Raw genomic sequence first — 72,089 nt, 5'->3', positions numbered from 1 at the left:
GGCTTTCCAACTAACCCAAGAGATTTTCCTAGAATCCTCACACCCCCCCCCAAAAAAATTAATGAAAAGAGATTCAATAGAGGAAATGATACCTGAGGGAGCTTTGAAGAAAGAAAGCGCATAGACAGGTAAAGAGGTCAAGACAGACTTTAACAGAACCAGACGACCACCAAACGACAAGAAGCGACTTTTCCACCCGGACAATCGATTCTTTATGCGAGACAACACTGGTTCCCAGAACACCAAACGCCGCGGATCACCCCCAATCTGAAGACCCAAGTAAAGGAAAGGAATCTTTCCCACTTTACAGCACAGGACAGACGCAGCTTCGTCTAACCAGGAATCAGGAATATTAACACCAACCAACATGCTCTTATGAAAATTCACTTTCAAACCCGACATAGTCTCAAAAAGCACTAAAACAGCCCGAAGAGCCCGAACATTTGCCCAACTTTTAACTCCCATCAAGAGGGTATCGTCAGCAAACTGAAGATGCGACACCACTATCGACTCCTGACCACCAACACTATATCCCGTAAACAAATTTCGAGCTACCATCGCTTCCATAAGAACATTAAGACCCTCAGCCGCTAAAAGAAAAAGGAAAGGAGAAAGCGGATCACCCTGCCGAAGACCTCGCCGAAGAGGGAATTCATCTGTCGGACTACCATTAACTAACACAGAAGCTGTAGCCGTGCAAACACACTCACGAATCCACTTTCTCCACAAAGTTGGAAACGACATTCTCCCCATGACGTCATCTAGATACCCCCAATCCACCGAGTCATAAGCTTTCTCAAAATCAACCTTGAACAACATCAGATCCTTTGAAGACTTACGCGCCTCATCCACTATCTCGTTTGCAATTAGAATACCATCAAGGATTTGTCTGTTCTTCACAAACGCAGTCTGGGACTCAGAGATTACACTGCCAATTACCTGCCGCAACCTATTAGCTAAGACCTTCGCCAGAATTTTATAAAGGCTTCCCACAAGTGAAATAGGCCGAAAGTCATTTAACCTTTGAGGGCTATCCGTTTTGGGAATCAAAGCGATGAAAGTGGCATTGATACCTTTAGTCAACCTGCCATTCCGATGAAAGTCAGAAAGATAACGCATAACGTCGCCTCGCAACTCGGCCCAAAAATCTTTGATGAAACCGGAATTTATTCCGTCAGAACCCGGGCTTTTATAACTATCACAATCCCACACAGCTTGTTTCACCTCATCCTCCGTAAAGGGTTTAATTAAACCTCCAATCTCCACCTGGTTCAAAAGCTTAAATTGAAGGTTGTCAACCCCCGGCCTCTCCACATTAGGAGCCTTAAAGTGAGACTCAAAATGCGAAAACACCGCCTGCCTAATAGGAGTCACCCCCTCCAACGTAACACCACCAACCTGAATAATAGACAAAGCATTCCTGCGACGACGACTTGCCAGAATCGCATGAAAGTACTTGGAATTGGCGTCCCCTTCCTTGAGCCACAACGACCGAGATTGTTGCCAACTAATGCTGGCATGCAGCTTGGACAGCGAATGAATATCATACGAAACCCCATGAAGCTCGGCTAACTCCGCCTCAGAGAGAGCATCTTCCTCCCCCTTCTAATCGAGGGTGGACAGCCTAACCTTCAAAGTATCAATGTGGCTAGGAAGATTTTGAGCATGAGCCGTGTGCCAATCTCTCAAAGCCACCTTAATCAACTTGAATTTTTCCTTAAGCACATAACCACCCCAGCCTTCAACTTGGAACGAATTCAACTTTTCTCTGACAAACGCTCTATAACCAGGTATATCCTTCCAACACTTTAGCATCCTCGACGGTGAGGTCCCCAATCTTCCTCGTTCGCAGACAAGACCAGCGGGCAATGGTCAGACAACCCACACAACTTGGCTACTTGCTTGCAATTAGGCCAAGACAAGCACCACTCCTCAGATAAAAGAAACCAGTCAAGACGGCTCATCGAAACACCGTCCCCCTTGAACCAAGTAAACTTACGTCCAATTAAGGGAAGATCAATCAAAGAGTTATCTTCAATAAATCTATTAAAAGGGATATGATCCGAGGATCGATGTCCATCCCTAACCGACCTTCGTTCATCAATGTGTTTGACCGCGTTAAAATCCCCACACACACACACCTTCTGCCCTACCAACGAAGCGAGCCGCACCGAGAAATAATCCCACAAACGTTGCTTAGCCCCATCATCACAAGGCGCATAGACATTCGCCACATGAAACTCTTCCCCAGTCCTAGAAAACCGACCATGACACCACAAAACGTGTTCTCGACTTGATTATCTCACTTGATCTTGGTACCGAGACATACATGCAATTGTCCTTCCCGAGACATACTTGATCTTAATAATTAGTGATTGTTGTTTTCAGATTTAAAAAACCGTTAAAAAATAATTTTTACAGCCACCGAAGAGATTACTGGGTTGAGTCGCGGACTAGGTCGCTCTCTTTAAGACGTTTCGTGGCACTGCCCAAAATTCTGCAAGCAGACTATCAACCACGCCGTCCCCAGGATAAAACAGCCCAGTTACAACTGTATACCGATATGCTACTGCACGGTAGTAATCGGTCAAAGAATACACCTTCTTGAATGGTACTACAATACCACTCGAATTGATGCTACAACATCAATCTATGATTCATCGGTGATTCAGTGGTACTACAATACCACTCAAATTGATGCTACGACATCAATCTATGAATCAACGGTACTACGATACCACATGTGGTACTACAATACCACATGTATTGATGATACTACAATATCAATCAATATAATGACACTAAGGTCATTCCAATATGGTACTAAGACCAATCTCAAATCAAAGGGACAATAGTACTAAGACCATTCTTTATTTGAAGGAACTAGCGATACTTTGATCACTCATAAATAGTAGATACTAATACCAGTATCACATGACAAACTGAAAGTAATCTTCCAAAGATAATAATTATTTTCATAAAACCAAATTTATCAATTTCTCGGAATGATCCTCAATTAGGTAACATGTTCACAAAATTTCTTTTATATGATACAGTCGTAAATACATATCATATACATATATAACCATATAAGCAATTCAATAAACATATGATTTCTTTATAGTTCTAGTTGTGAAGCAATATTTTAAGGATATACTTGTGATGCCAAAGTACTTGTACCACAAGAATTATGTAAACAAAAAGGAAAAAAGAGATAACATTTCAACTAGAACCAGGGAAAGAAAATTGGATCGAATACCCAACAAAAAGGGGCTGAAATTTGCAAATTGAAAGGCACATATGTATGTATGTATCACTTTTCACCGACAAGAAAAAGATTTCAAGTAACACTAACCAGGAAAACAATTTTACTCTTTCATCTTCTACATTTGTGATGGAAGAATTGAGTTGATAAACTCTAGTAGACTTTTGATGTATATATTGTCATATTTGAATGAATTAGGAACATGTTGCATTGATATTCCTTTGCCACTTAACAAGCGATTATCAGAGCCATGAAAATTATTCACACACCTCTATCTCGTTTTTTTTTTCACTTGTGAAATTCTGGCACACTAGTAACACGATGTTGAACACGATGCTCCAACACTGTATGTTTGATCCGATGATCCAACACTGTGTTCAACACTGAACTAGACGAACAATAAGGAAATATAAAATGCACGAAACAGAATAACACAGTTATTTGTTAACCCAGTTCAGCATAACAGCCTACTCTGGGGGATACCAATCCAGGAGTGAATCCACTATGATAGTATTAGTTAGAAGCCCTCAATAAACGCCCCGTTTATGACTTCTCACCTAATCACCACCCGTGCTATATTCTACCTAAGTCACACCTAGGTATGAGAACCTCCGCTCACCTCCTCTTGATCACAGCCACTGTGATCGTACACTTCTAGATTCAACAGGTGAAGACACACTTCATAAAACACACACCAATTCCTTACTTAAAAGCTTTGGAATTGTATACACACACACTATCTCCTTGCTTAGAAGCTCCAGAGATATTACAACACAAAGACACACAGTTCCTAATCAGTGTATAAATCAACACAAGACTCAGAACACAATTAACAATACTAAAACCCTAAACACACGCTTTGTAAGACTCAAATCTGGTTTCAGTGACTTGAACAATGGTGTCAGCATCTTTTAAATAGCCTACCCTCGCATGGGCGAGGTCTTCAATTAGCCTTTAATAACTTAGCATGATCAAAGGTTCCTTCAAGGAATATTCTTCAATTAAATGTTTTGTTTCCTTAACTGGAAGATCTGATTAGCAAACAAAACTAGGTCACGAGATCCATTCTTAATCATACGTGACGGCGCTCCTTGGTGCACAATACTTCAGGTCAAGGCAACCTTGTAGAAGAAAAATATATTTTCCACAAATATATTTTCACCAAATATTTATTCCTTCCATAAATATATTTATTGTCCATAAATATATTTATTGTCCATAAATATATTTTCAGTAGCAATCTCCTTGAATATATTTTCAATAATAATCTCCTTGAACCATAAAGATTTATTTGAAATAAATCTTTTATATTTTCTACAACAATCTTCACAAAATATATTTTAGAATCAAATCTTTTATCTCTTAATATTGAGGAACAAATAACACATAAATCGCTTACTGAAGATTCTGGAAACACCTGTGTGTTGGCACACAAATTAAAAGGCGTGGATTAATTCTTCAATCAAATCTTTCAAAGATCTTACGCAAAAATATATCATTCGCGAAAACAGAGCGCACTGGATGTGGTATCCAATGTTGAAGCATGAATGTTGTATCTAATGTTAAAGCATTCTATCCAACATCTTGCTTGAATATTTGTTTTAGCAAAATGAGGCCAACATAAAACACCAACAATCTCCCCCTTTGGCAATTTTTGGCTAAAACAACTTAAGATCATTTCAACCAATCTAGAGAGATACATCACCTACCTTTCTTCAAATCAACATAAGCACACAGTCATGAAGTAAAGTAGAACATCTTCAAATGCAGTTTTCAATAGAACTTCTCAGATGAAAATAGCAAATAAGAATAGCTGTATCACACAAGAATAACAGAGGCATGCAACAGCGGAATAGTGAACATAACTCGCCTCACAGGAAAACGCCAATGTAGTGAAAAATATTCTCATAAAAAGAATCACCGGGGAAAAATAAATTCCTCTCAAGAATCAAGATGTTCATTTTCAACAGAGCATCAGGTAACGTGATTCAGCATCGATTAGAACATCTTGCATTGGGCCACTGAAGGCAAACCAAGGCAAACCACTACTCTTCACAGATTCAGCAGACAATCAGCAGTACATCTGGCAGACTTACTAACTCTCCCCCTTTTTAGTCACAAAATATGCCAAACAGAAGCTTCATGCACGAAGAGTATCACAGAAATCCATAGTGCAGAGTATCAGAGCATAACAGATCCATATATTAGTATCTAGCAACCCGTAGTCTTGTAATAGCAGAAGCATTACTTCACATACAGAAATGTAGCAGCATTGCTATACGTAACATATACTACACTCCACAACAGGAAGGGCAAATGTCTCAACATTAAGCACCACATCATAAAACATCAGATAACTACTCCCCTTCAAGACATGCATAACAGAGTATCAAAACATCACACACCACTCATGCAGAGCACATTCAGAACTTATGCAGATCACATACATCAGATACTATACATCACATACTGCTACCGTGCCTACAGCAGATGTTAGAGCATCTGTCAGCACATCATGCTCACTAAATAATACTACTCCCCCTCAATATCAGAGATGAGCAAAAATTTAATCAAACATTTTTACTCCCCCTCAAAATCAAGGATGAACAAAAATTTAATCAGGCATTTTTACTCCCCCCAAAAAAATGCATATCAGAACAAAGTATCCGAGTACCACATGCATATCAAAACTTACTCCCCCTTAATTCTTGCAGAGCAACCATAAGTACTACGACACATATCAGATGTTGCAACATCAGATAGCACATCAACATACTGCACACTACTAACTACCAACTACTCCCCCTTTTTTAGACAAAATAGGGTCTTCATAGAAATAGCAGAAAAACCAGAGACATAGTGCAGAATATCACAGTCCAGATGCACACAAGGTGCTTAAATTTAGATCATAGCCTACACATGGAAAATAAATCCAAAAGAAACATTACACAGAGGCACTGTCTTGGGGAATCATTTCCCTCATCTTCAACCTCAGAGTCTTCTTCCTCATTATCACCACCTGCATCAACACTCAGATTCTCATCAATACCTGTATCAGTTGCTTCTAATGCAGCTTCTTCAAGCTTCAGAGCATGAATCATTCGCTCAAATTACAGCTTCTTTTCATCCAGCTAACTAGAGGTTGTAAGTTGTAAAGCATATCTACTACCTCCATCACAACAAACACATAGTCAACATTCACAAAATAGACATTTCCCCTTGTTTGCACAATATGACAAGGGCATAAGAAAACATTGTTCCAATCTCCCATGAACAGTCTTTGGCTGAGGTTCATCCAAGAAGTCAACCTCATCAAGATCAATCATCTCTTGTTCTTCATATACTGTCTTTTCAGACTCAGTATCTTTATCATCAAGAGAGACAACTTTCTCTATACTTTCCTCTGTTTTAGAGTCTTCAATAACATCAGCAGGAATATCATTGTTTTCTTTGTCCTGCAATTCATCTTCAGTAGCAGCCTCAAAATCACAGCTATCACCAAAAGACTCAGTGATAGTGGCAACATTTGGATTAGGCTGGACAGAGGATGTTCCAACATCCTGTGCAACATCAAGGGTAGTAATGTTCTCCTTGATAGAAAAAGTAACAAGCTCAAAAGCAGAATCAAAGATGGACTTATTAGATGGAGCCACATGATCATTCACAACTACAAATGGTTGTACAGTAGCATCAACAGTATTATCAGAGTTTGACATGGTGATCTGATTGAAATAAAATAGTTTTTTATTGAATTGAACTTCAAACAGAGCACAATCAGTGGGACAGTAGGTGAAAGAGAGTTGATTGCATGTTATGACACAGTTATGACAATTTTGATATGATTGCCCGGAATTAGCGTGCATCACTGGTGGGAGCGAAGTGAAAAATGTGGTTGCACGCTCAAAACTCCTTAACTGCTACAATTCCTTATGCAGGCAAATTCTTAATTTGCCCCTTAGCCTTTCAAACTCAACAACATCCAATGCTTTACTGAATATGTCAGCCACCTGTTCTTCAATAGCAACAAGATCAAGCTTCACAATATTTTCTTCAGCTAAATCCCTGATAAATGGGACTTTGTTGACACGGGCAGGTTCTGATTTAGGATTAGTAGATTCATTGTTAGAACCTGAAACTTCATCAAATACAATATCATATGACTGTTGAATGGATGATTCAACATCTGCTATTTTAGTTGATGGTGCATCATCAACTACCACATTGATTGATTCCATGGTAACTTTAGTTCTAGAGTTATAAACTCTGTAAGCTCTGTTGTTTGTGGAGTATCCAATAAAAATTCCTTCTGATGCACATAAATCAAAGAATTTTGCATTCTCAAATTCTTTGCCATGATCACTTCTTATTCTTACAATAACAACCTCTTTTTCTCTTTGAAGTTGTAAGCATAAGTTTCTAAAAGTTTCAAAGCTGTCTGATTTTTCTCTAAGGAAATCTATCCAAGTGAATCTAGAAAAATCATCTTCCAAAGCAAAAACATACCTTTTACCACCAGGACTTTCAGTCTGCATAGGTCCCATCAGATCTATGTGTAATAGTTCAAGTGCTCTAGATGTAACCGGATGTTGGAGCCTCAGATGTGCCACCATGGTTTGCTTGCCTATTTGGCACTCACCACATATAGTTCCTTCCTCAATCTTGAGCTTTGGATTCCCCCTGATTGCTTCTTCTGCTATGACCTTCTTCAAACCTCTCAGATGTAAGTGACCAATTTCTTGATGCCACGGCTTCACTTTATCCTCTTTGCTTAAGAGACAAGTGGACAAGTGGTTTTCTTCTTCAGAGACCCATAAGTAGCAGTTGTCCTTTGACATCACACCCTTCATCAAGAGTCTTCCTTCTTCATTTGTAACAAGACATTCTGACTTTGTGAAGTTTACTTTCATGCCTTGATCACACAACTGGCTAATGCTGATTAGATTAGTTGTAAGGCCTTTCACCAATAGAACATTATCTAGATTTGGCAATCCATTGTTGATTAGATTCCCAATTCCTTTTATCTCTCCCTTAGCTCCATCACCAAAGGTTACATAACTTGTGGCATTGGATTTTAAGTTGGCAAGATATCCTTCCACTCCAGTCATGTGTCTTGAACATCCACTGTCAAAGTACCAATCTTGTCTAGATGATGCTCGTAGTGATGTGTGAGCTATCAGACATACATCATTCTCCTTTTCTTTCCACTCTTTCTTAGTCTTCACATTTTATGGTTTTGGTGCAGGTGACCGGAAATTCTTTGGGTAACCATACAATTTATAGCAATAAGGCCTTATGTGCCCTTTCCTACCACAATAGTGACATCTCCAGTTCCTTCTCCTAGATTTAGGTCTTGACCAATTATTCCGATGTGGAGGAGGATGTTGAGGCATCGATCCAGTCTGTGCAAGAGGCTTAGGTTTGGGTTTTAACCAAGTGTCGGTTCCCTGATGTGTGGGAGGATGTGGTGGTAAAAAGCCAGCACTGACAGGAAAAGTCTTCTCGATGGGAGTACTGATTGTAGCTTTGTTGTATCCCATTTGTTGATCAACAATCTCATAGTCAAAGCCAATTGGTTTCTTTCCTGCACTTTGTTTCAATAGCATTGCTTGGAATTTTTCTTCTCCTGATCCATAAACTCTGACTTGTCTTCTAGCATGCTCCAAGTCGACATTTAGTTTTTCAATCTCTTTGTTGAGAGCATCAATTTTTGCAAGATGGTCATTCTTCTCAGCCTGTAGTTGACAATTCGCCTTCTTTTGTTTTTCCAATGCTTTGCAGAATTCATTGCTCCTGATGAATAAATCCTTATAGGTAGCCAGTAGTTCTTCATAGGATGTTTCATCACATGATTCAGCATCAGACTCACACACACCTGTCAGCGCATTGACATGTTTTGTTGATCCACTTTCAGTTTCCTCCTCTGAGTCATCCTCATCTGACCAAGTGATAGCAAGACTTTTCTTTTGTCTCTTCAGAAAGGTAGGACATTCAACTTTGATGTGTCCATATCCTTCACATTCATGACACTGGACCCCTTCTGACTGACTGGTTTTCTCATCACTTCTAGCCCTTCTTTGATCATTGGTCTGTTTGTTGATGTCGAGCTTGATGCTTGGCACATTGAACTTAAACTTTTTGTCCATTCTTTTCATGATTCTGTTGAATTGTCTTCCTAGCAAGACCATTGCTTCTGACAAACTTTCATGACTCTCCAGATCTGATTCTTCATCTTCTCCAGTGTTGGAGGCAAAAGCTAAACTTTTATTTTTCTTTTCTTTTCTTTGATTCATGCCTAACTCATAGGTTTGAAGTGAATCTATTAGCTCATCTACTTGGATAGTTGTTAGGTCCTGAGACTCTTCTATTGCTGTTACCTTCATGTCAAACCTCTTAGGAAGAGATCTGAGAATTTTGCTTACAAGCTTCTCATCAGATATGGGTTCTCCTAACGCATCAAATGAGTTTGCAAATTCTAGAATATTCATGTGAAAATCATGAATGGTCTCTTCTTCCTTCATACACAGGTTTTCAAAGTTTGTACGAAGCATCTGAGGTTTAGACAATTTTACCTTGCTTGTTCCTTCATGTGCTTTCCTTAGTATTTCCCATGCATTCTTTGCTACAGTGCATCGCTTGACAAGTCTGAACATATTGATGTCCACTCCATTGAAGATGGCATTTAGAGCTTTTGAGTTACCAAGAGCTAGTTCATCCTCATCCTTTGAGTAGTCCTATACTGCCTTAACCTCAGTTGTCTTGTTCCCGTCTTTGTCAAGAATAACTGGAGCCTCCCAGCCATTTACAATAGCTTTCCATGTTCTGCTGTCAATGGATTTTAAGAAAGCCATCATCCGAGCTTTCCAATAGTCATAGTTCTCAGGCCCTATCAGTAGGGGCGGTCTGGAAATTGTTCCTCCTTCCTTGTCCATTTCACCAGAAAGTACTTTCCCTGGAGCTCACCCTAAATCCAGAACAGGGTGCCCGCTCTGATACCAATTGAAATTCTGGCACACTAGTAACACGATGTTGAACACGATGCTCCAACACTGTATGTTTGATCCGATGATCCAACACTGTGTTCAACACTGAACTAGACGAACAATAAGGAAATATAAAATGCACGAAACAGAATAACACAGTTATTTGTTAACCCAGTTCAGCATAACAGCCTACTCTGGGGGATACCAATCCAGGAGTGAATCCACTATGATAGTATTAGTTAGAAGCCCTCAATAAACGCCCCGTTTATGACTTCTCACCTAATCACCACCCGTGCTATATTCTACCTAAGTCACACCTAGGTATGAGAACCTCCGCTCACCTCCTCTTGATCACAGCCACTGTGATCGTACACTTCTAGATTCAACAGGTGAAGACACACTTCATAAAACACACACCAATTCCTTACTTAAAAGCTTTGGAATTGTATACACACACACTATCTCCTTGCTTAGAAGCTCCAGAGATATTACAACACAAAGACACACAGTTCCTAATCAGTGTATAAATCAACACAAGACTCAGAACACAATTAACAATACTAAAACCCTAAACACACGCTTTGTAAGACTCAAATCTGGTTTCAGTGACTTGAACAATGGTGTCAGCATCTTTTAAATAGCCTACCCTCGCATGGGCGAGGTCTTCAATTAGCCTTTAATAACTTAGCATGATCAAAGGTTCCTTCAAGGAATATTCTTCAATTAAATGTTTTGTTTCCTTAACTGGAAGATCTGATTAGCAAACAAAACTAGGTCACGAGATCCATTCTTAATCATACGTGACGGCGCTCCTTGGTGCACAATACTTCAGGTCAAGGCAACCTTGTAGAAGAAAAATATATTTTCCACAAATATATTTTCACCAAATATTTATTCCTTCCATAAATATATTTATTGTCCATAAATATATTTATTGTCCATAAATATATTTTCAGTAGCAATCTCCTTGAATATATTTTCAATAATAATCTCCTTGAACCATAAAGATTTATTTGAAATAAATCTTTTATATTTTCTACAACAATCTTCACAAAATATATTTTAGAATCAAATCTTTTATCTCTTAATATTGAGGAACAAATAACACATAAATCGCTTACTGAAGATTCTGGAAACACCTGTGTGTTGGCACACAAATTAAAAGGCGTGGATTAATTCTTCAATCAAATCTTTCAAAGATCTTACGCAAAAATATATCATTCGCGAAAACAGAGCGCACTGGATGTGGTATCCAATGTTGAAGCATGAATGTTGTATCCAATGTTAAAGCATTCTATCCAACATCTTGCTTGAATATTTGTTTTAGCAAAATGAGGCCAACATAAAACACCAACAACTTGAGATACGGGTGATAGATAATGAGAAAAAATAAAAAAATCGGTTTTCTTAGCCTAGCCATCAATTAGAGTTATACTCCCATAAACTTGACAGTTACAAATTGATGAAAAATAAAATCACCATAAATTAAATAAATAAATATGAGACTTAATTTATTTATTTCCTCAAAATTACAAACTAGCATGCTACAACATACTAATATGCTCTAGTACCCGATAAGGGACAAAATTTTATTTTCAATTCACACACCAATGTGAACTTTGTTCCAACAGTGATTATTATTATTATTGTTAACCAAATTATTACCGTGTTGATGGATTTTCTTTGTTTTTCTCACAATCTCAAAGGAACTCATTTTGTTACATGGATAATGACAGAATTTGGATTAATCAATCTTGGACTCAATTCCTCAAAATCAGTTTTCAGAATCTTCAAGTAGATGTTACATTTAGAACCTGGAGAACTTTTCCGTTGTTCGCGTTCTGTCTTTCCGAAGATGGCCATACACCGACAAAATAAGAGATTAAAACTGCATTTAAGTTAAAAGTAAATAAAATAAAGAATACAAAATTATATAAGTTTTTAGTTATTGACAAGAGATAAAATAGAAAAAGGAGTGGAGCTTTTGTATGACCCACAGTGAAAGGGATATATGGAAGAAAACAAGGGCATGTTTGCAAATGTCCCACTCCTCTAAAGTATGGTACATTATATATTTTGCCTATTCATGTGCAATTAAGTGATCAAATTTAAGTCCTTAAAACCTCTCACTACAATAGTGATCATAATTGCTGAGTATGAAAAAGAAGTTAAAATGAGTGGCTCATTGGATTGGATTGAATATTTTCAGGACCACACAAAAATGGCCCTCCATATATACATCGGATTGAATTGGATTGGATTGAATATTTTCGGAGATGGAGTTAGAAGGGAGAAGTCATTCTTAAATTTTTTATACTAATATGTTATTATATTATTAATTTTATTTTATTTTTGGTCTCCTATTTTATTAAATTCACAAAAATAACCTTCTCTTTTTAATTCAAATTTTTGGGTTCTATTTTTATATTTATTGTAAATTTGATGAGTGGAGGCCTTCCTCCCTAAATATAGTTTGTTTATTTTAACACAAAAGATAACTTATTGTCCCAATTTCTACAAAAACAAAAATCGTAATTTTGGGTCCAAATAATATACCAACACATCATGTATGATGTTTAAAAACACATGATGTGGCAATACATCATTGGATGCATGTGTAAAAACACTTTACACCGATAGTGCATACAAATTAAACTCTAAACTTAATTTCCGACTCGGTCCATGTTCTAAACAATAACAAAAGGACAAATTCTCAATGCTTGATTCAAAGTAAAAACAAGGACCTTTTCCATAAACAATCTTATGTATGAAATATTTACAAGAAATTTCTCAAGTTATTATAATATGATAAATATTGACAACACTTGGTCCTTTTTTAATGTGTTTTTTCTACCGGCTACCACACTGTTTTTTTTTAATGTTGTTGCATATACCACAAAACTTGTAGTCTTGTGTCGTGTGACTTAAAAGTAAATGACTTAATTTCAAGGCAAAGGTTCTTGTGAATCTCCCAAACGAGATAGATGTAGATACGCATCAGTCCCTACAAAGCGTCAACCAATGATCTCATCAGAATAATTGATTCTTCAACATGATGAAAAGTTTAAATGGAGCAAGTCAAAAAAAATATTATAATAGTAATAAAAAAGTACTCTAAAATGTAATGCAATTTGGCCCTGTTTGGATACACAACTTCATTAAGCATTCGTCATATAAGTGCTTATATATAAGTTATTTCTTTACGTAAGTCAAAAAAAAAAGTTGAGTGGTTTTTAAAAGTTTCCATAAGTTTGTGGAAATAAGATGAAAACAACTTGTGAACGTGTCATAAGTTGTTTCCACAAGTTCCATCAAATAGTCTCAGAAGTGTTTGTGTCAGTAGATAAGTTCAAATAAGTCAATCCAAACAGACTCTATATCTAGTGTAAACTAATGACATTATCATATCGATCTGCAATCAGACCCGATATTTCAAAATCCATCCTTTATGCTAAGTGGAGAATAGTTACAAACAATATTGTCAAATAGCGACTATAGCACTATAACATAGCAGAATTCAGACAAATCACTATTGTTCCGCAATACACTAATCAAAACAAAGTGTTGTCAGATAGCAGTGGCGCAAACACCGTAATATAGTAGAATTTGAAAAACCTACTAATTTCTGTGATCCGCAATGTATAAGGCTAGATACCAGCAAAATTATTGGAAGGAAATCTATTGTTATTATGAAGTGAAAAGTCTACTCACCATATCCTTCCATAGAGATTATTTGAAGATCGCCGCCAAAATACCGAGCATATAGACGACTAATAGGAAGGCCATATCCATATCCAGCCATTGTCACATTATCACCTACCCCAAGATCGGCATGCTCATCCAATGGATTTCTAGCAGTACTATACAGATATGTAAAAATCTTTCGCAGACCACTTCTTGGTATTCCGCCTCCCTCATCCGAAATCTACAATGTCGTTTAAACCTAATGCTTTAACAGAATTTTGATAATAACATATGAAAAGATTGTAAAAGTTAACAAGTTACCTTTATGGTAACATCCTCTATTCCATCAGCAACTATTATTCTAATCGGAGGTGAAACTTTGTCAGAATTCATATAACGCTCTTCGACGGCACGCAGCGAGTTCTTAACCAACTCAAATACCATAAGATGCAAGTGAGCTGAAACATACCTGTTGTAAAAAGTAAAAACAAAAGGTATGTAACTCAATGAAACGTAAAACAAAAGAAAATGAATTCATGAATGCAAAAGGTATATAACTCACGGAAACGTAAAATCCGGATCACCATAAATATGAACATCAGGGGCACTTCCATATTGACGACAACATATAGAGCGTGCGTCATCACTGGCATTCCTTGCTACCTCCACTGGAGACATTCTTGTATCTATATAACCTACGACATGAGGACGAGGATTCGGATTGTGTAACTCGACATGCTGCCCTGAATCCAACAAAAATGAAAAACCAGTGTTATCATCAACTACCGAATGCCACCGCTATATCAAATAGCAGTGCAGAAAAACAGCGGAAGCCACATAACAGTTGAAATAAAAACGATCAAGGAACTAACCTATAAGCATGCGGATTCCGATTCTTGACATGTAAAAACGATCAAGGAACTGATGAATCTCAACAAAATCTTGATTAATAATTTTTGGATTTATATCTTTCTTCAACTGCTGAACGCCCATAGCCATTGTAGGAACCACATTGTTGTGTCTCACTTTTATGGCTTTGATCACTTCAGTGAACTCTTTTTCATCGTTCATATTCTTGATCTCAGAGAAGGATCTAATATCGCGGAACGAATCCAAGTACCAATCTCTTACCTAAAATGATAAACATGTAGCACAAAAATTCAATAAACATTTAAAAAACATCAATTTTAAGGAGACATTCTCCTTAACCTCGCTAAACTGTCACAAAACACGTGTTAAAATCTACATCAATCCAATAATAGCATATAGAACTGAGCTTTAAATAATGGTCAGCGACCACGTAATGAGTAACGACATAATAGCTTTTAATGTTAACGAAACTGCATGTGCTCGCGATTTGGGTTGCAGTGGCCACATTTGTCTGCGATTTTCCGCAATATCAAGAATCACGATTCAAACACTATTATTACCATGACCGCTATTGAAAACCCTGATCATAAAGCAACCATTATCAGCATCTTAAAACATGATCTCATCCCATTTCAGAAACAAAAATCGGAGAACTATTAGTCTTTATTGTTTAGTTGATATTTTTACTTCTAAGAACAAGTTTGATTCTTCTAACTAATTCAAATTTTCAGCGCAACTTATCACTGTTCACATTCAAATTTTGCTGTTGATTAAGCTTTCAGTTTAAAAAAGTTCTATTAAACAAAGAATAAACATTGTACCAACAAAACAGAACTTCACATGATTGTTATCCATAAATATTATATTCTTAATGCAAATCCTCAAAACTACGTTTCTATTAATAATACTAAAAACACTAAAATAACCAAAAAAAAAAAAAAAACACAACTCACATAAACTTTCAATTTCCAATAATAAACAAAATAACACTACAAATAATTGAAACTTGCAAGAAACATTTAAATCACTACACAAATAATTGAAACTTGCAAGAAACATCCAAATCTCCCAATAAACAGATAAGATAAAAGAATCATAATTAGACTAAAAATCAAATTTCATTAATTCAATAACACATTATCTAGTAACAAATACAATGATAACTTTTTGGCCAGACTCTTTCTGTGAGCTGTTGGTAGGAACATCACATATATTATACAGGAGTCGGAGTCCGAACCCCGAACACTCCACTTATTCACCTTTTAACGTGGAATTTCTAGCCACTAGTCTATCGGACAAAAAAAAAACTTTTTGGCCACACTTTCCTAACATGCAGCCGAACTATGGATTATCGGACCCTTCCCATGGGAAACCAGAGGGATAATGCCAAATAAAAATAATACAATAATAGCCGATGATTTGTTTCCAAATTGAAATGGTAAAAACGATGAAAAGGGTACCTTCAAAACAGCAGGTTTTTGAGACAAACCACAAGGAAGTCTTTCAAGTTCAATAGCTCTTCTAGCAATTCTAATAGCAAGTTCCTTATGAAGAAATTGTGCAGAAATCAACAAATTCTTGTGAGTAGGTTTAGAACCAAACTCCATCATGTACCTTAAACTAACACCTGTTTGTTTAAAACAACCCCATTTGTGTACTTCTTCAATCAAACTCTTGGAAAATGTTTCAATGGCTTTCTTTGCAGCCATGACTCAAGAAAAAAAAAAAGTAATTGTAACAATTGTAACATAAAGAACAAGAAAAAGAGGTTGGAAAAATTGAAAAGACAAAAAATTTGGAAGTGAGAGAAAGAAAAAAGGTGGCACTAACAATAACAAAACAACAACAACCCTGTTGTGTTGTGTTGTGTCACTTGTGTGGTGTTGTGTTGATGAGAGAGAGAGAGAGAGAGAGAGAGAGAGAGAGAGAGAGAGAGAGAGAGAGAGAGAGAGAGAGAGAGAGAGAGAGAGATTGTACTGTGAATAATAATGAATTATGATAGTGAAAGAAAAAAAAGTATAGTTGTAGAATTAATCAGAGATGAAAAAAAGATTGAAACTTTGGTTTTGCCGCAAAGTAGGGAAATTTGAAGAATGTGCTTCTTCTTCTTGTGTCATTTTTTTAGAATTGATTTGAGGGATAAGCTGCTCAGTGTTACATAATCAATTCATGATGCTTTTTATAAGGCCATTTTCTTCAAATAATTAGCATTAGCACATGGTTTTTTTTTTCATGTCAAAGGTTGTGTTTTCTTTTTTCTTCTCTCTAATAATCATTTTAAAAAATAATCTTAATTTAATTTTTTTTAAGACTAAATTAGCCCACTCAAATTTGCACAACTCAAAATAATCTTAATAATTTTTTAATATTGATTTTTTTTTTTGTTTAAAGAGTAATAATAATTTTCATGTAGTAAAACATCTTACAATATAACCGAGACATTATACAAAGTAATTAATGAGCCCCTAATATGAATCATTTGGTGAAATTTTCTAACCTCGTAGTTAAGTTTTTGAATTAGTGGATCACTTTTCATAAGAACTAGATGGTTAAGAAAAAAACTTCTTACAATATCGATCGATCCTAAAAATGATAATTTGTAGCATGAGAAAAAATAATATATTCAGACAGCATAAAATGATCATTTATCATATTTGTTTCCATAATGTGAAAGGTTGTGAACCGTCGGGGGTTTTAAAGAGCATGTCAATGTTAGGAGTTTCATACTAGATAGATCAAAATGTTCAATGTGGTAATTAAGTCATGATGCTCCACTTATTAAATTAGTCTTTTATGTTCCGTGGGCTTAGCTCAGTTGGCAGGACATTGCATTATATATACAGTGAGCTAGAGTTTGAATCCCCCGGTTATTCCACTTATCCATCTTAAATAAAGATATAATTTCTAGCCACTAGGCTACTCGGCCCGAAGAAGAAAAAAAAATAGTCTTTTATATTAGACCCTCTCATATATTCAATATGTTTCTTAACTCATGAGACTCCACCTGACTAGTATTTTTTGGAGTAACATCTTCACAACTTGCATAGGTTAATCTTTTAAGATAAGATTTCAAGATAAGATTTTAAAGGTGGTAAAGCTTATTATCGAAAGTTTTAGTGTCTTAAATTTTTTTTCTTCATTTAAGATCATATTTCTTTGTAATCGACATATATATTTCATATATTTTACAATAAATATCACTTTAACAAACAAAATTTATTTTTAAAATTAATATCATTTTCACTGTTAAAAAAAACATAATTTTCTAAAATATTATATTTCAATTTGCATCTATGATGCTAAAAAAAAACACACTAATAATAATTAATATTTTGTACCAAAATAAAAAATAAAAAAATAATTAATATTAGTTTGGTATTGTCTGGGATCCTTGGACTATGCTTCTTTCAAGATTTCAAGTTCAATTCTCTTTTATGTTAATTTTGATGGGCTAGTCCATACATAACAAAAATACTATGACTATAAATGGAACTCTTTCAGTAAGACGGTGAAATTGATCCCCTCGAATTAGTCGACCCTATGGTTAGATATCGAGTTTAAAAAAAAATAGTTTGGTATTAGTTCGGTAAAAGTATCACATAATTTTGACAATTTCATTATATTTTTGTTATGGTGTAAAAGTTTTAAACAGAAACATATATAGTATTTTAAGAAGAATAGGTGCTTATTCGTTGATTCTCGTAAAGGGTGTGGTTTTGAGTTCATTGTCAATCACTAATTAATCATTCAAATTTGCCATGTGATTTCAAACAAACTTCACGTGTGTTTTCCTTTAGTAGTTTCTTTTTCATGTTGCTCTTAATTTATGCACGTCATTCCTCACTTCCCTAGCTTATCGGTTTTATATATTTTTGGTAATTAATATAATGTCATTTCTGTGTTCATTTTACAATATTATAAACCACTAGGTTTGATCTAGTGGTGAGGATTTGGGTAGTATGTTATAGGTTATGAGTTCGATTCCCACACATCGTAAACAAAAAAAACTTTTGTCCACGTGAGCTTAGCTCAGTTGGTAGGGATATCGCACTATATGTGCAGGAGCTCGGGTTCGAACCCGGGACACTCCACTTATTCATCTTTAAGGTGAATTTTCTAGCCACTAGGCTACTTGACCAAAAAAAAAAAAAAAAAGTTATAAACCAACCTTCCAATCGGAATTTTCTTGCGTTTAAAAATTCTATTATCACTTGATAAAAAAAAATTACCACGCTTTTTTTAACAACTCCAACGAAATTGATTGAAAACGGTTTCTAGTAGACTTGCAAAAACCACGCATCCTACAAAACTGAGATGTCAAAAGTTATAACGTTATTACGATGAACATATCGAACACCTAATCAATACTGTCTCCGGATATATATATATATATAAGAAGTTTGTTTTTTAGATTCATTATAAAGTTGATGTATCCAGACAACATTGTAGTCTAAATATATTTATAATGAATCTAAAAAATAAATTTCTTCTTATATATAGGACCGGATGAAGTATATGAAGGAAAATAGTGATTAAAAGGGCAGCGGAATTTAAAATTTTCCTTTGTTGATCCTTACGAATGAGCATGATTCGTGTTAAGAACTTTTACCTTTTGTGAAGGATGAGATTTGATTCATAATCAAATTGATCACGAGTGTTGAAGATGAACGGCAACGCCTCTAGCTAGTCCACACGAACAACAACCTTCAAGAAGAGTGCTAGCTCCAAGGATGAAGGTTTTAGTGAGAGGTGGGAGGAATTAGGATTTAGGGTTTAGCAAGAGAATTTGCTTCAAGTTTTTTTCTCACTATCACAAGGGTTCTATTTATAGAATTCCTTGTCCTGTGCACCAAGACAAAAACACTTGTCATTGGGCCCAAATTACACTAAAGCCCTTTTCATTAAATAACCAAAGGGGCGCTTGCCCCATGTGTCATGTACACATGGACGCTCCCTCACCATACCATATGGTGTACCGCTTATTTAATTACCGTGATACTCTTATCACATCTCTATATTCCTCTGAGGTACACCGTACCTTACGGTGTTCCTTATCTCACACTAGGCTGTCCTTATGTGTGTGACCCTTGTAGGTTTCCGTAACGTTGGCAGTTATACATTTAATTATAACAAACAGTGAGCGGTATCTAGCAACACATCACTGCTACCCAAGTCACGGAATTGTCTTGTGATCTGACAAACCTTATCTGTGATAATGCTTATGTGCATAATTACCCTTTTGCCCCTATGTCTATATTGAACACATGGCATACACTGTGTCACCCTTGTTCGATTCAATATTGGGCCCTTAGACATTTATCCTGTTATGCAGGACGGGCAAATTCCATCTAGGTCACTCATGTCCCTTAGCATGCTTTGTGAAGTACCCATTAACTGTCTTTATGGTTATCCTGTTACGGACAAAGTTTGATCAGCAACAAAGTACCTGACTCTACATTTAAGGTCCATAGTGGTTTCAGGTCGGAGGGTGGTATACACCACTATCACCATGAGAGCAACTTATGACATCTTGCATAACATTATATGTAGTACTCTCATAGCGGGTCAATCCAGTATAAAATATTACTCCTAATATTTATACCTATGTCAAGACTTGATAACTCTTTATCCTATGATCCATGAGATGTGATCATCAGTCTATCTTCATAATAGTCTCTATGTTTTATTATTATCCCAATTCATAATAAAACTCGACTACGGATACTTTAAGAATAGTGTCCTTATGTTTAATGGAGTCTCACTATTAAGTCACACTTAATGTTCCATTAATTAGACTAGCTATTCTAGGGACTTTATTAGGTTGAAACAAACATAATAAAGAAATGCCTTTTTATATATATTAAATATATAAATCAAAGTCATGATACAAAAGAAGATTCTATCAAAACATATTGGCTTTTAGGGCTTACTCCAACAGTATATAATACCACTCTAGGCTGCACCAAAAACAGGAGAATAATGGTTAATATCCCCCACATCAGTGCAACCAGCAGAGCAAAATAAAATCATTATGAAAACACCCACGAACAAATGAATTAGCCTTCGTAGGTAACCTATCGATAAAAAAATACCACGCAAAAGTAGAAACCTTCGACGAAACAAACTTATTCCAAATGACATCAAATGAGAAAACAACTTTGTCATAGTTAGATGTGTTAGGACATGATATGTACCACTAACTGAATAACCTGCTTCTGAATTTGGTAACTATTTTCATTCATCAAGATTATCAACCTGCATCACATCATTAGTCAAAACAACACAACACTTTCCCCATAACTCTTCCTTCCAAGCGAACAAACACCTACGCCAATCATTATCCCCCACGCCCCATCCTAACCTATATATATGCCACCATAATATTCATATCAAGACATATAACTCGGATAATCGTAAATTGAGTCTTCAATAGAATCTCGTCCACACCCAACAATCCTTCCAAAATAAAGTCCACTCCTCATCCCCTACCCCCTTACAATGTTTTCACCAAACCAACTCCCCTCTCCCGTCTCATTCCCACACCTAATGCTATAAACAACTTTCCACCAACTAGATGCTCTACTACCCTCATTAATCCATTATCCACCTGATCATCCCTCATTTCATATTTAGTTGTGAACACCTTAAACCAAAGGCCCTTAGGTTTGTGCAAAATCCTTCACACCATTTATCTAACAAAGATAAATTAAACTTCGTCACTCATCGCACCCCCAAACCTCCTTTCTCCTTTTCAAGACATAAATACATAAAAGGAATGCAACCTAGTGTACAGTTGAGCACATCTGCCACATCCAACAATGCAACCACAATGCAACTCAAACAGAATAAGATTAGCTTTTGGTACACATATATTTTCTCAGCTTTTCTAACCCACTATTATAGTATCATCAACAAATTACAGGTGAGAGACGAGAAAAACAACAGTATCTTCAAAACTATCTTCAAAACTCATCTGATACCTCTTAAATGATGCTTTAAGCATGACATTTAAACTTTTAGTAGCTATCATAAATAAATAAAAAAGAGAAAGGGGATCCCCTTGACACAACATGTGTCTCATCTCAATATCATTTGTAGGACTATCATTGGCAAGCACCGAAGCAGTAACTGATCTAACACAAGCCATAATCCATCATCTCCGCTTATCTTAGAAACCCATCTTATCCATCACCGAATCAACACCAAATCACACGCCTTCTCGAAGTTAACCTTAAACAAAAGTAGTTCCTTTTTACATTTCTTCGCATCATCAACCGCTTCATTAGCAATTAGAATGTCATCCATAATTTGTCTTCCTTTAATAACAGGAGATTGAGTCTTCGAGATAACCTTATCAATAACAGACTTCAACCTGTTAGCCAATATTTTTGCTAACACCTTATACATCACCCTACCAAAGATATGGGACGAAAATATGAAAAAAAAATTAGGATTCGCCACCTTTTGAAATAAGAACAATAAAAGTGCAATTAGACCCCTTCACCAACCGACTATTAGCATAAAATTCTAACACGAACCTCATAAATCACCCTTAATACCCACCCATAACTCTTTGATGAACCCAAAATGAACCTCATCAAAACCATGGATCTTAAAGCTATCATACGTACTCACATATAATATATTTTTCCTCTTCAAAAGGATGCTCCAAATTATAATGCATTCTAGTTTTTTTTTTTTTCTACAAGTAGATTAATATAGGTTTTTTTTAACTAAAGTAGATTAACACATTTAAAAATGATATTCCCTGCGTTTCAAATTACTTAACGTTTTAGAAAAAAAATAATAAATTAAGAAAGTGTAATTTTACACCTTATTTTCCTATTATAGCCTTATTTTAATTCACCAATTTTATTTTTTTTGCACACACTTTCTCTTTCCAATAAATTTTTATGTAAAACAAAAAAAAAAAGCAAAACAAAAACAATAAAAAAATTATACGAAGAAGTTTAGTAAAAAAAAATACAATAAAAAGATTTAAAATAAGAATAAGGGTATAATAGACAAAATATAACCTTAAATTATCAAAACGACAAGTAATTTGAAGAAGAAATTTTTTTTCCTAAAATATCAAGTAATTTGAAACGGAGGGAATATATCACGTTTAACTACATGTGTCATAGTACACGAGAGTTGGACGTCACTCCAACAAACTTATTCCATGAAACTTTCATGACTAGAATATTTTATTTTATGAACTTCCATGATAAATTATTGGCCCTCCGAAACAAATAGTTCATTTTTTTTTTAAACAATTTGGAGAACTAATAAAAATATGCGTAGTCTGTAACACATCTACATAAGATCATCAACTTTCCTGCCTAAAATGTTTATCTATGACAAAAGTAAAAGCAATAGCATGCAATCCAAGATTGTTCCTAAGCTTACTTGATTCCCAAATCAATGTGCTCCTGAATTCCAAAGCCGAAACATCCGGTGTCACTGAAGTTCCTTCTCACCTCTAACAGTTACATGCAATCTTCTCATTTCTTCTAATCCCAAAGGATCGAACAGTGTACCTTGCTTTGGAGAACACTGGAGTTTGGCCACTAAGTTGCTCAAGGACCTTGGCGGCTCTGGTGAGACGATCTCCACTCTCACCGACGGAGATTAAGGACGAGCTTCTGAACCTTTAATCTCCCTCATTGGGTTCGCAAGTTTCTTCTCGGAAGCCATTGGATTTGGAATTGTTGCGGTTGCGGCAGTTATGAAAAAATTGTTAACAATTTTTTCATACATTTAAGATAGTATTTTTAGTCTTATAACGGTAGTTCAAATGGTAGCTAACAGAGACATTATTGGAGTTAGGGTTCGAACTTCGGATTCCACGTTTCTCCACATTTAAATGTGTGAATCTTGCCATCAGGCTACTTGACAAAAAAAATAAAAAAAGATAGTATCTCTAAATTATTCATCATTTAATTTTAATTTTAATTTTTATATTTTCAATGGCCAAATTAATTACTGCTTGTGGTCATTTTTATAAGAAACAATTAACTTTTTAGGTTAATTGAATAACTAATGTATGTCATCTATAAGTTCATTGATTAACAAGAAAGCCAATTGTTTTTTATAACTAAAATGTCAACAGTTTCTCTTACCAAAAGTAGTATTCATGAAGAGTAATTTAGACACAATGTGTCTTAATTATAGTTCTGTTAATAGCTACCACTAGTATAATATTAGAGGGGTTGCATTTTGAATCCTGAATTTCCTATTTCTCCATATTTAAAGTATGTGAATTTAGCCACTAAATCATTAAACAAAATCAAAAATTATATCCGAGAAATTTCCACGTTATTGCTCTGACTAATCTCCATTACAGAATTTATGAGAGTTCTCCTCTCTCCACCAAATATTCTTCATAAAAAGAAGTAAAAATTGAAAGTCAAATCATTTGCTTAGAAGTCCGAATTCTTTACTATTTAAACTCATTCATTATTGATATTTTTTAAAAATATTTGAGCAAAAACAAACCATTATACAATACTTTCATACAATACTTGTAACATGTTAAAAAAAATTGTAACTAGCACGCATATGATCGTGCAATTCCAAATTAACTTAAAAATGAAAGAGGACAACATAGAATCATTTTAAGTTACATCTATTTTTCTTGTTAATTAAATAAAAGGCTTTTTTATTGTCCACTACCTCTTTCTATTCAACAATAGTTAGTATCCTCTTGGTTGTCAAAAAAATTAGCATACTCCATATATTAAAAAAAATAAAATAGTAGAAGAGTGAAAGGGAAGAAGACGGCCATAAAATAAGAGAGCAACAGAGAGGTTGAAGGTATCAAAATTCAAAAGTATGTAATTTAAAATCCTAACCTTTTTTTTTTTTTACGCAATTTAAAATCCTAACTTATAAATTTAGTATTTCAATGGTTTGTCATTTTGTTTATAATTTTTTTGGCTTAAATGCAGTTTTGGTCCTCCTATTTTCAATATTTTGAAGTTTTAGTCCCCCTATTTTAAAAATCAACTTTTTGGTCCCCCTATTTCAATTTTTTAAAATTTTTGATCCCCCACCCTACTTTTGAGTCAATTTTGATGATGTGGGCAACTCTCTTGTGACGTGGCAAATGCCACATGGACACAACAATTACATGTTATTATTTTTTATTTTAATTTCAATAAAATATATTACAATATATTTTTATTGATAAAATAATAAATTAAATTATAATATTTGTTAAAAAAAATAATCCTTATACCGTAAGAAAAAAACCCTAAATCCCAGGGGCATATCATGTGCCCCTAGCTAAATTAATTTTTATACGTAACATATAGTTTAATTAATTATTTTTTCAATAAAAATATTTTATACGTATATATAACAATATATAGCTAATTAAATTAATTATTTTATCAATAAAAATATTTTTTAACGTGTTTTATTAAATTAAAATAAAGAATAATTACATATATAATTGTTGTGTCCATGTGGCATCTGCCATGTCATAAGTGATTTGACCACATCATCAAAATTGATTCAAAAGTAGGGTGGGGGATCAAAAGTAAGAAAAAATTGAAATAGGGGGACGAAAAAGTTGGTTTTCAAAATAGGGGGACTAAAATTTCAAAATATTGAAAATAGGGAGATCAAAACTGCATTTAAGCCAATTTTTTTTAATAAAGTCCAACATTAGATTTGAATAATAATAGCTAAGATCCCAAATCTAACAACATAATTAACAAATTCCACGTTAAAAATAGTGAGTAAAAACGCAAAGTAAACTTTTTGTTTGACGGGTCAGTCCCCAACTCGCTTATCCGCCAATAAATAGGGAGGGGTGTGGTTTTAGACTCGGTCATCTAAATTGGCCCGCCTAGTCTCATCCCATTTTTAGGGAGGTTTAAACGGGGCGAGCTTAAACGGGATGGGTTTGCCCGCTTTGCCACCCATAGCTAAGATTGATTTCTTTGAAGATGTACTTGAACTACAGGGTACGTGGTTCGATTTTCACATAAGGCAAAAACTCTACTAAAGAGGGGGTAGAGAAGATCGTGAGGTATGTAACACCCTCAGCTAGCTACCCTTAAAAACGTGATCTTAAAAACTTTTTAAAGATAAGTAGCCGGAGCGCTACGGAAAAAAAACATTTTTAAAAACGATCGTGCACATGACACGAAACGTCGCAGCGGAAAACATAACATAAAGGATTTTCAAAACAATGAACATAATAGTTCAAAAGATAATTCATTAACATAAAACATAAGTTAAGATGTTCACATCGATATACGACGGAATACAAACGATCCCCGACTCGATGTTACAACATACCAGAGCACTAATATACATCACAACCAAACTAAACTTAACAAAGCTATACAAAGGTAGCCTACACTAGCTCCTCACCAAAAGTGCTCCACACCAAAACGATCTACAGCTAAAGCTCGATCGAAACCTCGACCTGAATACCTGAACCCCCAAAGGTCCAGCACATAACAAATAGGTAGAGAGTTAGTAAACATAATCACATACATACGAATATAGAAACGCACCTATATTCAACCTATCACGTATTACTAACTCACACACATGCCTCAATAAGCAATACACCAGATAACACATACTCACAAATACACAACCAGATAGTTTCACGTCGTTTCGGACAACACAAGAACTCACATAACACATAACACATAATTGCACATTTACTCAAATGCGACTAATGCCAAACATTCAATGTCATGCCAACCTAGACACGACTAATGCATGTGGTACCATCTTCTTTATCAAGGAACTTACCATTGATATCCTTCTTTATTGGACAAGTCCAATATCCTTCTTTATCAGACAAGTCTGATATCCCTAAATAATGCATGAATTTATGAATGCCATGCATTTACCAAACATATGATAATCACTTAGCACGAAGCTACTGCTCACTACATGGATAACATAATCCATTAAACTTCTTTATCAGACAAACTGATATTCTTCTTTATCGGACGACCCGATATACAAACATACATATACTTCTTTGACATTTTATATAAATGCCATCACACAACACAATTATTAAACATATAATAATTCCAAACCAAAACGAAACCAAATACACGGATACACACACTTCACAAACATTAACAAAAATTGCTGTCACAGAGCTGTTCGCTGAGCGAAGCCGTAGCGAACCCGTAGCGAACAACATCAGAGGGTGACAGGTACATAGCGAACAGGTAGCGAACTCGTAGCGAACTATTCGCTGAGCGAACAGGTAGCGAACCACACCAGAAAATATCTGTTCTTGAGTTTCTAAGGCGGTTTAACATTCAAATCCATCCAAAATACATTATAACATGTTATAAATGCATAACAAGTGATCAATCATGTATATACCATACATATATACATGTATTAACATTCAAAAACACCAAAACACATCACACATACAAAATCATGTCAATTTCTTGCAAAATAAGCAAAGTTGCATAAACATGCAAAACCATCATCAAACATATACATATTCCCTCCTAGATGTTCATTAAGCATACTAAGATGAAAAGACATGTTTATGATAAAGAAACTTCACCCAAACCCCAAAGAAATTGGATGAGAGAGTTTAGGAATGGAGGCTAGACACCTCCCCTCTCTTGGATCACCCAAGCTTATGCTTAACCACTCTCACCTTAGATTGAATGATGATTCTTGGCCTCTAAATCTCTTCTCCTTGCTCGTGTTCTTCTAGCCAAACCCTAGCTTAGCTTGTTCTTGCTCTTGCTTCTAAGCTCACAAATTCTAACTTCTCATGAACAAAATGAATTGTGAGACTATTCATTGGTTTGACTTGGTACTTATACTACTCTCCAATGGTCATGAACCAAGCCCAATAGCCTAAGCCCATTAAGCTCTATCACACGCCCAAGCCCACTAACACGACAAAGGTTTCGCTCACAAACTTATGTTCGCGATAAATAATTATAGGTCGCGTAAATAAATATTTAACACTAACCCAAAATATAAGCACATATATAAAATATCGATTTACTAAAAATCGGGTCGTTACAACTCTACCCCCCTTAAAAGAATTTCGCCCTCGAAATTACCTAAGAGATAAAACAGAGAACGAACCCTCAACGCGGCATCTTCGGTTTCTTGCATACCGGACTTTTGTGACCTTCCTCGCCACAATTGAAACAAAACACTTTCACCCGACAAGCATCGGCCTTGTGCCCAAACTGCCCACAATTGAAACACTTGTCGCTTTTCCTCGGGCAATCATATGACATATGACCCCGCTCTCCACATTTGTAACAACTTCCACTTCCTTGCTTCTTCTTTCCACTTCCATTGCCCTTGTTCTCATACGGCTTACCACGATCCAAACCTTTTCCTTTCCTATCATTCAGAACCTTATAGTAGTTGGTCTTAGCTTTGCTATCTTCATCACAAATCCTTGCCTTGGTCATAAGGGTCGGAAAATCCCTGATTTCAGAAAATCCAATCAAAAGCTTGATATCCGGACGAAGTCCACTCTCGAACTTGACACACTTATCCTCTTCGGCTTCCACCGTGTTGTAGTGTGGACTAAACACACACAAAGCTTCAAACTTAGCCGAATACTCGGCGACTGATAAATTTCCTTGCTTGAGCTCCATGAACTCGATCACTTTCTTATTCTTCACATCAGCCGGAAAGTACTTCCTTAAAAATTCCCTTTTGAAAGTTTCCCAAACGATAGCAACACCGTCCACTCCTATCCTGAGTCTCACATTCCTCCACCAAACGATTGCCTCCTCTCTAAGGGCATAAGTTCCCAAAGTAGTCTTGTTCTCCTCAGAACAACACATTGCTTCAAAGATGATCTCCACCTCATCTAACCACTTGATAGCCCCCTCCGGGTTATAGCCCCCGATAAACAGAGTCGGTTTATGCGACATAAACCTTTCCAATCTTTTCTCACTATCCCTTCCCGGGTCATTATCCCTTACCACCAATGTAGTCAAAGCAGTCAAAGCTTGTGCAATCTGAGCGTTGGTCCTAGCAGCAGCCATGATTCCTGAACGAATCACAACTCGACGTTAGAATGTATTAACAGTGTACCCAACACATGCTTCATACAAGAGAAAGAAAATCCTAATGGCTCACATGAACCGACCTGCTCTGATACCACTATTGTAACACCCTCAGCTAGCTACCCTTAAAAACGTGATCTTAAAAACTTTTTAAAGATAAGTAGCCGGAGCGCTACGGAAAAAAAACATTTTTAAAAACGATCGTGCACATGACACGAAACGTCGCAGCGGAAAACATAACATAAAGGATTTTCAAAACAATGAACATAATAGTTCAAAAGATAATTCATTAACATAAAACATAAGTTAAGATGTTCACATCGATATACGACGGAATACAAACGATCCCCGACTCGATGTTACAACATACCAGAGCACTAATATACATCACAACCAAACTAAACTTAACAAAGCTATACAAAGGTAGCCTACACTAGCTCCTCACCAAAAGTGCTCCACACCAAAACGATCTACAGCTAAAGCTCGATCGAAACCTCGACCTGAATACCTGAACCCCCAAAGGTCCAGCACATAACAAATAGGTAGAGAGTTAGTAAACATAATCACATACATACGAATATAGAAACGCACCTATATTCAACCTATCACGTATTACTAACTCACACACATGCCTCAATAAGCAATACACCAGATAACACATACTCACAAATACACAACCAGATAGTTTCACGTCGTTTCGGACAACACAAGAACTCACATAACACATAACACATAATTGCACATTTACTCAAATGCGACTAATGCCAAACATTCAATGTCATGCCAACCTAGACACGACTAATGCATGTGGTACCATCTTCTTTATCAAGGAACTTACCATTGATATCCTTCTTTATTGGACAAGTCCAATATCCTTCTTTATCAGACAAGTCTGATATCCCTAAATAATGCATGAATTTATGAATGCCATGCATTTACCAAACATATGATAATCACTTAGCACGAAGCTACTGCTCACTACATGGATAACATAATCCATTAAACTTCTTTATCAGACAAACTGATATTCTTCTTTATCGGACGACCCGATATACAAACATACATATACTTCTTTGACATTTTATATAAATGCCATCACACAACACAATTATTAAACATATAATAATTCCAAACCAAAACGAAACCAAATACACGGATACACACACTTCACAAACATTAACAAAAATTGCTGTCACAGAGCTGTTCGCTGAGCGAAGCCGTAGCGAACCCGTAGCGAACAACATCAGAGGGTGACAGGTACATAGCGAACAGGTAGCGAACTCGTAGCGAACTATTCGCTGAGCGAACAGGTAGCGAACCACACCAGAAAATATCTGTTCTTGAGTTTCTAAGGCGGTTTAACATTCAAATCCATCCAAAATACATTATAACATGTTATAAATGCATAACAAGTGATCAATCATGTATATACCATACATATATACATGTATTAACATTCAAAAACACCAAAACACATCACACATACAAAATCATGTCAATTTCTTGCAAAATAAGCAAAGTTGCATAAACATGCAAAACCATCATCAAACATATACATATTCCCTCCTAGATGTTCATTAAGCATACTAAGATGAAAAGACATGTTTATGATAAAGAAACTTCACCCAAACCCCAAAGAAATTGGATGAGAGAGTTTAGGAATGGAGGCTAGACACCTCCCCTCTCTTGGATCACCCAAGCTTATGCTTAACCACTCTCACCTTAGATTGAATGATGATTCTTGGCCTCTAAATCTCTTCTCCTTGCTCGTGTTCTTCTAGCCAAACCCTAGCTTAGCTTGTTCTTGCTCTTGCTTCTAAGCTCACAAATTCTAACTTCTCATGAACAAAATGAATTGTGAGACTATTCATTGGTTTGACTTGGTACTTATACTACTCTCCAATGGTCATGAACCAAGCCCAATAGCCTAAGCCCATTAAGCTCTATCACACGCCCAAGCCCACTAACACGACAAAGGTTTCGCTCACAAACTTATGTTCGCGATAAATAATTATAGGTCGCGTAAATAAATATTTAACACTAACCCAAAATATAAGCACATATATAAAATATCGATTTACTAAAAATCGGGTCGTTACAAGGTATATCGTCGAGATTGACTACTAAATATGTAGAAAAGAGACTCGGGCTAGTACGTACATACACCACTTGAACCACTCTTTCATGTTAGACATGACCTAGTTCTCATAAAAAAAATTGGTTTTTCACCTTCTGGGATCGATGAAAGGGAGCCTCGGTAATCTAAAATTTGGTCACTAGGTAAATAAAGTCTAAACAAAAATTGTGCTCACCAAGAATCGAACTCGAATTTTTTCAAAAGTATCCGTTCTAGGAGAGCTCATTAACCATTCTCAAATTATCTTAATTGTTGATGAAAAATATTAAATATTAAAAAAGGTAAAAGGTAAATTATATTTAATTACTTCTATTTTATCTATTAATACCTTGTAAGTTGTAACACTTGTTAATAAAAAAAAAAATAGATATGGTATATGAAAAAAAGAAAATCGGACAAAAATACGACATTGTACTCTCCACTCATAACATGGATACCGAGTCGTGCACAAAATATATATTTTTTTTAAAAAAAAGCAAAAAGTGTAATTAACTTATTAGAAAATTGTGGTTATTGAAAAATGATGCCATCCTATATGAGTACCTATATTATCTTAATCAACTGAATTTTTGTTAGTAAATTTTTAAAAATCATAGAATACATTACATTTGTTGTTGTTTTCCTCATACAATACTTTGTTGGAACTTAAGCATTAAAAGAAGGGGAAAAAAAATATCAAAGTCCTTTGAAATAATTGAAGGAGAATTATTAGTGTTTAATTACCTTACTATAGCAGAATTAGAGAATCAATGCAATTGTGGTCCTCACTATACTATGAGTCAATTTTAATAGTGCTGGCTTTTCCTCACTATGTGAATCTAATCTAGCATTTACAATATTGCATTTGAATTTTGTGGTGGAAGACAATTGACAGAGTTGTGTGCAGTCCTGATTACCAACACTTTGAAATTGAAGCAAATGCTCTTTAAGTGAGAGTATCCTAGTAGGTCCATGGTAATATGATTGTTTTCTATAAAACAAAATAGACTAACTTGTTGCTATATAACACACTATAATTCACAATTAATTGATTAACTATCTTTATTTTCTAATCAAAAATTGAATTATAAGGAGTGTTAGAGGTAGACAACCCTTACAATTCAAGAGACCGCGATTAAGTTGTCTTGAAAACAAACTAATGGATCATTACACCAATCAGAAAAAACAAAAGATGAATTTTTTCATATTCTTCCTATGGACCAAAACCAAGAGATAAACATAATCTGATCCACAATAATAGATACATTAGCTACTTCACCTAATATAATATTATTGCAGGTATTCCATAAACTCCACGTAGTAACTAGCCAAATAAGATGTCTAACTTTAACATATTTTTCATACTTAATCAAAGCATCAAAACCATTGAAAAGACTTCAAACTTTCTCAAAAGGTATAAAATCAAACATTTAACTATTTGTAAACTTTCTTCCACACTTACATAGATAATGAGCAATTATAAAATAAATGTTTAATTTCTTCTTCTTCTCTAAAACAAAAATGCAGCACCAGTCATGATGGTTAGAAATAATGTCTTTCCTAAACAATGTCATGCGAGTCGGTATCCTCTCTAACAATAATCTCCAACCAAATCACTTTGGAAGGAACATCATTCACCCAAAGATGATTTAATTCTTTCATAACATGTTCATCAATAGCCATTGAGCTTATACGGTTTTGAAGAAAATGACAAGTCACACGGAAAACTTACCAATCCGATCCGGAATCTACTTCATTAATCGATTAACTATGACTTATAGGAGATAAGCTTATAGTTTATAGTTGATAGGTTAATTTATTGAATTTTTAGTGCTTTGAAATGATATGAGAAAATATGATTATTTAATTTTTTTTAAAGTAAAATGACATAGATAAAATTAAAAAAAGTGATAAGCTATATCAACTCATTGAATTAGGTTATCAAAATAAATTATAAGTAGTAAAAATAAATTTTAAACAAGGAACTATTTTTTTACCAAATAATTTTTTTTAAAAAAAAACGAGCTTATGAACTATAAATTATAACTTATAAATCATAAGCTCAAAGTTTGACATTACAAAACAGAACCTAACACAAAAAAGAACCTATGTTAGAAATAATATAAAATCATTGATGTGACTCTATCCTAACATCTTAACCTTTTGCGATAATCGGTTATTTGACATGGTATCAGAGCCTCTATGACTAAGTGGTCCAGAGTTCGATCCCCGCTCCCCTCACATTCTAATTAAAAAAAAATGGAATTTAAGTACATGGTAGGTGGACCTATCCATTATATACGCTTCAAGCCCAAGTGGGCTCTAGCGTGATGAGGCGTTAGAAATAATATAAAATCATTGATGTGACTCTATCCTAACAGCTTAAGTTTTTTGGATAATTGGTTATTTGACATGTTGTTACGAGATGGCCTGAATATGTGTTTATAAGCGAGAGACTATCCTCACCTTACAAGCCGGTTTTGTAAGGATGAGTTAGGCCCAATACTCAATTCTAAGTTGGTATCAGAGCCTCTACGCGATCCGTTGGACCACTTGTTATCAGGGTTTCGCTCTCGGGCTACCCACTGTTTATATCCACGCATCAAACCCAATAATGTTGGGCGTGAGTGGGTGTGTTAAGATTTTCACATCGGTTACGAAATGGCCTGAATGTGTAGTGTTTATAAGCAAGAGGACCACACCTTATAAGTCAGTTTTATAAGGTCGAGTTAGGCCTAACACACAATTCTAAGAAACTGGTAATTATTTTTTCTTGTTATGATATTTCATAGATGGAAATAGCATGATTCGAAACATGTAAATAAGACGAACTTTGCTGAATTGGAATCTCTATTCTATTGTCACATAGTCTTTAATCTTTAGCATTAAGTTAAGGTCTATCTAGTCAACTTTATCGATCTCTATAAATATGATGCATTTCTTATTTTATTTTATTTTGGATGAAATATCAATTGTTAGCTGATTATCAACTTGTATTCTTCTTCCAGACATTAAAAAAAAAAAACTTATATTCATTTTAATAAATATCTAATTTTTATGCGTCAAAAAAAAATCTGCTGTGTATTTTTGGACGACAAGAATTTTAATAAATTCAAATAATCCAATTAGATGAATCAGCCTTCATAATTAATTACCCATATATATATATATATATATATATATATATAGGGGTTTTCTAACTTAGACCCTAGTTTGGTCTAAGTTAGCAAAGTGCACCTTTTCAATTGGACCAAAATACCCATTCTTTTAATTTTTGAAAGAATAGAGCAACAGGGGCATTTCTGTAATTTTACATAAAAAAAAACATAACAACACGCGCCCCACCTTCTTAAACAATTAATAGACGTGGATCCAGTGTCGCGCCGTACGGAAGGACCATGGTTACAGACCGTTGATTTCCATCAGACAGCCAAGATGTGATCTCATTAAGACTGTCTGATCCATCAGACAGCCCAGATCATCCTGATCTATCAGATCATCCTGTCTGCGCCACACTAGATTATAAGCTGGAGAGAAAATTTTGCTTTTGAAAAGGCAGCCACGTGTCAGCATATGAATGGGTCTGCGTGATTTTTTCCATTTTATACTTTAAACTCGATTATTTCGTCGTAAATTAATTTTTTATTTTTTATTTTTTATACCAAAATTCATAATTTTTTTTTCTCTACAAATAGAGACTTGGTTCGTTTGATTTGGACACCGAAAAAAAAACGCAATTTTTCATTACTTTAAACTCGATTATATCGTCGTAAATTAATTTTTTATTTTTTATTTTTTATACCAAAATTCATAATTTTTTTTTCCTACAAATAGAGACTTGGTTCGTTTGATTTGGACACAAAAAAAAAACGCAATTTTTCACTACCTTAATCTCATTTTATTGTTTACTAAATACGTTACTTGTGTGTTGTAAACCCAACCAACTCACTGAAACCATTATACCAGGAAAATAGCAGATAATATTCTGGAACTTTTGGTATATTTTATGAAATTTTTGGAGACCTGAAACTATTTTTAGTTAATTAAATGAGATAAAACGGTAATTAAAAACTAATGTTTGCTTCTGAAACCATTTTTTTTTTTTTTTGAAGAAGCCAAAATGGAATATATTAACACAAACAGTCTTCCCAGCACAAGACGTACCAAGGTAGACTACAAAAGTTTACACTAAAGTCAAGGAAATGCAAATACAAGCACAGACAAATCATACAAGGCCCAAACATAACAAAGGACTAGACCACCAGCTATGGTAGTTTGAAGCTAACGTGATATTCGTCGGCTTCAACCACCTAAAGGAGAAAAGCTTGATCTTGTCCAACAAAAGATGAGGTGTGTCTGTTGAGCCTTTGAACAGGCGATGATTTCTCTCTGTCCATATCACCCAAACACAAACTAGCCAAAGAAGCTGCAGAAAGGATCGCCACGCTCGAGATACACCTGCGGAAACTGTAAACTGGACAGAATGGTTTCTGAAACCATTTAATTGGTAGAATGGTTGCACATAGTTGTATTCTGAAACCATTTTACTGGTAGAATGGTTTCAATGGGTAATTTATTAATTGTGTTTGCTTCTGAAACCATTTATCTGGTACAATGGTTTCAGAGAGTTGTAATCTGAAACCATTTTGCTGGTAGAATGGTTTCAGTAAGTTGATTATTAGTTATTTGCTTCTGAAACCATTTAGCTTGTAGAATGGTTGCACATAGTTGTATTCTGAAACCATTTTACTGGTAGAATGGTTTCAGTGAGTAATTTATTAATTGTGTTTGCTTCTGAAACCATTTATCTGGTACAATGGTTTCAGAGAGTTGTAATCTGAAACCATTTTGCTGGTAGAATGGTTTCAGTAAGTTGATTATTAGTTATTTGCTTCTGAAACCATTTAGCTTGTAGAATGGTTGCACATAGTTGTATTCTGAAACCATTTTACTGGTAGAATGGTTTCAGTGAGTAATTTATTAATTGTGTTTGCTTCTGAAACCATTTATCTGGTAGAATGGTTTCAGAGAGTTGTAATCTGAAACCATTTTGCTGGTAAAATGGTTTCAGTAAGTTGATTATTAGTTATTTGCTTCTGAAACCATTTAGCTTGTAGAATGGTTTCAGAGATTTGTACTCCGAAACCATTTTTCTGGTAGAATGGTTTCAGTGAGTTGATGTAAGGTAGTGAAAAATGAGATTAAGGTAGTGAAAAATTGGGTTTTTTTTTCTGTGTCCAAATCAAACGAACCAAGTCTCTATTTGTAGAGAAAAAAAAATGGGGGCTGCTAATTTAGACCCAGTTGGGTCTAAATTAGCAAGGTGCACCTTTTGAGTTGGACAAAAATACCCTTTCTTTTTTTTAAAAAAAAAAAAAAAAAAACATATTGGCGCTGATCCAGTGTCGCGCGCCTACCGCAGGACCACCGTTACAGACCGTTGATTTCCATCAGACGGCCAAGAGATGATCTCATCATGGCTGTCGGATCAATCAGACAGTCCAGATCATCCATCTCCATGATAAGCCAGCGCGTGCACCACACTAGATCTGCGCCTGGAGAGAGAAAATTTCATTTTAAAAAAGCAGGACACGTGTCAACTGCTGGGTGGTTGGCGTGTTTTTTTTTTCATTTAATACTTTAAACTCAATTATTTCGTTGTAAATTAATTTTTTATTTTTTTATTTTTATACCAAAATTCATAATTTTTTTTTGTCTACAAATAGAGACTTGGTTCGTTTGATTTGGACACAAAAAAAAAAACTCAATTTTTCACTACCTTTAATTATCTTTATATAATACTGTGAAACCATTTAGCTGGTAGAATGGTTTCACAGTATAACTCTCTGAAACCATTTTACTGGTAGAATGGTTTCAGTGAGTAATTTCTTAATTGTTTGCTTCTGAAACCATTCTGAAACCATTTAGCTGGTACAATGGTTTCAGAGCGTTGTACTTTGAAACCATTTCACTGATAGAATGGTTTCAGGGGAGTTGATTTTTAATTGTTTGCTTCTGAAACCATTTTACTGCTAGAATGGTTTCACAGTATAACTCTCTGAAACCATTCTTCCAGCTAAATGGTTTCAGAAGCAAACAATAGTTTTTAATTACCGTTTTATCTCATTTAATTAACGAAAAATAGTTTCAGGTCTCAAAAAATTTCATAAAATATACCAAAAGTTCCAGAATATTATCTAATATTTTATTAGAAACAAATAAAAAAACAATTGGTTTCAGAGTACAAATCTATGAAATTATTATTATTATTTGTTAAATGGTTTTAAATAATCAGCGGAATTTGTGAAAATAATTTCATGACTTGAACTAGGGAGAGTGAGGTACACAAGAGGGTTCTAAATAATTCATAGTACTTTACATAAAATTTTGGAAATTTTTTATGGAATTATAATATTTTTAATTACCTTTTTACTCATTTAATTAACTAAAAATAGTTTCGGGTCTCCAAAAATTTCAAACAATATACCAAAATTTCCAGAATATTATCTACTATTTTATTATGAACAAATAAAATAAAATAGAGCCTCCCTGAGGCCGCACGCGCCCCCACGTGCCGCCGGTGAGAGTGGGCGTGGGCGACGCGCACTGTTCATCGTCCCTCCCACCCGTTTTATGCAGAAACGGGTCGTGCGACCCGGTTTTTGACCCGGTTCGATCTCCCTCAATACTCAACGAAACTCGACGTTCCTTATATGGATTTTGATCGTTTTTCAATTTTACAAAGGTTTCCGGTATTAGTTTTTGAAATCGGCGTTCGCACGTAAAATGAGGTCGAAACTTGGAAGAAATTTAAAAAATGTAATAGTTGTTCTATTGTTTCAAAAAAAAAAAAGGGTATTTTTATGATGCAAATTACATACATGCCCCAGTTGCTCTATTGTTTCAAAAAAAAAAAAAATGGGTATTTTTGTCCAACTCAAAAGGTGCACCTTGCTAACTTAGACCTAACTAGGATCTAAGTTAGAAAACCCCAAAAAAAATTATGAATTTTGGTATAAAAAATAAAAAATAAAAAATTAATTTACGACGAAATAATCGAGTTTAAAGTAGTGAAAAATTGCGTTTTTTTTTCGGTGTCCAAATCAAACGAACCAAGTCTCTATTTGTAGAGAAAAAAAAAATTATGAATTTTGGTATAAAAAGTAAAAAATAAAAAATTAATTTACGACGAAATAATCGAGTTTAAAGTATAAAATGGAAAAAAATTAACGCAGCCAATCATATCATGACACGTGGCCTGCTTTTTCAGAATTTTCTCTCTCCGCGTCATCCAGCAAGCAAGACGCGCGTTTGTCGGCGCGTGTGATGCACGCGCGCTGATTTTGTGCAATCACACGCTGCCACGTGTCCTAGGGGGGGAAAAAGAAGTGGGGGGCGCGTGTACTGTTGCGTAAAATTACAGAAATGCCCCTGTTGCTCTATTCTTCCAAAAAATTAAAAAATGGATATTTTTGTCCAACTCAAAAGGTGCACCTTGCTAACTTAGACCCAACTGGGTCTAAGTTAGCAGCCCCCATATATATATATATATATATATATATATATATATATATATATATATATATATATATATATATATATATATATATATATATAGGGGTTTTCTAACTTAGACCCTAGTTAGGTCTAAGTTAGCAAGGTGCACCTTTTGAGTTAGACACAAATACCCCAATAACTATTAATTAATTAGAAGGATATAGAAGGGCAGTGATGTCATTGTAACTGTTTTTTTTAGCGCGCCCCCCATAGCTCTTCTTTTCGCGCCCCCCATTTCTACAGAACACGATTACTGTAGAAGCTCAAATCAACGCGCCTCACGCGCCCCCAAATCGCGACCCAACTATTCACCATCGCCGTCATCATCGTATTCATCATCGTGCAATCACCATCACCATCGTTGAACAAGCTACACCAAGGTTCATCGTTGTGCAATCACCATCACCATCCCAAATATTCGTATGTTTTCATCTTCAACATCATCATTCACATAGATAGTTCATGAACGCATACCATCACAATTTCATCTTCAACACTTCATTACTACGTTTCGTTTGCTATATTGATTAGTTAAACTTATGTGTTTCGTTTCCATCTATGTGATTTCTGCAACAATCATACATGCTCCTGTTTGTTTTCTCATGAACAATCATCTATGTGATTTCTGCAACAATCATACATGCGTTTCGTTTGCTATATGTGCATGATTTATGCTCCTGTTTATTTTTCATGAACTATGAAATTGTGCGTTTATTTTGATTTTATGAAATTATGTGATGGTAGAATGGTTTCAGATTGTTGTACTCTGAAACCATTTTGATGGTATAATGGTTTCAGATAATTGATGCATTTTATTTGATCTGTTTTATGGTTTTTTTTGTGCTGATTTTGAGTTCATATGATTTTTGAGTTATGAATTGATATGTTATTACTTTGATATGTTCAGATTTAAACTATAAGATTAGACATGTCGACTGAAGTACCGGATGAAGTTGATACTGATGAAATTGAACTTCTTACAAATGTTGATTTCCCTCAAATATTTGATAGTGATGATGATGCTTATAATTTTTACTCTTCGTTTGCACAAAGAAGTGGTTTCTCAATTAGACGTCATCACGTTTATAGAAACACTACTGATGAGGGAAATCCACAAACAGTTTACAAAAGAGAGTTCGTTTGCCATCGATCCGGGGTTTCTAAACCAGTCAAAGTTAATGAACTGGAAAGTCAAAGGAAACGGAAAGCTTCAAGGTGTAGTTGGAACACATTATTTGGGCATTTGGTGATTCAATCCGTGCATATGAATCTTTCGGGGATGTGGTTGTCTTTGATACTACTTATCGAATAAATCGTTATGATATGCCACTTGGAATATGGCTTGGAGTTGACAATCATGGGAATTCAGTTTTTTTTGGTTGTGTTCTATTACGAAATGAGAAGATTTCTTCCTTCACATGGGCTTTAAAGGTAAATATCTATTTAAATTAGATTTGTTATTCAATTCTGGCTTTCATTAAACCACATGGGGATGTGGTTTCATTAAATTGACTTTTCTTTCAACTAGTGGAAGTTTGTCTGAACCTTTTATCACAATTGTACACTGAAACCATTCAACAAGACAAATGGTTTCAATGTATAACTTACTGAAACCATTTTACAAGAGTAATGGTTTCAGTGTACAAGAGTAATTAGATTTGTGTTTCAATTCTGAAATTTGACTGTTAATATCTTATTTCAATATTTTCAGAATTTCCTAGCTTTTGTCAAAGGAAAGAATCCACAAACAATTCTTACAGATCAAGATCCCTCGCTTAAAGAAGCTATTGCAAATGAATTTCCGAACACAAAACATGCATTTTGCATATGGCACATCTTGGCAAAGTTGCCAAGTTGGTTTTCGTTTGTATTAGGTGCAAGATATAATGACTTTAAATCTGAGTTTTTCAAGGTGTACCATTTAGATTGTGAAGATGATTTTGAACAATATTGGAAATCCATGGTTGCACAATTTGGTCTAAGTAACGATATACATATTAAATTGTTGTATTCTCTTCGCCAACGATGGGCTCTACCTTATTTGAAGGACTTTTTTTTTGCTGGGATGACAACAACTGGACGTTCGGAATCGATAAATTCATATATAAAACACTTCTTGGATGCCAAAACAAGTTTGACTGATTTTATTACTAGGGTATGAACTTAACTTTTTTTTTTATGCAAGTTATGATCTTACTCAAGTAATATGTTTCAGTATTGACTATATCATTGGATAAAAGTACTGAATTGGTGTTAAAGTTATGATCCTACTAAGTTATGATCTTACTCAACTATTGTTGTATTTTTGGTAGGTTGGTGTTGCTGTCCAAATTAGGAATCAAGTTGGAGAGGAAGCAAGAATGCGTCAAAAGTATCATAATCATCTACTTAAAACAAGTTTTCCAATGGAGGAACATGTTGCATCTATACTCACACCTTATGCTTTTGGGTTGATTCAAATTGAGATTGAGTTATCTACAAAATACGCTGCAACTGAAACAAACAGTGGCTCTTTTATTGTGAAGCATCACACCAAAGATGATGGAGGTCGTCTTGTAACTTGGATAGAAGGTCAAGAATCAATTCGTTGCTCTTGTAAGGAATTTGAGTTTTCTGGAATATTGTGCAGGCATGCTATTCGAGTGCTTCTAATGAAAAATTATTTTCACATACCTTCAAAGTATCTTCCTTTTCGATGGAGACGTGAAAGTTCATTGATCCCAAGATCTAGGCACATAGTAAACAACAATGATGTCTCCTCTTCTGAGTTTCATTCTCTGATTCAATGTCTTGAATATGAATCTTTAAAAACAAAAGAACGGAAACAAATTGCTACTAAAGGGTTGGAGGATCTTATCCGAGAGATAAAAGGAATGTCCGAAAGTCATGAAGATCAAATTGGTTTGGAAGTTGTTCCAAATAATGATGAATGTGATGTTGGAATTCCAGTTAGAACTAGAAGCAAAGGTCGACCAAAAGGTTCAAAGGCAAAAGTAGTAGTTGAAGTTGTTTCAAATAATGATGAATGTGATGTTGGAAATCCAGTTAGAACCAAAAGCAAAGGTCGACCAAAACGATCAAGGCCAAAAGGAGGAGTTGAAGCTGCAACCAAGATTCGCCATTGTCTTTTTCCGAATTGTGGTGCAACCGGCCATGACACACGGAATTGTCCAAACAAAAGGAAACATAATGACATGTTGCCTAATGAATCACCTAATGTGTAAGTTTTACTTGAATGAAAAGAATGAATTGTTGTTTTTTTTCAATGCTAATATTGACTGTTTGTTTTTCTTATGATAGGTTCAAAAAGGGCTGGAGAAATTCATCTAATTAATAGTCAAAAAAGGCTTCGAGGATGTAATGGATAAAAGTGATGATAGTAATTCAACAGAGATGTGTTTCATGTTTTCTGGTGTGGTTTTAGTAGTGGGAGTAGTAGCTATAATACAATGATATAGTGTTGACTATATCATTGGATAAAAGTACTAAGTTGCTTTTCATTAACTAGTCTTATAGTTCTCTTTAATTGATGTAATGAGATGTTAAAGTTTGTTTTATTGGTATCATAATATGTTCAAGTGTTATTTTTTCAATCGGCCGAATATAAATATGATGTTAATGTTTTGGTATGCTGTTAAATTTTGTATAATGCTATGAAACCATTTAACTGTAATAATGGTTTCAGTGTATAACGGTATGAAACCATTTAACTAGAAAAATGGTTTCATTAAACTAATACGTTTTTCTTGAAACAGATATACCCATGACTAGCATGACTAGCTTTTAAACATTAAACTAGCTATGAAACCATTTAACTGTAATAATGGTTTCAGTGTATAACGGTATGAAACCATTTAACTAGAAAAATGGTTTCATTAAACTAATACGTTTTTCTTGAAACAGATATACCCATGACTAGCATGACTAGCTTTTAAACATTAAACTAGCTATGAAACCATTTAACTGTAATAATGGTTGCAGCTAAAATAAATACTAAAATTATGTATAATGCTATGAAACCATTTAACTGTACTAATGGTTTCAGTGTATAACGCTATGAAACCATTTAACTAGAAAAATGGTTTCATTAACTTCATAGTTAAAAGGAAAAAGTTATATATTTTAATGACAAAAAAGAGAGAAGATATAAGAGGTTCAGAATATATCAAAAAGAGCGAAAATACTAATTATAAGTGGCAAAAAATAATAGTAACATTTTACTGGTTTAAAATTAGGACCACGTGGTATTCTAACAACTACTCAAAGTATCATAGCAGCAGAATTCTAGCTACAGTATAGCATGGGGTTGTGTTAAGTTAGATTTTCATCAGATAAGGTAACATTTTTTGCTTACTGAAACAAACACAGTCATGGTTGAAGCTTCAGGGATGAGAATGATGATGATGTTCACCAACACAACCACTGTTATTCCTGCTTTCAACCCAACAATTCACAGAACAGGTCTCTGTCAACTACCTCTCTCACGAAGAAACAACCATGTTTCTGTTGTATCTGCAACTCAAACTAAACCATTTATGGAAACTATTCCTTGGGGATGTGAAACTGATTCACTTGAAAGTTCAACTTCTCTTGAGAAATGGCTTTCAGAGTCAGGTCTTCCATCTCAGAAGATGGCTATCGATAAAGTTGATGTTGGAGAGAGAGGACTTGTTTACTGGTTTAAAATTAGGACCATTTACATGTAATAATGGTTGTAGTTAAAATAAATACTAAAATTATGTATAATTCTATGAAACCATTTAACTGTACTAATGGTTTCAGTGTATAACGCTATGAAACCATTTAACTGTACTAATGGTTTCAGTGTATAACGCTATGAAACCATTTACCTGTACTAATGGTTTCAGTGTATAACGCTATCAAAAAGAGCGAAAATACTAATTATAAGTGGCAAAAAATAATAGTAAATTCAAACAACCTCAATCTGAAACAACTACATTAGTTATACATTAATCCAGAAATTCAAATTCATAATCCAGAAATTCAAATTCAGAAACAACCTCAATCTGAAACAACTACATTAGTTATACATAATCCAGAAATTCAAATTCAGAAATTCAGACATCATCCTAGCTTTTGAGTCAGTTCTTCACAGTAAGAAGTTGCATTCTTTTCCACTTTGTGTCTTATTGAATTGCTGGAGTCGGTTAAAATTGTGGACAATATCCCAATTCTTAAGTCCATCACCCTTGCAATTTTGTCTCGCTTTCCGAGTTGGCTCCAATTTTTGAAAGACTCCATTTGGGTGTAATGGTCACCTTGCCATTCTTCAAGGAACTTCATGCAGAATACTCCACAATTGTCTTTATCAATTTGAGTTGGCATTTTTGGAGATTCCCAACTAAATTTGCTAAAGTGGAAAGGGAATGGCATTTTTTTATGAGTATACAATCCTATAAGAAATGCATTCACCTCATTCAACCATACATCAAACATCTTTTTGTATATATTTGGTGGGTCCAAATTCAACTTATCTCCATACATGCTGTTTAGGAATTGGAATCTGTGGCTTTTCAAATTGACAACAAAGCACACATAATGACTCCCTGGATTGCCAATCAATACCGGCGTCATGATCTGTTTAAAAGCACACAAAATATATTAGGATGCTTAAAAAAATGGAACAAAATTGAGCATATAACTCAAACTGGAAGTCTGCCTGAAACAAGAATAAACATCTTTTTTTCCCCTGAATCAGAAGACTCACAGCTAGCCCCTAAATCTAAGGTTTATTAGCAATGATTTATGTACTTACTTATTGCCACATCTAAACTGTAATTTTAATTAGAAGGTACTACAATTGCAAGTGTTTAACATAACCAGAAATGATTACTTAAATGTATTTATTAGAACTTGGTAAAGATTACCTTTAATTAACCATAAGACTAAACCGTAAGATATTGAAACCATTTAATAAGACAAATGGTTTCAATGTATAGCTTATTGAAACCATTTAACAAGATTAATGGTTTATTGTATAACATATCCAATGAAACCACTAGTATATGCAACGAAACCACTAGTGTTGTTAAATGACTTCAATAATTAACCTATTAGTTTGGTTAATTATACACAATTGACATTTAATAGACTTTTTCATAATTAAAGCAACTAATAGTCGGGGAAGGACTTACGTATTCCAGACTTGTAGGGTCAATTTTCTTCCAATCCATGTACTTGTGAAGGTGTGAAAACACAAGAAGGGGGGGTTGAATTGTGTTTTAGCTAAGTTAAAACTTTTTCAAGTTCTTAACTCAACTACGTTCGCAGCGGATAAATAACACAAATAATAACAAGAGAGAGAGAGAGAGATCACACAAGCAATTTATACTGGTTCCTCTCACAAAACGAGAGTAGTCCAGTCCCCTTGCACTTCCAAGGGATTTCACTATAATCACACAAGATTACACCTGCTCAAGCACACAAGCAAGAGACTTCTCAACAATGCTCAAGCACACAAGCAAGAGACTTCACACTTAAGCACACAAGCTTAAGTTTCTCAAGAATAATAAAGTATATGAAAATATACAAATGCTCTTAGATGAACCTAAAGAGAGCAAATACAAATAGTACAGAGTATTTGACTAAAGTGCAAAAACACTTAACAGAGGTTCAGAGCTTGTATATCACAGAGTTCAGAGTTTGTTCAGCGCACGTTCAAATCTTGATAATTGTATATGTTGTTGTAGCTGAATCTTCTAGTATATATACCACTAGAAAAGAGTCGTTGCAAAAAGAGCCGTTGGAGTTGATAATCTTTTGTCTTCAAGCAGCCTGTCTTGATGCAGTTTGGTTGTATCCAAAACTAAGAAAGAGTTTCAGGTACTTTGACTACTGCAGAGAAGACTTTCCTTATTCAGCTAACAAACCTGAAGACCCACGTTCTCAAAAGAGGACAGACAAAACAGAGGTAGCTGAACTGATCAGACTTGAAAGGTCCTTTTCTTCATTGGTAGAAGAGTTGACTAGCAAAGGGAATCTTTACAGCTTTCAAAGAGATCTTCAGAGGTTGATGAAGCTTGTAGACAGACAAGAAGTTCTGAAGTCTTCATCCTCTAAATGTTGTATCTTCTGAAGTCCAACATCTTCTGAGCGCTTGTGAACTTCTGAATTCACATCCTCTGAACTTCACTCAGAGCTTATATCTGCGCACTTAAAATAAATTTTTAGTCCATTCAATTGTTAATTAATACTTTGTTATCATCAAAACCTTTATAGATTTAGGGGCAAACATTTTTAAATCAATTTTGTTCCAACAATCTCCCCCTTTTTGATGATGACAAACAATAGTATTAATTGACAATTGTTGTTAAATTAACTTATCATGTTTCTCTTAGGTTTATGAGGTTTGCAAGCTCCCCCTAAGATTGATACTCCTTAAAGCCAAAACTTTAAGTTATATCCATGATATTTTAATTTAGTATAAGATTAAGATAATCTGAAATAAAACAAGTTTCATATCTTTCTTCAGAGTGAGAGGTTTGCAAGCTCTCCCCCTAAGTCTCATAAGGCTAAGTTAAAATTGCACTCTTAACTTATCCTTACTTATGAAATTTATTTTAGTTTCAACTAACTTAGTCTCCGTATTAAAGTACGTAAAACAACTTAAAAGTAACGGATAAAAGCGAGATAAAAGGATAAAAACGTGGTTTCAGTTTTGAACTTATCACTTATCAATTAATGCGTAACTACTCCCCCTTTTGTCATTATCAAAAAGTAAAAAAAATTTATATAATCAAGACAGTCAAAGAAGAAGAGTGGTTGTTACAAAGGTGAATTAATTTCAAAAACGAAAACCAACGCGCTCAAAGGTTTATAAAAAGGAACAAGTTAACATGCCTGCTTCACGTAAAAACAAGAATAAACAAGTGAAGCAAGAGAAGGTAGGAATAATGAAAAGATTTAGTTTACGCATCGCTGAGTTTAAGAGAAAGAAGAACGAAGAGAAACGCGAAGACGATGAGAAAGATAAAGAAGACAACAAGAAACCACAAGAGGCTGAGATAATAATCATCTCATCAGATTCTGAAGCTGAGGAGAATGAAGATGATGCTGACTATGTTGAGTTCTTGACTAGCTATGTTCCAGAAGAGGAACAAGAAGAAGAAGAACAAGAGCAAAACCCAGATCCCATAGAAATTTCATCAGAGGATGCTGAGGAGAAATCTGAGATTTCTTCTGAGTATTATCCATCTGATTAGGATTAGGTTGTCTTTTTCTTTTTCTTTTTACCAATGTACTCAACATGGTTAGAGCATTAATAAAAAATTTTCGTTTTAAAAAGCATCTTGTGTTCTTATGTTCTTATTTATCAAGACAATAAAAATAGCACAAGCAAAACAAACAAAACAAATGACAAACCACATAATCAAGAAAAGCAAACATAGCTTAAAAAAAATTGTTCAGAGGATAAACAGAAAATAAAAAGAAAACTTAAAACAAGTGCAGAGAATCCTAGGGTTTCTTAAGAAAGGCTAAGAGCTGGTCGAATTTGTCATTCAAAGATCCCACGTTGGAAACCAGACCATCCACTTTGGATTCCAAGTTGAGGTGAGCTGTCCTTTGCCTTTCCAAACCTTCTTGCTGCTCCCTCAGAGCTTCTTGAAAGATCTGCAGCTGATCAGCTACAACAGGAGCTTGATCTTGAACTAAAGTCGCTTGTTCTTCAACCAAAGGTGCCTTGCCTTTATCAGAGGGTTCACCTTCCTCTGGGTAATCAATCATCAGGACATCATCCTGGTTCAGCACATTCAGTACATCCTCTTCTGTGGCATCCTCATTATGTAGCTCATTTGCCAACTCGGCAACTCTAGCAGCAGCTTCTTCTAACCTTTCAGACTCAGACCTCTGAGCTTCAAGACTCTGAAACAGCTTGGAGTCTATCCAGATGACTTTGAAAGCGTTCAGACGGTGTTCAACAGCAGCAATTGCTTCCAGCTTAGCAAGTTCAAATCCAGCATGATTGAACATGGTTAACCTTTTCAATTCAGCCCTAGCCAGACTTTCCCTCATGAAGCTTATCACATCCAAGTCTCTTCTTCCAATCTCAGCCTTAATTTTCTCAGCAGCACCATCCAAAGCATTGCAAATCCTTGCCTTAATGCTTGAAACTTCCAAGTCCACATCAGAAGGACAAACTAGAAACCTGTCCTTAAGCAAAGATAATCTAACTAAGTCTTCATGAAACTGAGCGGATAGATTACCAAAAGGGTTGGATGATGATGGTGAAGGATTGGGAATGGTAGAGAGAGAAGGTGTTTCAGTAGCAGGGTTGTCAATAATCACAACTTCTGCGTCTGAAGGCTTGGGAGCACAAGTGTGAATATGCTCAGGAGAAGCATGTTCAGTACTTGGATTAGGATGGGGTTCAGGGGTTGGTTCAGATGATGAGATGTCAGAAGTGGATTCAGGGTAAATATGGTCAGGAGATGGTTCAGGAGATTTGTGTTCAGCTGTTGGTTCAGGAGATTTGTGTGGAGAGGGTTGTTTTGTGGGAGAGATTGGTTTAGTGACAGGAATAGGTGATTTTGGTTCAGATGATGGAATGGTAGGGGTTTCTTTTTGGGGTTGAGGTTGAGGTGATTTAGGTTTGGGAGGTGATGAAGGCTTCTGGGTGAAAGTTTGATTGTTAAGAGGGTCTGGACTAAGGTGTTTTTCTAGTTCAGATAGGGGGTTATCAGAGGTTGGAATATCAGAGGTTGGTAAAACAGTTCTGAGAGGTTTGGTGTAACCTATCCCAATCTCATTTTCATTAAAGACATACTTAGTAGACTTACCTTTATCTTTAGACACAGGAACAGGTCTTCTACGAAGTCTTTCAGCAAGTGTCTCTTCATCAGACTCAGTCTCATCTTCAGACTCAGATTCTTCAGATGAACTGTCATCCTCAACAACAATAGGCTTTTTGGAAGCTCCTTCAGCAGCCTTGTTTGTAGTTTCTTCATGCTTCCTCTTAGTCCTTTTCTCAGCCATAGATTGTTCAACTTTAACTTTCTTCTGAGCCAGAAGATCTGGCTTGGGTAGATCCTCTTGAGTTCCAGCCTTTCTCTTTTGCTTCCTAGAAGGATTATACAGATTTGCTGGAGCAGGAGGAACCATACTCCTGTCAACAACGAATCCTTCTTTTCTGAGCTCTTCCAAATAGTCCTGAATGATGTGCTCAGCATCAGCTTCTGAGATAACTGGATATCCATCCACATATAGGCGATCTTCCAGACGAACTCTAAATTCCTGTTTAGGTTGAACCAGCTTGGTGTTGATTAAATGCATCTTTGTTAAGAAGCTTGCATTCAGAACTTCTGGCGAGAGCTTCTGAGCCATAAGTTCTGGATAGAACTTCTTCAGATTCTGAACAATGTGACCTTGGAACAGAAGATCTGAAAGCAATCTAGGATAAACAATGGTTGTTTTCCTCTGAGACTTGCTTTGGAAGATGGCTTCACAGATCCTCTCAAAGAAGTATTTACCCAGATTTACTTTCCTTTCAGACTAGGATTTCTTTCGATTGCTGCAAGTTCTTCTTGCTTAGCTTCATACTTAGAGAAAACTCGTGCTTTCATCCAGAATTTCTTCAAAAGATCTGGATAGATAGGACCATTCAACATATCGAAGTACTTGTTCCATCCTTGAGCAGAGAAGTACGGCTTCACATCAAACCCATTTTCTTTCAAACTGTCAAAGTCGACCATCTTCTCAGGTAGTAACGATAGTTGCGATTCTGGGAATTCCATTTCATTCCCAACAATCTGAAGATGTCTAAACATAAACGGAGGAATCTTTGATGAAGAAGACGAAGCACCAGCCATTGTTGGAGATTAGGGTAAGGTTTGGAAAAACTAACGAGAGAGAAAGAAAGTTTGTTGGAGGTTTAGAGAGAATATGAAAGTGTAGGTTGTGAAAGTGAATAGTGTGCAAGTGTATTGTGTAAGTTTTATTTAAATGCACACAGTTAACACGAAAATAGCAAATTTGGGAAGTTACGCTAATTGACAGAAAGTTGAATACCAAAAATCATCATTAACCACCCACTACCTGACACACGTAGACCACGTGCAGAAAATTACTTGGTAACTGCTATTTTAATGGACAACTGTTCAGCAGTGAATACTAAACGTTTCCCACTTAAATAGTTCAGAGCCTCTGAGTTATTTAAAATTCGCTATCAGAGTTAGGTACTTCAGATCTTGTGTTTCAGATGATCTGAATCATAAGTTCTGATATACTTAACTTCTTACACTTTAATTGCCAAGAAAAATTTTCATTCAGAGATTGAAAACATGTTCAGATGTTTCTTAATAAAATCAAATCTTTCAACAGGTAAGGCTTTAGTAAATATGTCAGCCCATTGATTTTCAGTATCAACAAACTTAATATCTATAATGCCTCTCTGAACATAATCTCTGATAAAATGGTGTTTAATTTCAATATGTTTGGCTCTAGAGTGTAGAATAGGATTTTTAGATAAATGAATGGCTGCAGTATTATCACAATATAAAGGAATATTGTTACTGCTTACCTGATAATCTTCTAACTGATATTTTAGCCAGAGTAGTTGTGTACAACACTTAGCTGCTGAAATGTATTCTGCTTCTGCTGTAGACAAAGCTATAGTAGTTTGTCTCTTACTAGCCCAGGAGATAAGGTTTTCACCAACAAATTGACAATTGCCACTTGTGGATTTTCTTTCAATTTTATCTCCAGCATAGTCAGCATCACAGAATCCATTTAGCACATAATCATTGGATTTCTTATAGAGAAGTCCAAGATTAGTTGTTCCTTTCAGATACCTGAAGATTCTCTTTACAGCTGTAAGATGAGATTCTCTAGGATCTGACTGGAATCTTGCACATAAGCATACACTGAATAAAATATCTGGTCTAGAGGCTGTCAGATAGAGTAAGGAACCAATCATACCTCTGTAGACCTTTTGATCTACTTTTCCTTCATCATCTGACTTGCCCATGTTGGTAGTTGGATGCATAGGAGTATTCATTATCTTGCAGTCATCTAGATTGAATTTCTTCAGAAGTTCTTTAGTGTATTTTGATTGATGAACATAAGTTCCTTCCTTCTTCTGATTGATTTGAATTCCAAGAAAGAACTTCAACTCTCCCATCATGCTCATTTCAAATTCATCCTGCATTATCTTAGAAAAATTCTTGCACAAGGAAGCATTAGTTGAACCAAAAATAATATCATCAACATAAATTTGAATGATTAAAATGTCTTCTTTGGTTGTTTTTCTAAAGAGTGTGCAGTCAACCTTTCCTTTTTCAAAACCCTTTTCAAGAAGGAAATTACTGAGTCTATCATACCAAGCTCTGGGAGCTTGTTTCAGACCATACAGTGATTTCTTCAGTTTGAAAACATGTTCTGGGTTTGAGACATCTTCAAAACCAGGAGGTTGCTTAACATACACTTCTTCAGAAATGAAACCATTTAAGAAGGCACTTTTAACATCCATCTGATACAAGGTTATTCCATGATTAACAGCATAAGATAGAAGTAACCTGATTGCTTCAAGTCTAGCAACTGGTGCAAAGGTTTCAGTATAGTCAATCCCCTCTTGTTGACTATAACCTTGTGCAACCAATCTAGCCTTGTTCCTTACCACTTCACCTTGTTCATTCAACTTGTTTCTGAATACCCATTTTGTTCCAATAATGTTCTTGTGTGAAGGTTTAGGCACTAGAGTCCATACATCATTCCTTTGGAATTGATTCAGCTCTTCTTGCATACCTACAATCCAAGCATCATCCTTCAGAGCTTCATCAATCTTTGAAGGTTCCATCATTGAGATAAGACCAACTAATGATTCCTCATTTCTCAGTTGAGATCTTGTCTTCCTTGGACTATCCTTGTTGCCTAGTATCAGTTCCTCTGGATGTGATGATTTGTATTTGAAAGTATTTCTTGGGGGTTCATCATCTTCAGACTCATCAACATCAGGTTCAGCAGATGCTTCAGTTCTTGGTTGTTCAGAGTCTGTACCTATTATCTTTCCTTTCTGATTTCCTCCAAAGCCAACAGAACCTCCTTCTTTCATGGTTAGCTTGGAAAACAATTGTTTGTCACCAGTCATGTGCCTTGAACACCCACTATCCAGATACCATGAGTGTTTCATGATATTTCTTTGAGTGGCAGGCTGTATGAGAAACAACTTTAATCACTAAGATGGAACTCTTTATCACAGTTAATGATAAAGTCATCCCAATATTCTTCCTCTTCATTTATCAAGTTCTGATTGTTAACTTGAGAGCTTGTCAGCCATTGGTCTAGGACATAAGCCCTTCTTCCTTTGCATAGGACTTGTTTCCATACTCTAGGTAGGACATATCCTTTCCTAGTTGGTAAATCTGAATGATACATAATTTCAGCTTTTGGTACCCATCTTCTGGGTCCACGCTTGTTAGTCCACAAATGTTTACTGTGTTGTTGAGTGTGAGAGAAAGATTTTGGTTTGGAATAATAACTCTTTTGAAAATGTTTCTTAGTTTGAGTTCTGTTATTATTCCAGGACTTGGATTGTTTATGCTTCCAGAGTTTGTATTTATCACCAGTCCATTGATTTGACTGGTTATATTTACTGACTCTAGAATCATAAATAACCTTAGTCCTATGTTGCCTCTGAGGTTTGAGGTTTGACTTTCTTTTAAGAATTTCTGAGCCTTTAGGTTGACTTTTCTCATGAACTAGAATTCCTCTGGTTCCAGAAGTTGAAGCCTCAGATTTTGAAACTTTCAGAACATCTGAACTAATACTGTCAAGTTCTGAATAGCTTTTATCTTCTGAGCTTTTCTTCCCAGATCCTGAGGAACTTGGTTCCTCTGAGTTGTCATTTCCCAAATCTCTCAGATTATTGTCCTCATCTTCCAGAGTACCAAATTTCTTTCCTTCTTCACTCTGAGGTACAACATAGTAAACCCAAGATTTTCCAACCTTTTTGGGATAGGTCTTTAGCTTTGAATATGTTCTACCATATTCATAGCCAACTCCCTCTCCTCTATGTCTCATGACATTATAAACAAGATTAGCAGCTTTGCTCTTACCAAGGTTGAGATGCACAAACTGTTGAAGAGCTATTTCCTGCTCATCAATAGGTTTGTGACAAACAGCACAACCCTTTTCAAAGTCATTTACTCTATTCAGAGTTTCTTGATATAGACCTTGAAAATGTTCTGCTTGTTCAGTCAGAGTGTTAAGCTTTTCTTGTAAAATTTTTTGTTTACTTAACACTCTGAGATGTTTCTCAATGACCTTGTTAAGTGCAGTTATAAGTTGAGATTTAGAGCAGTCAGAAAATACCTCATCAGTTACTTCAGAATCTGATTCTGATTCTGATTCATCGTCTGAGTCTGCATCTGAGTCAGCTGAAGCCATCAGGGCTAGATTTGCCTCTTCTTCTTCCTCAACTTCTTCCTCAGATGATAGCTCTTCAAAAGTAGCCATCAGACTCTTTTTCAATTTGCTCTTGAATTGTTGCTTCTTTGAGCTGTATCTTTTGCTTTTGTCTTTAGCAGACATTTCTGGACAATCAGCAATAAAGTGTCCTGGCTTCTTACAGTTGAAGCAGTTCTTCTGATCATCCTTTTTGCTGACAAAATTTCTGGAGCTGTTACCTCTGAAGTTTCTTTTGTTAAATCTGTTCCATTGCTGAAACTTGGTAAATAAAGCAAACTCATCCTCATTCATCTCATCCTCTTGACCATCAGCAGAAGATTCTTCTTCAATATCAAGAAGCTGAGTCTTAAGAGCCTTAGAAGTAGTCTTAGTTGACTGTAAAGCCACTGACTTGGACTTCTTCTTAGTTTCTGAGTCAGCATCCAGAACCATCTCATGGCTTCTGAGATTGCTTATCAGAGCTTCAAGACTCAGAGTTTTGAGATTTTGAGCTTCCTCTATTGCAGTGACCTTAGGTCTCCAAGCAATAGGGAGACTTCTCAGAATCTTCTGAACATGGTCATAGGTTGAATAACTTCTCTTAAGAGCTTTAAGACCAGATACAAGGATTTGAAACCTTGTAAACATAGTCTCAATGTTTTCATCTTGTTGCATAGTGAAAAGTTCATATTGCCTTATCAAAAGACTAGCTTTAGCTTCTTGAACCTTTTCATTACCATCATAGGTAGCACACATAGAATCAAATATAGATTTAGCAGTAGACTTGTTCTCTATTCTGACATAATCCTCATGTCTAATAGCACCAACAACAATGTCCTTTACTCTGTGATGCTTAGTGTAGATTTTTAAGTTAGCTGGTGTGAGTAACTTTCTATGCTCAATGGACAACCTTCCATGTTCATTTAAGTTTTCAAAAGTTACTCCCAACTCAACCAAATCCCACAACTCATGATCAATAGCAGTAATATTGCTATACAATCTCTCTTTCCACCACTCAAATAATGATGCATCACCATTGAATATAGGGGCTTTTCTGTTGCCACTATGTTCATGTGATTCATTACTCAAGTAGTCAAAACCAAAAGCATTTCTAGGACCACCACCAGCTCCACTGGCCTCTTCACCGGTTGTTCTAGTGCTACTATCGTCTCCTCCAGACATAGTGTTCTCACAAGATCTTTACTGTCTCACTGTTAAGTGAAAGTAACAGACCAGGTGCTCTGATGCCAATTGAAGGTGTGAAAACACAAGAAGGGGGGGTTGAATTGTGTTTTAGCTAAGTTAAAACTTTTTCAAGTTCTTAACTCAACTACGTTCGCAGCGAATAAATAACACAAATAATAACAAGAGAGAGAGAGAGAGATCACACAAGCAATTTATACTGGTTCCTCTCACAAAACGAGAGTAGTCCAGTCCCCTTGCACTTCCAAGGGATTTCACTATAATCACACAAGATTACACCTGCTCAAGCACACAAGCAAGAGACTTCTCAACAATGCTCAAGCACACAAGCAAGAGACTTCACACTTAAGCACACAAGCTTAAGTTTCTCAAGAATAATAAAGTATATGAAAATATACAAATGCTCTTAGATGAACCTAAAGAGAGCAAATACAAATAGTACAGAGTATTTGACTAAAGTGCAAAAACACTTAACAGAGGTTCAGAGCTTGTATATCACAGAGTTCAGAGTTTGTTCAGCGCACGTTCAAATCTTGATAATTGTATATGTTGTTGTAGCTGAATCTTCTAGTATATATACCACTAGAAAAGAGTCGTTGCAAAAAGAGCCGTTGGAGTTGATAATCTTTTGTCTTCAAGCAGCCTGTCTTGATGCAGTTTGGTTGTATCCAAAACTAAGAAAGAGTTTCAGGTACTTTGACTACTGCAGAGAAGACTTTCCTTATTCAGCTAACAAACCTGAAGACCCACGTTCTCAAAAGAGGACAGACAAAACAGAGGTAGCTGAACTGATCAGACTTGAAAGGTCCTTTTCTTCATTGGTAGAAGAGTTGACTAGCAAAGGGAATCTTTACAGCTTTCAAAGAGATCTTCAGAGGTTGATGAAGCTTGTAGACAGACAAGAAGTTCTGAAGTCTTCATCCTCTGAATGTTGTATCTTCTGAAGTCCAACATCTTCTGAGCGCTTGTGAACTTCTGAATTCACATCCTCTGAACTTCACTCAGAGCTTATATCTGCGCACTTAAAATAAATTTTTAGTCCATTCAATTGTTAATTAATACTTTGTTATCATCAAAACCTTTATAGATTTAGGGGCAAACATTTTTAAATCAATTTTGTTCCAACAACTTGAACCATTTAAGTCTTGCAATGAAGTTTTTGAACGCAGCTGGTTGCTCCATTTCCAGTGCATCCGGTCTTTCCATGTATTGCTGTTTATATGAAATGAGTAAAATCAATTCCAAAAAAACGTAAAAGTAAGTAAACTATTAATATTCATGGAATATAATCCGTACATAATTGATATATTGTGTAACAAGCCTTGTCATTTGTCCTTTTCGTTGCCTCCAATTCAAGTAATTTACCCAACTATTTACAACAAAGCAACTGATCCATTCATCTTTGTTTAGAGTCCATAACTCTTTCCGTTGTAGTGTGAAGTCATGTGATTTGGAGCAGTAGAGTATTTCCTCCCTATATAATTATCAAGCAGTTAGGATTTGTAGTCACCTATTCTAATCACAATATTTTAAAATGATTTTGACTTACTCATCAATTGAACTGCTCCATGCATAGGTGCATATATCCTTCTGCAATTTAGTTGCAGTTGACTCGTAGACAGCAGTATCATATGGGCTTGTAAGGTACTTTGATTTCTTCACAGCTCGTCTACGTTCAGGATATGTGCGATCCTCCTTTTCATGCTTCCTCTTCATTCTAGTTGGCTTAACAGTGTCCGCTTGACTCAAGTCAATGATTTCATCAACCAACACCGTCCTTAACGGAGTTGCCCTGCCAAATAAATGCCATAGCTGTTATTTTGCAGAATTGTGGAGAATTTAATTAATGAAACCATTTTTCTAGTTAAATGGTTTCATAGTGTTATACACCGAAACCATTATCATAATTAAATGGTTTCAGAGCTATTTTAATGTTTAAAAGCTGGTCCTGTGTATATCTGTTTCAAAAAAATCTATTAGTATAATGAAATCATTTCATATAAAGGAACTGTTGATTCTTACTCTACAACAACATTTTCACAGTATTCTGATGATGGATCAAAATACTGTGGATACTGCAGTATTGTTTCTTGTGTAACAGAGAGTGGTGGTTGTGGTCCTTGCCCATCATCTGCTTCCTCATCATCTGCAGTATTGTTTCTTTTTTTAACTGATGCTTTATACCTTAGACTTTTTTTACCAACATTTCCCTCATCAGCTCCACATCCGACATCCTTCTTCTCATGTTTCTTTTCATCAGTTTTCTGATCCTTCTTGTCATCCTTCCCATCCTTCTTTTCATCATTCTTCTCATCCTTCTTCTCATCCTTCTTCTCATGTTTCTTTTCATCAGTTTTCTCATCCTTCTTGTCATCCTTCTCATCATTCTTTTCATCATTTTTCTCACCCTTCTTCTCCATCCTGAAACAAGTGTTAAAGATATGGGTCTAAGATGTTAGAATATTATCTAAGGATATTCTACAAAATATAAATTTTATAATATTCCTTAATATTCTACCATTTATCAAGAAAAATGGTTTCAGTATATAACTTACTGAAACTATTTATATTTAAAAAACAAACTGAAACAAAATACTAGTCATTACTTACCCTGCATCAAAATATTGTGGATACTGCAGTATTGTTTCTTGTGTACCAGAGAGTGGTGGTTGTTTTCCTTGTCCATCATCTGCTTCCTCATCTCCTACATTGGGAATTACTTTTCTTCTGTTAGCTGATGATTTATATCTTAGACCTTGTTTCCTAACATTTCCCTCATCAATATTTGCCTGTTCATTTCCAACTTTTTGTTCAGCTGCCCCATCTTTACCTTCAGCTAACCTTCTTTACAATATTTCAGCAGCTCTATTGTAGATCATTATACAGGACCTACAGTGATTAAGATGCATCGGTGCCTGCATACAAACAATTATTAACATAACCGGGTTCACAATACTAATAATTATACAAAATAATAAGAACTCAACCATTATACCATCACAAAAAACATCACAAAAAAAAGCACAAAACAGAACAAATAAAATGTATCAACTATTTGAAACCATTTTGCTGGTATAATGGTTTCAGAGTATAGCTTATTGAAACCATTTAGCAAGATTAATGGTTTCCACATAATATTCCTTAATTGTTTAATTTCTATCTTTATTTTTCACTCACCGCAGACAATGGACAAGTATCTGCATCAAAGCATAGCACGAGTGGCACTTCATCAGTGTTGTTCAATGTGGTTACACCGGCTGTCAACCCATACTCGAGTCCCATAACATCGTGGACCTTTTGAATATCTTGGGTTGCCGTCTTTACGTCCCAATCACGAAGTGAGGGTCGTTTGTATCTCCCGGTCAGAAATGGGCTTTTCTTCCCCATCTTTTCCATATAATTAATCTGCACAATAAATTAGTACAGTCACAACAACAAATCTATTTTTTCAATGAAACCATTTTTCTTGTTAAATGGTTTCATAGCGTTGTACACTGAAACCATTATCACAGTTAAATGGTTTCATAGTCAGTGTCATCCAATTTTAGCCAAAGGAATTCATCATAAACTTGGTAAAAATGCATCGGAATCATACTATTTAGAAGCTCATGCGTTTGTTACAAAATCAACAAAGTTTATGGACGAGTATAATATCTGAGTAATGCTTTGTTGAATTCAAAACCATTTTTCCTATTTGTGTTTACATTACTAGACTAGGACTACCATTATCACTATCATATCAATTTACACTTGTTGAATGCAAAACCATCTTCCTAATCACAGTATTGAGTGTAAAACTAACTATAGTGGTCCAAAAATGTTCAAGTCGTTAATTGTTATCCAAAAAAATATAAGTAGTAAGCTATAGAAATATTACCATGAGGAAATGGAAGTCGGCTAATGGATTTGCAACAATCGGATTTTGCAAACCTTCTTTCATATATTGAAGAACATATGAACACCAATTGTACGATGACACACCGGCTGGATCCTCCAATATTTGTGCATATTGTAGTGATACACCACTATGATTAGTGGGGCACAAAATATTGTGAATGATATAACAGATTGCCCCTTTAACCCATGCTTTTGGATGCTCGATCGTCTTCAATTTACTTTCCAAATCACTCACCTTCACACGTGGAGAACTACCCCCACCCAATCCTAATTCTCTTCTTAGTCTCCTTATAGCTCCATCAGAACAAAGATCCAAGTTAATTTCCTTCCCCGCCATTGGTAGCTCATACACTCGATGTACATCATCATCTCTCAAAGGGAGTACCTTTGTCTTTGTCAGTCTAATCCACATGTGCTCTTTTTCAAAGCTTTTTACTATCCAATCCACAAAGAAGGTAGGAATCTTTGTCCAATTACATATATACCTCATTCCTCCAAAGCCACATTCGGTAAGTTCCTTAACTATCTCATCTTTCCTTGTTTTTCCTTCTATCATTTGCATAATGTCGTACACCTTAGGTATGCTAAGCTTGTGCCTCAATCTTGGATCGGCATCGTTATCTTTCCCCACTTTATCACTTACTTTCTTCTCATCTTTTTTTTCCTTTCCTTTATGTTGTACATTTGCCTCAGCACCAGATGATGAAGCATTCCCTTTCTCCTCATCCGAAGCTGTCAACCCGAGACTGAAGGTTGGTGGATCTACCATCTTTAGGTACTTAAATGTTTTCACCCTAAAACATAACAAATTCATAAGAACTCAACCATTATACCATCACAAAAATCATCACAAAAAAAGCATAAAACAGAACAAATAAAATGTATCAACTGTCTGAAACCATTTTGCTGGTATAATGGTTTCAGAGTACAACTCAATACCAAAATGGTTTCATAGCGTTGTACACTGAAACCATTATCAAAGTTAAATGGTTTCATAGTCAGTGTCATCCAATTTTAAACAAAGGAATTCATCATAAACTTGGTAAAAATGCATCGGAATCATACTATTTAGAAGCTCATGCGTTTGTTACAAAATCAACAAAGTTTATGGACGAGTATAATATATGAGTAATGTTTTGTTGAATTCAAAACCATTTTTCCTATTTGTGTTTACATTACTAGACTAGGACTACCATTATCACTATCATATCAATTTACACTTGTTGAATTCAAAATCATCTTCCTAATCACAGTATTGAGTGTAAAACTAACTATAGTGGTCTAAAAATGATTTTCATGTAAATCTATTTTTTTAATGAAACCATTTTTCTTGTTAAATGGTTTCATAGCGTTGTACACTGAAACCATTGTCACAGTTTAATGGTTTCATAGTCAGTGTCATCCAATTTTAAACAAAAATGGTATTCTATACACATAAACAACCAATATATCAATGAATAACCCAATACCAAAATGGTATTTTAACATGAAAATCAAAGTTAGCAACAACTATCTTGGCCACGACATCATGGTTTTTCATGTGTCTGTGAATGTAATATGACTGCAATCGAGTCTGTATTGGCCGCATTTGACCATGATTATCCACATTATCACGGATAACAAACCTCTGTAGCAATAGCCATCTGAACTGAAAGAGAAACCATCTGAACTGAAATTGTAATGAGCCAACCTATATTTTGGCCCTTTTTCGATATTCAGTAATCCTTTATTCCAGTCAAAAAATTCTAAAGAATCATGCATGAGTAAATATACTAAATTCATGTATGCCTTTTGATGTGTATAACATGTCTTCAAATTTAGATCTAGTTGAGTTTCTCCCAGTCGAACAAAGGTTAGATGAATGTGCAAAGACAATCAAATACGAGTTAGTCGAGTTTTTCTCAAGTTTACTGAAGTCCACAGGTCGTGGAGCTATTAGTCGTGTTCCTAGTTTGTCATGCCACTAACCAAGATAGCTATTTACACAGAGCCAATTATGAGGAGATGATGCATATGCATGAGTTAAAGAAATGAGAAATGCCACAAAAGAGTCAAGAGCAAGTCGAACATTTGGAAACAGCTCTCTGAAACCATTCTACATTCACAATGGTTTCATCCAAATATCAGTATAAAATATTCACAACTTAGTCAAAAAGCCATTAGGACTCCGAACATCAGTGATTATTTATTAGTGAAACCATTCTACATTCACAATGGTTTCATCCAAATTTCAGTGACTAGTATTTATTCATCCCTGACTTTTGTTAATTCTTCAAAACCATAGGTAGACCCAATTGAATGAAACCATTATAGTAGCAAAATGGTTTCATAGTTTTGAACACACACAATTTCATAAATAAAAACAAAAACGCACAATTAAAGTTCAGATTCAGAACAAAAATCAAATAGAATTACAGATACAAGAGATGGAAGGGATACTGTATGTTGCGATGATGATGTTGATGGTGTTTTCGTTGGATCGTTGAATTGCGATGTTGATGGTGGTTGCGATGATGATGATGATGATGGTTTCGTTGAATAGTTGATTCTCTGAAATTAAAGAGAACGATGGTGGTTGCGATGATGATGATGATGGTTTCGTTGAATCGTGACGGTGGACGGTGGCTGCGATGATGATGGTGGTTTTCGTTGGATCTGCGATGAGTTTAGAGATGCAGCGCGTTGATTACATTCGTTTGGGGCGCGTGAAACTGATTTGGTGAAATGGAATGGGGGGCTCGCGAGATATGGGGGGCGCGTGTTTTTATCATGGAAATTACATATATGTCCCTGTTGCTATACTTTGTCAAAAATAAAAAGAATGGGTATTTTGGTCTAACTCAAAAGGTGCACTTTGCTAATTTAGACCTAACTAGGTCTAAATTAGCAGCCCCCATATATATATATATGGGGTTTTCTAACTTAGACCCTAGTTAGGTCTAAGTTAGCAAGGTGCACCTTTTCAATTGGACCAAAATACCCATTCTTTTTAATTAATTAACCAAAATACCCATTAATAGACGCGGATCCAGTGTCGCGCGCGTACCGAAGGACCATGGTTACAGACCGTTGATTTCCATCAGACAGCCAAGATCTGATCTCATCAAGACTGTCTGATCAATCAGACAGCCCAGATCATCCTGATCCATCAGATTCCAGCGCGTGCGCCACACTGGATTACATCCTGAGAGAGAAAAATTTGCTTTTTAAAAGTAGGACACGTGTCACACAATGGTTGGCTGGACGTGATTTTTGTTCATTTAATACTTTGAACTCAATTATTTCGTTGTAAATTAATTTTTTAATTTTTTTTTTATACCAAAATTCATAATTTTTTTTTCTACAAATAGAGACTTGGTTCGTTTGATTTGGACACCGAAAAAAAAATGCAATTTTTCACTACCTTAATCTCATTTTTTGTCTACTAAATACGTTACTTGTGTGTTGTAATTTAACACGCACCACTCAACCAACTCACTGAAACCATTATACCTGGAAAATAGTAGATAATATTCTGGAACTTTTGGTATATTTTATGAAATTTTTGAAGACCTGAAACTATTTTTAGTTAATTAAATGAGATAAAACGGTAATTAAAAACTAATGTTTGCTTCTGAAACCATTTTACTGGTAGAATGGTTGCACATAGTTGTATTCTGAAACCATTTTACTGGTAGAATAGTTTCAATGAGTAATTTATTAATTGTGTTTGCTTCTGAAACCATTTATCTGGTACAATGGTTTCAGAGAGTTGTAATCTGAAACCATTTTGCTGGTAGAATGGTTTCAATAAGTTGATTATTAGTTATTTTTTTCTGAAACCATTTAGCTTGTAGAATGGTTGCACATAGTTGTACTCTGAAACTATTTTACTGGTAGAATGGTTTCAGTGAGTAATTTATTAATTGTGTTTGCTTCTGAAACCATTTTGCTGGTAGAATGGTTTCAGTAAGTTGATTCTTAGTTATTTGCTTCTAAAACCATTTAGCTGGTAGAATGGTTTCAGAGATTTGTACTCTGAAACCATTTTCCTGGTAGAATGGTTTCAGTGATTTGATGTAAGGTAGTGAAAAATGAGATTAAGGTAGTGACAAATTGGGTTTTTTTTCTGTGTCCAAATCAAACGAACCAAGTCTCTATTTGTAGAGAAAAAAAAATTATGAATTTTGGTATAAAAAAAAAAAAAATTTAATTTACAACGAAATAATTGAGTTCAAAGTATTAAATGGAAAAAATCACGCCCAGCCAATCAGACAGCGACACGTGTCCTGCTTTTAAAAAGTAGATTCTTCTCTCTCCAGGGTGTAATCCAGTGTGGTGCACGCGCTGAAATCTGATGGATTCGGATGATCTGGGCTGTCTGATTGATCAGACAGTCTTGATGAGATCAGATCTTGGCTGTCTGATGGAAATCAACGGCCTGTAACCATGGTCCTGCGGTACGCGCGCGACACTGGATCCGCGTCCATTGATGGTAATTTGGTTAATTAATTAAAAAGAATGGGTATTTTGGTCCAACTGAAAAGGTGCACTTTGCTAATTTAGACCCAACTGGGTCTAAATTAGCAGCCCCCTATATATATATATATATATATATATATATATATATATATATATATATATATATATATAGAAATGGCTTAAATAAATTTTTAATCCTAAAAATTATCAAGTTTAATTTTTTCATCCCTATAAAAAAGAGTCGGATGTTCTGATCCCTACAAAATTATTATGGATGAAATTATAATCCCTACTGCTAAACCAATGTGTATATTTGAATTATTATTTTGTTGATATTATAAAAAGTCCTAGAAAATAAACGAACTCAATATTGGATTTCTAAGTTTAAATTTTGGGTTATTTTTATTTTTATCTTTTGACATTGTAAAAATTTATATTTAATTTTTCTCATTTTAATATTCTAAATATGTCTAGCAAAAAAAAAATTCAAATATTTAAAATTTTAAAGATAATTAAACAATTTTTAAAATTTTAACAATATATTTCATCCTACATAAATTTATCTTAACTCCACGTATAAGAACCCAATTAACCCAATTAAGCACAACCCAATTAAGCACAAGTCATGCCTAATTGGATAGAAACATGTCGATATGATACAAATTGTGTACCCAAGCCTAGGGGTGTACCGTGTACGCGGGTTGGGTTGGGCCGGATTTGGTCTAATCCGTTACCCAACCCGTTCAATATTCAATAAGTTAGGTTTATCATCAAACCCTCATTTTTACTATCAAATCCAAACCAACCCGGTTATTGACGGATTAGGTTGGGCTGAATTCGCGAGTTGCTCAAAAAATTAAAAATAATTTTTTTATAGATAAAATACATTTTTCAAAATCTTCTAAAAAAACCTATAATACAATTTAACACAATGGTGAAGCATTTCTATCACTTAAATTGAATAAAACACCCTCATTTAAGTTCAAATAAAAATTCATCATTAATCATAACACTTAATAAACTAAACAAGAGTATTAAATTTTCAAAAAATACATCATTTTCATGACCGGGTTGGGTACACAGGTTCAAAAAATCAAATCTAATACTCGAACCGATTACTTGTAAGTATGGTGGGTTGGGCCGCATTCTACCCGAAAATAACGGGTTCGGATAAATCTAATGGGTTGGGTTGGGTTGGATTGGGTCGGCAGGTTCGCGGATTGACCCGCACCCATGAACACCCCTTACCCAAGCCTATGCGAAACAAAAACACAACATGACACATCAGAAATCTCTAATCCTTAAACAAAAAATGAATTGATCCTTTGATGATTGAAATCATAGCTAAAATCTTTCTTCATTGCCTTCAATCACTCTCAAACAATAACTTTTCATTCTATCAAGCAGAAGGTTTTTCGCTTTCTTAACTAAAAATCTATTTTTCTTTCTTTTCAAATGAGCCAACAAGTCAACCAAATCACTTGAATACTAGACAATTTTTTTATGAAAAAAATAATAAAAATAATTGTTATAAAACCAAAAAGCATGAAAATCAACATATAAAAAAAAAAAAAAAAATCCACTCAATACACCTAACCATTTTAAATTCCCACTCCAAAGCTTACTAAAAACTCATATTCATAGAACAAATTATTAGAGGTTCCATCCTTTCCAGAAACACCAACACAAAATGAAGAAATCAAATGAGTCATGCCACATTGAACCAAATTATTGAGAAGCAATTTCCACGCAATAAATATATTTTTAGAGATAAAAATTTGTTCTAAATAATCTCCTTATACTCCGAAGGGGCTGCCTAAATCGCATGAGTTAAAAATTGATAAACTCTCATAATTGAATTTTTTTTTTTTTTAAGAAGCTAAATTAGCCCACCCAAATTGGCGCCAGAGAAAATCGAACCTCAGACTTCAAGAGGAGCACACTCCCAGGTCCCAAGCCACTACCAATGCACCAACCCAAGTGGGTTAACTCTCACAATTGAATAGCGTTCAATTAAATCAAGATGCCACTTGGATTGTTCAGTGGTGTTGGTTTGAGATCTTAGAGTTTGTTTCTCTTAAAGTCTTCGTTCAATTCTTTCTTTGTCAATTTCGATGAACTAATCTATGCAAAGCAAAAAAAAAAAAAAAACTGACTTTAAATGATCCTCTTATAATAATTGGTCTTGAGTCCAATACCGAATTTTAAAAAAACAATCAAGATGCCACTTTCAAGAGTCAATACACTACTAGAAATTTTCTATTTTCCTGCAGAAAAAATCGCAGGTATTCCTAAGAATTTTTCTGTGGATTTGTACTAGGAGCCATTTTCTGCGGATTTAAGGGTCATCAAAGAAGAATATATATTCATTCATGCATTATTATGAATAAAAATTCATAATTTTTTTAAGAGAAAAGAGGACACCCATAGAGACAATTGCTTGAGTAGAAATTAAGGCAACAACTAGCTTTTTCACATTTAGGGACTAAAGTCATTAAGTAATTTATCCAGCATTTTTTGGACATTGAAGCATTCATTGTTGGTGTAAGCCCTAGAGGCCAATAGTTTATGTTAAACTTATGCTATGTATCATGACATTTATTATTAAATAAAGTATGGCATTCTTTATTATAATTGTTGTAAAGATTAATAAAGTCCCTAAAATAGATAGTTCATGTGATGAAACATTAAGTGAGACTTAATCGTGAGATTACATTAACTTAAAGAACATTATTCTTAAAAGTATCCGTAGTCAAGCTTTAATATGAAGTGGGATAATAATAAAGCGTAGAGACTATTATGTATGTAGACTGATGACCACATCTCACGGGTCATGAATATGAGATATTAAGTCTATACATAGGTATAAATATTAGGAGCAATATTTATACTGGATTGACCCACCATGAGAGTACTACATAGTATGTTATGAAAGTGTCATAAGATACTCTCATAGTGATAATAGTGTATATCACTCTTAGACCTGAAACCACTATGATCCCTAGATGTGGACTTAAATGTTTTATTGCCGTTCAAACGTTATCTGTAACAGGATAATTATAACGTCGGTTAATGGGCATTTGACGAACCATGTTGAGGGACATGAGTGTCCTAGATGAGATTTGTCCCTCCTGCATAACAGGAGATATATCTTTAGGCCTCTTGATGAACATGACTGAAAAATTGCATGGCCATGCCGAATTAAGTCAATATGAGATATTGGACTTATTCGTTACTCAGTATGCTTCGGGATCAAGAAATACAAATATTGAACTATACAAGGATGACACTATCTATGTCTTGTGTTCAATAAAGATATGAGGACAAAGGAGTAATTGTACACATATATATTATCATGGAAAGGTTTCGTAAGATCACCTGACATTCTTGTCACTTGGGTAGCAGTGATGTATTGCTAGATACCGCTCACTGTTTATAATATTAAAATAGGATTTAATATTATTGCCAACGTGGCAAGATCCTATAGGGTCACACACAAATGAACAGTCATAAGGAGAAACATAAGTAAGACTTATGAATAGGGTGCAATTAGTAAAAATTACTAATTAGTTGGCAAAAGGTTAATGGGCTTAAGGAAGTCCACTATCACTTGACTTGGAGAGCATACAAAGAGGTTCTATAAATAGAACCCTTGTGCCATAGTCAGACACACCTTTTGGTTTTTGAGAAAAACAAAAGAGCACTCTCTTCTCTCTAACCTCTGATTACTTGGCTAGTATCGGGTACCGGAGAAGAACCGTTCGGTGTGGACGAGTAGAGGCTTTGCTAGGTTGCTCAGCTTGTGATCGAAACTTCTCTTCCACTACTTGTAAGGTAACAACACTATCACTGATTCATTGTTCTTCATAATGATCCAAGGAAAGGAAATCAATTTTTTTTATAAATTCCGCTGCTTCTGATATATCGATTTCCCTTCAGTGGTATCAGAGCCAATTACGAAACCTTGAATCGGATTGTTTTGTTTACTGTTTACGTTTAAACAATTTGTTTAAACGGTTTATGTTTAAATTTTTTAAAAATGTCGAAACTGTTTCTGTTCAAACAAATCCTTTTAAATTCGTTTGAAACTGTTTCTGTTTAAATCGTTTAAACATTTCGAAATCATTTATGTTTAAATTGTTTAACCTAATTTGTTTTAAATTCTGTTTAAAATTGTTCTGTTTAAACAGTTTGTTTAAATTCGTTTAAACATATTTGAATCAATTAAATAATAAAGGGAATTAAAATCGGCATCGAAACAACTTTAAACCCTATGCGATAATAGTATATGTGATATACTTGTTTTGATCATAAAATAATTAAGTCAGATGATATTTGTTTATTTGATGAAATATATTTGAAACTTCGGAACCGTATCTGGTGAAGCATAAACTTCGGAACCGTATCTGGTGAAGTTTTAAAAATTCGATCATCATGTAGAATAAAAATCAGAGTACTTGATTTGGTATGATCATGTTATTGCAATAAGGATTCATAACGGCGCAAGTGTTGTGCCATTATAATTAGGGTTTGCAAAACTCAAAGTGATTTTGACAAATATATTTAATTTTGAAATTGTTTCAAAATTCTAGAAATATCTTTTGAAATTGTTTTAAAAGTAATATTACCAATTTTGGAAACATTTTATTCAAAAGGGTTTTGATTAAATAAATTACCATATTTAATAATTGGAGAATTGTCAAAGATTTGAGTCTACTTTAAAATAATATGATTTATTTTAGAAAAATTTTGATTCGAAAGATTTAATTGTGAATTAAATATTTGAATCAATCTTACTCGATTTGATCAATCGCCGGATTTTAATTTAATTTATTTAATTATGAGACTTTAATAACAATAATAATAATAATAATAAAAGTGTGTTTGTTATTATTTTGTTGTGAGTGATTATGGCCTTAGTCTTTTATTTCATTTGTTGGGATTTTGAAATACGGCCTGCGTATCGTGCCTCTCTCTTAAATTTTATATGTACATTCTCTTCTCATCCACTCCCTCGTATGTAAAACGAGTTTTTCTTTTATGTAATGTAATTAGAATAAAAGGAAGTAAGAAGAACCGTGACGCTTGAACAACCCTGGAGGTCTAGCTTGGAGAAGCAAGATCGTTTATAGGACTAGTTTAGATTCTCTCATTGGCTTGAGAGGATCATAGCGTTAGGGGCCATAATCATATCACTTTTATTTTGTGTAATTGTTATGCATGCTTGAATGATTGGAGTGCGAATATATATGATATATAAACCGTGGTGAGGTGAGATCAAATTAACTAAAATCCTTCAAATAATATATTAAGTACAATGCTTTCCAAAATGGATAACACCCTTCAAGATCAATATCGAATGTGTGGGTTTGCCTCCGTGAAGCACACATTTTATAATGGTAAGTTGCGGTGTGGTAGTTCCATCTACCCGATTGTTATTCGTTTGGGTTTAACTTAACTAAATTTATTTTAATAAGATTAGAACATATTTAGAAGCAATAATTGGGAACGTCTATACGATAGATAAGAGTAAGAGTTACTCTCCCAATTGATTTGAAAGTTGTATATGATACAATTGGAAATGTTCCTACCTAAATAACTAAGTTTTGGGGGATCAGCCCCCGCTGACTCAAAACAAGGTGAAATAAGGATTTCAACCCTATAGAAAATCTTCCAACGGGATTTTCCGAATCATATGCTTGAAGGTCATTTGATTTGAATAAAATAGTGGGAGCGTATTTAATTAAAGGCCGAATTAAATATGTTAAACTCGTGATACTTACTTTGTATGTTTTAAATTGTAGATGGCATCTAACACCTCAAACAACATTTTGCGATCTATCCTTGAGAAGGATAAACTGAATGAAACAAACTTTTTAGACTGGCACAGAAACTTGAGGATTGTCCTCAAACACGAGAAAAAGCTGTATGTGCTAGATGGGCCTGTTCCTGAAGAGGCACCTGATGGGGCTACTAGGGATGAAAGAGATGCTTATAATAGGCATGTCAATGATGCCATAGAAGTCTCGTGTATCATGCTTGCGACCATGACTGCTGAGTTGCAAAAACAGCATGAAAACATGGCGGTGTTCGATATGATCGAACACCTCAAGACTCTATACCAAGAGCAAGCAAGGCATGAAAGGTTTGATGTCTCAAAGGCTCTCTTCCAAACCAAGTTGTCGGAGGGAAACCCTGTAGGGCCTCATGTACTCAAAATGATTGGGTATGTAGAGAACCTTGAAAGGTTGGGTTTACCTCTTGAGAGGGAACTGGCTATTGACCTCATCTTGCAATCGTTGCCGGAGAGTTTTAGCCAATTTGTCATGAACTTCTTAATGAACGACATGGATAAATCATTGCCCTAGTTTGCATCCATGTTAAGAACGGCTGAAAAGAACATGAAAGGAAGAGGGAAGACCATCTTGATGGTCAACAATGGAAAGCCCAAATGGCAACAAAAGAAGCCTACTAAGCCTAAAGGAAATGGAAAAGGCAAAGCAGTTGCCAAACCATCAAGCAAGGCTTTGAAGCCTATTGGAGGCGTGGCTAAGGAGGGGAAATGCTTCCACTGTGGTAAGACCGGGCATTGGAAGCGAAACTGCCCAAAATATTTGGAGGACAAGAAGAATGGAAATGTTGCTTCCACTTCTTCAGGTATTAATGTTATAGAAATTAATATGTCTACTTCTACATCATGGGTATTAGATACTGGATGTGGTTCTCATATTTGTACTAATGTGCAGGACCTGGGAACGAGTAGAGCATTGGCAAAAGGGGAGGTCGATCTAAGAGTGGGCAATGGAGCAAAGGTTGCTGCTTTGGCTGTTGGAACTTATGATTTGACTTTACCTTCTGGTTTAATAATTCAGTTACTGAACTGCTATTATGTACCTGCAATTAGCAGGAATATTATTTCCGTATCTTGTTTAGACAAATGTGGTTTTTCTTTTATAATAAAGAACAAATGTTGTTCTATTTATTTGGATAATATTCTTTATGCTAATGCAATTATGATTAATGGACTTTATATCCTTGATCTTGATATGCCTGTCTATAACATTAATGCTAAAAGGATAAAACCTAATGAGTTGAATCCAACTTACCTTTGGCATTGTCGTTTAGGTCATATAAATGAAAATCGCATTTCCAAACTCCATAAAGATGGAATGTTGGACTCTTTTGATTTTGAATCATATGAGACATGCCGATCTTGTTTATTGGGAAAGATGACAAAGCTCCCATTCACCGGACACGGAGAAAGGGCTAGTGATCTTTTAAGTCTCATACATACTGATGTGTGTGGACCACTAAATACGCCTGCTAGAGGAGGTTTTCATTACTTCATAACATTCACGGATGACTTTAGTAGATTTGGATATGTGTATCTAATGAAACATAAATCTGAATCATTTACTTTATTCAAAGAATTTCAAAATGAAGTAGAAAACCAATTAGGCAAGAAAATCAAAATGCTTCGATCTGATCGAGGTGGAGAATATTTGAGCCTAGAGTTTGACAATTGTAACGACCCAATTTTCATATTATTATTTTTATGTGTTAAAATATTTTATTTAACGTGGAATTTTAATTAAGTTAATAACTAGAGTTATTTATCGAGTACTTTAGTTATTAAGCGAGTAGTGAGAGTTAACGTGTTATTGGGCCAAGCCAATTGGGCTTGAGGCCCAATGGGCCTTGAGTGTGTGTGAGGGGGCGCCCATTAAGGGCAAGGAAGAGAGAGAGAAATTCATTTCTCATGGTTCTTGTGTTCTTGAGAGGAGAAGAGGAGAGCTTGGGAGCTAGAGCAAGGGGAGAGCTAGGGATTCGAGATCTTCGTCGTGTTTTCTTCGAATCCAGGTAAGAGAGTAGATTTCATATTCGTGGGTGACTCAAGGAAGGGGAGAATGTCGATTTCTCCTCACCCGAACTTCCTCCACCCCATTTTCGTTTTAGTTTGGAATGGATTTTCTTGATGGAAATCGTTCCTAAGGTTCTTAATATGTTTAACATGCTTTTAACATGATTAATGAACGGATTTAATGCTTAAAACGAGTTTTCTAATGGATTAAACTCAAGAACTTTGTGTTCTTGAGAGTTTTGAGTAAAAGTGTTAAATCTCTACTTTTTCGTAGTAAAAATGGTAGATCGGTGAAATGAACCGTCCTTTTGTGTTTAGATATGTTTGTAGCACTTGAATACAAACTCTTTTGGGATTTATAACATGAAAAATGGAATTTTTGGGCGTTTTTGTGTAGAAAACGCATGTTTTTCCGCCTCAGGCACAATAATTTCCGCCTGAAACGGAAAAACAGTGAGCAGTCAACCTTTCAGAAGTTTTTCCGCCTCAGGCGTAAAAATTTCCGCCTCAAACGTAAACTTACGCCTCAAACGTAAAAATTTCCGCCCCAGGCGGAAATACTGCAGTTTGCACCAGTTTTTCATCTGCGATCTTCCTTTGCATGTAGTTTTGAATCAGTGTCTTATTCTTACATGATTGTTGATGATTGTTGATGCTTGTTGATGCTTGTTGATGCTTATAATGATTGTTAATCATGTATGAAGAATAAATGAAGTATATTAAGGTGTTAATCAACTTAATAAAGAAGGATATTAAGGTATAGTGTTATCTTAATAAAGAAGTAATGTTGGATAGTGTTCCACATTAGTAAATGAAGAGCTTAATGCTAATTAAAATGATTGTGAGTGAATTCATGAAAAACATATACATGCATTCATGAATATATGTGATATTGGATATTCCAATAAAGAAGTATATCGAATTATGTTATTCGATAAAGAAGGATATTAGAGGTGAGATACTCTGATAAAGAAGATGGTACCACATGCATTAGAGGTGTCTAGAGGACATAGCATGAATGTGAAGCATTAGATTGCATTAGGGATTATGTGTGCATTTTATGATAAATAATGTTGACACGTACTTGGTAAATGTTGATTGTTAATCCGTATGTGAGGAGTAGAGTCCGTCATGACTATAAAATGAACAACGCAGGGTCCGTCATGACCATAATCTGAACCGTGTATTTGTGGTGTTAGATTACATTAGGAACTTTATGTGTATTCCTATTTGTAATTGAATTATGTGTATTTGTTGATGTTTTGGTATTGTCCGAGACGACGTGAAACTATATGTTTGGTGTATTTTGTGGGTGATTGATTATGTGATAAATGAAGTATATGCATGATATATGAATATGCATGAATGATGGTGAGGTATATGTATAATGTATGATTATGCATGTTTTTATGAAGAAGTGTTTAAGTACCATTTACTTACACTTATATTTTGAGTATGTTTCCTAACTCTCTTTTATGTGTTATGTGCTGGACCGTTGGGGGTCCAGATTTACAGGTTTTGTGGTATTCGATGTCGAGTCGTCGATGAAGCTCCGCTCTGATTGTGACACGGGAAAGGGTTTTACATTGTGTATAAAGTCTATTGTCTAGGTTGTTTTGTATAATCAATAAATACATTATTTGATTCAAAGATTTGTATAAACACTATTTTTACTAATTAATTACATTAGTATTATTTTGATAGAGGAGTGTAATACTCGAACCGATATTCAATAAATTAAATGTGA

The 72,089-nt window shown here is 35.0% G+C and overlaps 5 protein-coding genes across 5 annotated transcripts; 2 read left to right on the top strand and 3 right to left on the bottom strand.

Moving 5' to 3' along the window:
• Window positions 1–12,969: 12,969 nt before the first annotated feature.
• LOC123882851 (pyruvate dehydrogenase (acetyl-transferring) kinase, mitochondrial-like) lies at window positions 12,970–16,968 on the bottom strand. The gene is made up of 6 exons (XM_045931486.1): window positions 16,260–16,968; window positions 14,802–15,060; window positions 14,492–14,672; window positions 14,251–14,398; window positions 13,957–14,170; window positions 12,970–13,249 (listed from the first exon to the last, which is right to left on the bottom strand). Exons 1-6 carry the CDS (start codon window positions 16,506–16,508, stop codon window positions 13,191–13,193), a joined length of 1,110 nt encoding a protein of 369 aa, XP_045787442.1. The 5' UTR covers window positions 16,509–16,968; the 3' UTR covers window positions 12,970–13,190.
• Window positions 16,969–39,448: 22,480 nt separating this feature from the next.
• Window positions 39,449–42,104, top strand: LOC123886458 (protein FAR1-RELATED SEQUENCE 11-like). Its single transcript, XM_045935773.1, has 4 exons — window positions 39,449–39,766; window positions 40,232–40,675; window positions 40,833–41,740; window positions 41,821–42,104. Exons 1-4 carry the CDS (start codon window positions 39,449–39,451, stop codon window positions 41,852–41,854), a joined length of 1,704 nt encoding a protein of 567 aa, XP_045791729.1. The 3' UTR covers window positions 41,855–42,104.
• Window positions 42,105–43,466: 1,362 nt separating this feature from the next.
• Window positions 43,467–44,715, bottom strand: LOC123882850. Its single transcript, XM_045931484.1, has 2 exons — window positions 44,676–44,715; window positions 43,467–44,118 (listed from the first exon to the last, which is right to left on the bottom strand). Exons 1-2 carry the CDS (start codon window positions 44,712–44,714, stop codon window positions 43,606–43,608), a joined length of 552 nt encoding a protein of 183 aa, XP_045787440.1. The 5' UTR covers window position 44,715; the 3' UTR covers window positions 43,467–43,605.
• A 12,232-nt stretch (window positions 44,716–56,947) lies between these two features.
• Window positions 56,948–58,789, bottom strand: LOC123886457. Its single transcript, XM_045935771.1, has 3 exons — window positions 58,001–58,789; window positions 57,301–57,528; window positions 56,948–57,038 (listed from the first exon to the last, which is right to left on the bottom strand). Exons 1-3 carry the CDS (start codon window positions 58,787–58,789, stop codon window positions 56,970–56,972), a joined length of 1,086 nt encoding a protein of 361 aa, XP_045791727.1. The 3' UTR covers window positions 56,948–56,969.
• Window positions 58,790–68,285: 9,496 nt separating this feature from the next.
• On the top strand, window positions 68,286–68,849 carry LOC123886456. The gene has a single exon (XM_045935770.1). It carries the CDS (start codon window positions 68,286–68,288, stop codon window positions 68,847–68,849), a length of 564 nt encoding a protein of 187 aa, XP_045791726.1.
• Window positions 68,850–72,089: the final 3,240 nt, after the last annotated feature.

This window comes from Trifolium pratense, linkage group LG5 (assembly GCF_020283565.1).
Source record: "Trifolium pratense cultivar HEN17-A07 linkage group LG5, ARS_RC_1.1, whole genome shotgun sequence".
Classification (NCBI taxonomy): domain Eukaryota; kingdom Viridiplantae; phylum Streptophyta; class Magnoliopsida; order Fabales; family Fabaceae; genus Trifolium; species Trifolium pratense.
The sequence above is the reverse complement of the archived record's forward strand: the minus strand, read 5'-3'. Positions and strand labels throughout refer to the sequence as shown.

Bases quoted from the DNA above. Each gene is read 5' to 3' on its own strand.
- LOC123886456 (XM_045935770.1), top strand. From the start codon at position 68,286: ATGGCATCTAACACCTCAAACAACATTTTGCGATCTATCCTTGAGAAG.
- LOC123882851 (XM_045931486.1), bottom strand. From the start codon at position 16,508: ATGGCTGCAAAGAAAGCCATTGAAACATTTTCCAAGAGTTTGATTGAA. The intron at 14,399-14,491 runs GTGAGTTATATA...TTTTTACAACAG, and splicing joins GATCCGGATTTTACGTTTCC to GTATGTTTCAGCTCACTTGC. The intron at 14,171-14,250 runs GTAACTTGTTAA...ACGACATTGTAG, and splicing joins TAGAGGATGTTACCATAAAG to ATTTCGGATGAGGGAGGCGG.
- LOC123886457 (XM_045935771.1), bottom strand. From the start codon at position 58,789: ATGGTAGATCCACCAACCTTCAGTCTCGGGTTGACAGCTTCGGATGAG. The intron at 57,529-58,000 runs GTAATATTTCTA...TTTATTGTGCAG, and splicing joins CCGACTTCCATTTCCTCATG to ATTAATTATATGGAAAAGAT. The intron at 57,039-57,300 runs GTGAGTGAAAAA...GTTTGTATGCAG, and splicing joins ATACTTGTCCATTGTCTGCG to GCACCGATGCATCTTAATCA.
- LOC123882850 (XM_045931484.1), bottom strand. From the start codon at position 44,714: ATGGATTGGAAGAAAATTGACCCTACAAGTCTGGAATAC. The intron at 44,119-44,675 runs GTAAGTCCTTCC...GCTTTTAAACAG, and splicing joins ACCCTACAAGTCTGGAATAC to ATCATGACGCCGGTATTGAT.
- LOC123886458 (XM_045935773.1), top strand. From the start codon at position 39,449: ATGTCGACTGAAGTACCGGATGAAGTTGATACTGATGAAATTGAACTT. The intron at 39,767-40,231 runs GTGATTCAATCC...CAATATTTTCAG, and splicing joins ACACATTATTTGGGCATTTG to AATTTCCTAGCTTTTGTCAA. The intron at 40,676-40,832 runs GTATGAACTTAA...TATTTTTGGTAG, and splicing joins TGACTGATTTTATTACTAGG to GTTGGTGTTGCTGTCCAAAT.